Source organism: Saccostrea cucullata, unplaced genomic scaffold (assembly GCF_032062105.1).
Source record: "Saccostrea cucullata isolate Sc308-1 unplaced genomic scaffold, CSIRO_AGI_Scuc_v1 ctg3125, whole genome shotgun sequence".
NCBI lineage: Eukaryota > Metazoa > Mollusca > Bivalvia > Ostreida > Ostreidae > Saccostrea > Saccostrea cuccullata.
In genome coordinates this window covers 1-59,781 of record NW_026934595.1, presented here as the reverse complement: position 1 = coordinate 59,781, position 59,781 = coordinate 1, and the positions used below count along the sequence as shown (strand labels likewise).

At 34.2% G+C, this 59,781-nt stretch overlaps 2 protein-coding genes and 1 pseudogene across 2 annotated transcripts; 1 reads left to right on the top strand and 2 right to left on the bottom strand.

Moving 5' to 3' along the window:
• Positions 1-26,811: 26,811 nt before the first annotated feature.
• On the bottom strand, positions 26,812-43,432 carry LOC134241040 (elongation of very long chain fatty acids protein 7-like). Its single transcript, XM_062723136.1, has 8 exons — positions 43,327-43,432; positions 40,414-40,465; positions 33,186-33,373; positions 32,927-33,001; positions 30,722-30,778; positions 30,486-30,591; positions 30,163-30,299; positions 26,812-28,779 (listed from the first exon to the last, which is right to left on the bottom strand). Exons 2-8 carry the CDS (start codon positions 40,457-40,459, stop codon positions 28,582-28,584), a joined length of 807 nt encoding a protein of 268 aa, XP_062579120.1. The 5' UTR covers positions 40,460-40,465; positions 43,327-43,432; the 3' UTR covers positions 26,812-28,581.
• Positions 43,433-50,416: 6,984 nt separating this feature from the next.
• On the top strand, positions 50,417-52,303 carry LOC134241041 (uncharacterized). The gene has a single exon (XM_062723137.1). It carries the CDS (start codon positions 50,417-50,419, stop codon positions 52,301-52,303), a length of 1,887 nt encoding a protein of 628 aa, XP_062579121.1.
• Positions 52,304-55,433: 3,130 nt separating this feature from the next.
• LOC134241043 (uncharacterized) lies at positions 55,434-57,653 on the bottom strand (annotated as a pseudogene).
• Positions 57,654-59,781: the final 2,128 nt, after the last annotated feature.

Sequence of the window (59,781 nt, the reverse complement as noted above, 5' to 3'; positions counted from 1 at the left end):
ACGCACTACTTTGAAACTTTTTTAAATATTCCATCATGGAACAACTTTTTAAACCCCCTTATGATATGTTTTGATTTATCTCCATGGGCACACCCTGTATTGTTCGAAATAATGACATGTAAGAAACTATAATTATTTCATTTATATCACAGAAGAGTTGAACATACGCTGTTGTCCTGTTTAAATAAATAAAATGAAAATTAAAGAAATAAATAGACCACATAATGATGATTTTAATTGAGTTCCTATCAAATAAGGAAAGCAGGTTTTAGGTGATTTATAAAATACAATACCTCACTGGTGCCAAAAATCTTCTAGGGTGTTTCTGGGTCTGTTTTAAACTCATCCTCAAACGGATGTATGAGGGGATTCTGTCCCATTTTTCATTCCAAATTAAAGCATGTTAATGAGTTAAATCCAGGGCGTCAAAATTATCAATCATTTAATAGAATAATTGGATTGTATGAGAAGTGTTTTGATTTCCTTCTAGACAGTCCCTCCATTAGGTCTTATATTATAATTGTTCTATATAACCCCAGACTCTCCATCTGTACAGATGAACATACTCTGACTTCTGATCATGATTTTGATAGAAACCTATATTTACACACTTAAGAACAAACTGAGGTACAGAGCTGACAAAATCTCTGTCACCTACTGAAATTAACAGCCAAGTTTGGTTGTGTTACTGGCAAGCAGTACATAGTCATGTTTATTTCAAGTAACTTAGATACGTGGAATTATATTTATTATAGTATTAACGAAGATCATGTAAGCACAGCCATATGTTCAATAAAGTAGGTCTAGGTATGTATACTAAGGCTGTAGGGGGACAGTATAGGTTTACAAAGATAAGAAAGGCTGTACCATGGGATATCAGACTTGATAATGGAATCAATATCATCAATGAATTGATTCCCTGGATTTTTGCCCCAACCTTTTTACCATTTTGCTTGCTAGAGATCTTATAAATAAGAATCCCTCAACTACTAAAATGCCAAACATTTACATATCCCCATTTCATATTTTCTTTTTTCAGTCCTCAATATTATAATAGCTCTGATATGAATACTGGATTTTTATTGAAGGAAATACCCAGGTAATGAAACTCAGTAAAGACTCATGATACAAGTGTGACTTTAAAAATACCAAAATAGAATCAAAGCTTACATGTGAACATCTCACGAAAGTTTCCGAAAAATATTGAAGCGGGGGGAGAGGAGGGGGGAGGGTGTCGTAACAACAAACTTCTTTCAGCACTATTTTTTTTTATATATATTACCCCTCGATCATTCTTCTTTGACTAAACTGCAGCAAACAAATAGAGGGAGGGGTAAGGTAAATCCCTTTTAATGGTCATCTTGTTGGTTACATGCCCATTAAAAGAAGAGAGGTAAACAAGCATTTAAGTGATTGGGACTATGTTCCAAAATGAAATGCCTATATTAAATCTATCTTTGTAAAAATACAAATGTTTGGGGGAATAAACCGACGTCTTTATGTTAATAAATGTTTGTCTCAACTCTTGACAACTCCTGATTAACGAATTTTTTGTGACAAAAATTTTCTCGGCTAAATTTATTCTTTTATTTAAAAAATAATGTACTGTTCGCGGGGTTCGAACCATAGCAATAAAAATCCCGAGTATCACTGTTAATATGATGTTTAGTGCGTACGGTATTTGACTGAAATTCACTTTTGAAGAAAATTCAATTTCTTGATATTTTTATGAACTTTGCGAAGACGCTGACTTTTACAGTTGACGATTTAATTCTTACTACTTTACATTTAAACCTGTGTCATGTATGGAGATACAAAATTGATAATAGATAAGATAACCTTTTAATGTCACAGGGACACTAGCATGGGAAGGGCGGTGTTTGCACCGGTAGGCTGTTTGTCGGATTCTTCATGGTCTACTTATCACTGCTGGTAAAGTGCGAATCGAGAAAATCTTGGCTTCGGACACTCGCTACTATTGGCACCGGTGAATTGTCTAGTTAGAAATATATTTTTTGAAAAAACACCATAAAAATCACTTTTTCATAAAGCAAAATTACTAAAAAGTTAAGCGATTGGATTGCTTTCATGCCCGAAAAGTGCTCAATATCGAAACATTACTAGTAAATGGCTGATTACATCGTGTTTTTCACGTAATCGCATTCGAAAGGTACATAAAGTACTACAGGACTAATTGGACAGTTAAGTGGATAAATTTAACTTAAATCCAACGTTTTTCTATGTCATAGACATAAACAATGTGTTTTAAATAATTTATTTCCATGGAATTTGCCAATAACTAGCATATTCATTTTGTAGGTGCTACAATTGGTTTCCGTTACATTTTTACGCAGGCGACCTTTGATTTGTGTAAATGCGACAACTGGTTTACGTGTATGCGACTGTTGGTTTATGTTACTTAACGTGAATAATGTGAAATTATTGAAACTAATTGCATGAAAAGAATAATAGTTGTTATAGTTCATAGTAATTTTTTACCATTTTCTTGAAGCAATACATAGTGTTCCATCAATTCTTTTAAAGGATACATGTATAGTGTTTTTGTTTGAATTATTTTGTTACTATTAAATAGAGTGAAATGGTATAAATGAGCACACGACGGTGACACCAAATAATACATAGCTGCACAAGATATATATAATATATACATATACGAAGGTTAATTGTGATCAAGCGATCAATTTTTTTAAAGCAATATGTGAATGCATAATGGAAATAATTTTCTTGCAGTACATGTTTATTCAAAAACACGATGTGAGTATCTTTGGAGTTGATTCGCATTTATAGTCTAAATTTATCCAGTAACATCTCAGGTCCGTAGTATGCAAGTTGGGGTGTCCTTTTTTCTGAAAATAGTCTTTCGCTTTTGTTTTGATTCATGTTCATGTTTTTTTTTAAGAAATGTTCAACTACACAAAAGCTTAAAAAACATAGTTCTAAGACCCCTAGCAACTACTCTCGTAGCTGACTTGTTCAAATGAATTGGTTTTTCTGTTGTCATCATAAAAATGCGAAATTCGGTGGTCTCAATTTCATATCAAGGATGGCTATTTACAACAGTTGTGGAAATAGTAAGTGGAAATTGTATAGAAATTTTCTTGTATTTGTAACATCCAATTCGAAATATTTTGAGAATATAACAGTTTGAAACCGAGAAACAGTGCACTTCTTTGTGCACAATAAACATGCACTTTTATTCCAGCTGATGGCACTGGAGCTCTCCCGTCTGTCAATATTATTTGGATATTTTTGGAGAGCTACAGTTCCGCAGCTTACTGTAAGGTTGGACTCTGACAAATCCAGCCGTTGGGGGAAAAAGGAAAATTTGAGGAAAGGTCTCCAACACACCAAAAAATAGACTGTTCTTCCTAGCCGCAGAACTGTATCTAGCGTTAAGGTTTTATTGATTGTCAAGTTTTATTTATATTCAAGGATTAAAACATAGAACCATAAACCTACAGTTCTGCGAGCTGGGCGGTTTATTTTTGTTGGGTTATCAATCACCTGCGACCTTCATTCTTCCTCCAATAATATTTTTAAAAAAGTCACAGGTCAGCTTGTTTAATAAATATACAGGTCTATTTATGCCATTCAAATACGAGAATATTTTGTTGATATATGACAATATTTCATACAAGTTAATTATCGGACATATTTAATTCCTGTAGATGCCATATTTTCAAGTCAAAGGTTAAAAAAACTATCCAGGGAGTGAAAAACAAAGTTAAAACACTTATATGTACAGACTGTGGACAAAAGTATCGGAACGATTTACGTTAGTTTATATATTGATGCAAATGTTCGCGTTATTTATAGCTGGCATTTTCGGTGTAGACACGATTTGATGCTACACCTTGGGTATTTTTAGATTGATGACTACTTCCTGTTTACATTAACTACGTCATTATTTATCGTCTGCAACCTAAAAGTAGGTTAAATTTGTCCACAAAAACCATGGCTGAGAATCGTCATTATGCATCGGATGGTCTTAAAAATTCTGTTGTTTTATTAGTTCAAAATGGAAATTCTTTTCAAAAAGTTGCAGATATGCTTAATATGTCTAAAACAACTGTGCACCGAATTTATAGAAATTTTTGTGAACGAGGAACTGTTAAAACTGCCCCGAAAACAGGTAGGAAAAAAAGTTTGAGCGATCGTGACGGGAGAAAAATTTTACGACAAGTGAAAAGTAACAGGAAAACTCCGCTGGCTGATTTGACAGAAACATTCAACAAAAATGAAAACAGAAATGTGTCTAAAAAGACAGTGTGGCGTTTTTTAAAGGATCAAAAATATCATCGCTGTGTCTGTAAGAAAAAAAATAAGGATATCCCCTGTAAACAGACAGCGGAGAGTAGCATGGTGTCGTGCGAAATCAACATGGACAGACGATGACTGGAAAAAGGTATTTTTTTCCAGACGAGAGTCAAGTTGTTATTGGCAGTGACAATAAAGTTTATATCTGGAGAAAAAGTGATGAGGCATTTAGACCAGAATGCATTTCACCAATAAAAAACAAAAAAGTTAACTTTCCGTACTGGTTTGGGGTTGCATAACCTATCATGGCGTCGGGACATTAACACTGTGGACAAAGTATCGGAACGATTTACGTTAGTTTATATATTGATGCAAATGTTCGCGTTATTTATAGCTGGCATTTTCGGTGTAGACACGATTTGATGCTACACCTTGGGTATTTTTAGATTGATGACTACTTCCTGTTTACATTAACTACGTCATTATTTATCGTCTGCAACCTAAAAGTAGGTTAAATTTGTCCACAAAAACCATGGCTGAGAATCGTCATTATGCATCGGATGGTCTTAAAAATTCTGTTGTTTTATTAGTTCAAAATGGAAATTCTTTTCAAAAAGTTGCAGATATGCTTAATATGTCTAAAACAACTGTGCACCGAATTTATAGAAATTTTTGTGAACGAGGAACTGTTAAAACTGCCCCGAAAACAGGTAGGAAAAAAAGTTTGAGCGATCGTGACGGGAGAAAAATTTTACGACAAGTGAAAAGTAACAGGAAAACTCCGCTGGCTGATTTGACAGAAACATTCAACAAAAATGAAAACAGAAATGTGTCTAAAAAGACAGTGTGGCGTTTTTTAAAGGATCAAAAATATCATCGCTGTGTCTGTAAGAAAAAAATAAGGATATCCCCTGTAAACATACAGCGGAGAGTAGCATGGTGTCGTGCGAAATCAACATGGACAGACGATGACTGGAAAAAGGTATTTTTTCAGACGAGAGTCAAGTTGTTATTGGCAGTGACAATAAAGTTTATATCTGGAGAAAAAGTGATGAGGCATTTAGACCAGAATGCATTTCACCAATAAAAAACAAAAAAGTTAACTTTCCGTAATGGTTTGGGGTTGCATAACCTATCATGGCGTCGGGACATTAACACGTGTGGAGGGAAACATAAATTCAGATAAATATATTCGAATTATAGATGACAATCTATGGCCAGTGATAGCAAGACACTTTCCAGACAATAGATACGTTTTTCAAGATGATAATGCGCCAGTTCATCGTTCTAGGGCAACGAAAGCTTTTATGGAAAACAACCATATCAATACAATGGAGTGGCCAGCACAAAGCCCCGATATTAACATCATAGAAAATTTATGGTTAAAGATTAAAAGAAGAATAGAACAATCCATGCATGAAATTACTTCTGTGGAACAATTATATAATAAAATATTTTCGATTTGGACAAGTTTTGACTGCGTAACAATTCAAAATTTATATCGATCTCTCCCCTCAAGAATCGCCGCGTTACGTAGGGCCAAAGGATACATCACAAAATATTAAGGTAAGTTTTAATAAATAAGCTTTATTTTTGTCAGGTAAATGCAAAATTGTCTCATCTTTCAAATGATGTAATTTATTTTTATTAGTTGTTACGTAATATGGCTATTTTGAGCATCCAATCAAACGCGAGTATTTTCCAAATATTACACGACGTCGCAAATCGTTCCGATACTTTTGTCCACAGTCTGTATAAACGTCTAATTCCTTCAAATACATGTAGATGTCTCTCATTTAAAAAAGGTCAATATTTTTTTTCCAGGGGGGGTGGGGGGTGGTTCAAGGTCTTTTTTACGTTTCCTCTACATTTAAAGTTTTAACTCTTAAGTTCTATGTAGTCAATTGAAGATGACTAACATTATTAAAATTGAACTATGGGATAGAGCTTTAATTAACATATAGCATATTTTAGTAAAAAAAAAAAATTGTTTATTTTTAAAGAATGATATCCAATATATACTAACCAGAGTGAATTCTTCTCTTTTTATCCTTTAATTTTAATCACATAATCGAACAATTCATGTTTGGGGGGGGGGGCTGCAGATCTGTAGCGTTATGGTTATATATATTTGTCTTTGACAAAAATGCTACAGATCCGTATTAATGCCAAAAAGGTACAATTTACTGCGCAATATTTTTTGTGCACTTTTGGGGAGAATTTCTCCACTTTCTAGCATCGGTCAATGAACTACCTTTCGCTCCCTAATTCTAGACACATTCTGTGGCCAATATGTATATTTTATCCACCTACCAACCATTTACAGTTGTCTCTGCAGGCATTAAACTCGCTTGACGGGAATTTTAAGCAATCTAACATATAGTTTTAATCAAGCGAGTTTATCACTTGTAGAAACGAATATAAAGGGTAGATAGATGAATAAAATACACAGATTAGTTAAAAAAAAATATGCCTTGAAGTAGGAGTGGGAGTGAAAGGTAGCTAATTGACCGATGATGGAAAGTGGAGAAATTCTCCCAAAAGTGCACAAAAAACATTGCGCAGTAAATTGCACCCTTCTTGCATTACGGGATCTGTAGCGTTATGGTCAAAGACAAATGAATAAAACCATAACGCTACAGAACTGCAGCTGCGGGGGGGGGGGGTATAAAATACACATTGAATATCTGATAGAAGCCCTATTTATGAAAAAACTAGTCAAGGACTGGAGGTATATGTTTTGGGACGTATTCAAGGACGCTGCACTATCTAATGTGTCGATAATGAAGACTTAAGATGATTTACTAGGAAAACAATGATACAGCAGTAAAACGTCGCGCCTTATGAAACAGAACAGAAGCCAAACGTAGAAATTACAGGTGCCGAAGGTCGCACATACAGCAACCATATTCGCGCTGTATATCAGAAAACTTTATATTGCATCAAAAATTTTAATCTTGTGAAACATTAAAGACATTGGATATCATAAATGATTCATACTGTATATATTCATATCACTTTTAACACAAATAACGCAGTGTAAATCGTGTTTAACATGTAAAAAGCAAATATGAATAGATCCAGTGAAATACATTGAACGGATGTAATCTAAAGCAGTTGCTGGATTGTTCCTTGCATGTATTCAACTAACAAGCAATTCTACTGCATGAAACCATACTGAACATTAATAATTACGTCTTAATCAAATGTTCTCTCATTTCTGATCGTTCAGTTGACATAAACTGCCTCATCGATGTAAACCAATAGTAGCTGGTGTCCGAAACCAAGATTTTCTCGATTCGCACTTTACCAGGAGTGGTTATGTGTGCTTTATTTCAGTCTGTTATTTTCGTGTAATTAAATATTAATTTTTTGCATTGCAAAAGACTTTCCCTATATTGTCCATGCGTAAAAGTAAGCCATCGACTGTAAAAGTCAGTGTTCTTCGCAAAAGTCCAGTTGTGTATACTTGTGCAAGACATTTGGTGTTGCATTTGATTTAGCGGAAGTTTCTTTCTTCTAAAAAGGCTTAAAAGAATACACAGCCAATTTGATACAATAAACCAACCAGTGGACTGATAATTCATTATGAAAATTAGCATTTTAAAGATATAAACTTGTCCTAATGGTATTTAAAGCAATATGATCTGCATTTTTGATTAATTTGTATGTAACTAATACATTTATGACCAATTAGACTAAAATAAAGCAGAAGAGAAACGTCTTTATACAATCCAATATACGTTTTAGTATAAGAAATCATTCTTGTACAGGACGACAATAATGTAATTTTGATTCAATTGAAGCTTAAAAATAGTTCTTCCTTAATAAATATGAACAACAGAAGTTTCGTAAAGTTATTTTTTCCGTCATTTTTAAAGATTATTATTCTTTTTTTTCTTCTACTTCCTAAACGCCAACTTTAAAGCCTCATATCTCACTCAATTCTCAGTTGATTTCGCTCACATTTTCAGGGGTAATAGAAGATACTAAACGCTATCAGAATGCTGTCTGAAATTTCTAAAATTCAATTCCGGTTTTGATTGAGTTACTTCCCTTTAAACGAAAATTTATAGGCTTTCCTTCCCAGACAAAGGCTCAGAGACGGCTAAAGCTGGAGCAGAAATTTTACTGATTTTAGATAATAGAAGGATCGAAATTGTGCACATCGGTTTTTATTTCGATTACTCCATTCAAAATGGTGCTATATAGGGGTCAAAAATTAAAACGCGTTAAAGAGCCTAAACTTACTCATATTTTGCTTTTTATTTTCTGAACTAAAAATATTTTGTTAAAATACAGACCCTAAACCGTGCTACTACACCTTAGAAACGAACCGTACCGTTCCGTGCAGAAAGCGTTTCGTACCGTCCACAAAGCGAACCGTTCCGTGAACAAAGCGTACCGTACCGTCCACAAAGCGTACTGTTCCGTGCAAGAAACGAACCGTACCGTTCTTTGGTTAATTATGCAAACCAAGCCCCCAATGATTTTTTAATCGTATAATGACCAAATAAGTCATTTTGGTTTAATTCTCGCTACGGCGCCTGTGAAAGAAGGCAGGAGGTTGTGTCTGCCTGTTCGAAACACCATTATCAAGTATCAAGCGTCTGGATCTTCAACTGCAAAAATAATCAAATTACTCGAAGCAAACTACAACTGCAAAACATCTAGACAGAGTACTAGACGATTCCTTATTTGCTATAAATTAAATCAACTGGTTGTGTTTGTGGTCAAAGGTACGGTGCATACCACCGAGTTTTCCCGCAAAACACATACGGGGCACAGTGGACCTCGAACAATGTCGGCGTCTTTGAAGCTTTCATTTTCATTCTACAAGTTTTAGCAAATTAAATCAATTTCCTTTTGAAATATTAGCTGTTTTTAAATATTCGTAATTTAACAATACAGATATTTAAACTAATATCATAAGATGCCCCAAAATTCAATATAATTGTACTCGTGCCCAGGAAAAAAAAACCGCCTTAAATGTGCACATGTGCATTAATTCATGTTTCATAATCCTATAATTGTATTTGAAATAAAAAAAGTTCAATAGACTATAATACCACTAAGATAGAACACGCTTTCATGAATTAATTCCCTGGTTGTCTCTACTTTTGATTTTTATTCTGCTCATTTAAATTATTAATTTAAATCCTATCGGATACAAGATCGTTTTTGTCGTATGCATTCATATGTAGTACATATCAGATGCGTGATTTTACTAATGAATTATTTTGTAAGAATTTTAAAACATATATAAACTGTCAAATTTAAGAAAGATCCGTATTAGACTCTCACATTAATTCTGTTAAGATTCTTACTTTAGGTGAATAATTGGTGCAGTTGTACTTGCACTGAAAATCTGTAATTATGTAAAATATGGATTAAAATATTACATGCGGGATAAAAAAGATAATTTACTAAATAAAATGAAATTAAAAAAATGTATATTAATCCTCTTTCAAGCCATACGAGTTATGTTTGTTACCCCCCCCCCCATCCCCTCTAGAAGGCGATACTTATGCGAATTTATGTGGCTTTAAATTGTGCTTTTGTAAAAAAAAGATTATAATTCAGGGATACATGCGTATTTATTTTTTTTCTGAAAAGGGATAATTTAGGAAGTAAATTTGTAATCAGTGTTGTTGTGAATCCTGGAAGATGAGTTTGCTGGATGTCTGTTGAGCGATTTAATACATTTGATGTGGTCGGAACTAAATACCGGTAATTTGAAAGGTGTGTTAAACACACGCCCCTCCCCCTCCCCCGTCTCTCCGGTAGTGACCCAATATTTTTTTTTAGACAGGTGTGAACTATGAACTGACCAAAAGAATGTTTCAAATCACAGGAGAGATTTTTCCTGCGTAAACAGACTTTCGGGGTCACCTAGCGTCATGCCAATTTGATTGACAGGTGATCATGATGCACGAGGATTTCATGCGGCAGCATGCATGTACAGAGAACGGATTATTCATTGTACAATAGTTGTAAATGGGTTGATTTAATATCATCATAGACTGATTAATTGTGACTTTGGCGATGTAAATAAAACGAAGAATGAGAGATAAATACAAGTTATTATTTTTTTTACAGATAATGTACATGTATTAAGGGTTTGCATCCCCCTTTCTCTCTCTCTCTCTCTCTCACTCTCTAGCGACATTGTTTTTACAGACTTAACAAGAATAGAATAACTTAATATTAAAATAAAGAAAAACTTCTAAAAATAATTACTTAATACACTGAAAGGATTATTGAAAACATAAATACCTGTCTGTGAAAAGAATGTTTCTTGTTTCGAGAAGCGCTCGGAAGTTATTGTATTAATTTCTTGTGTCTGCTGTTGATTTTTGTATTTATTTTGTTTACTGATATTTCTCTTCTGAAGCAAATGTTTAAGCGATAGATCTACAATCTATGTGCATAGCGTTATATATGTATAGAACTACTGCCAGTTTGGCCGGAAGTGACGTCACAAGACTATTTTGATGACATCAGTAGATTTCACCAGTGATTTTCAACAACTTTGGTTCTTTGATGTATAACAAATTCTCAATACTTTTTGAGGTATCTGGAAAAAACTTTTGGCCCCTCTAGATCCCTTTCTTTAGGGGTCAGCCTTTTTCTGAGATATCATTTGATTGATTGTATACTGTTTAAAGCCCTCTCCAGAATATTTCACTGATATGTAGACGTCACCATTGCCGGTGAAGGGCTGCAAATTTAGGCCTATGCTCGGCACTTATGGCCTTTGAGCAGGGAGGGATCTTTATTGTGCCACACCTGCTGTGACACGGGGGCTTGGTTTATACGGTCTCATCCGAAGGACGTTCCATTTAGTCGCCTTTTACGACAAGCAAGGAGGTACTAAGGACCTATTCTAACCCGGATCCCCACGGGGCGAGATATCATTTGAAAGATCTTGTAATTTAGCACAAATTATGTTCTATATACAGACCCTAAACCGTGCTACTACACCACTTGAACGGTACGGTTCGGTACGCTTTGTGCACGGAACGGTTCGTTTTGAGAACGGTACGGTACTGCATATTTTTGGCCTTTTTGACATGTTTTTCGAAAATATTTGTCACTGGAAGCATAAAACTTCATTTTCCGACCGTCGACGTCACTTCCGGTCAAACAGAAAGTAGCAAAAAATGGCTTACTTTTGCAATTTTCAACATAGATTTGGAAGATTTAAATCATTAGAGACATCATTTCTCTCTTTTTTGAAAATAAAAGTTACTGCCGGTCAAACAGGACGAAAGACCTGCTCGTTGCTTTGCAACGATTTTTGTCTAGTTATTCATATTTTTGCAACAAAAAGTTCCGACATCAAAGTTGCAGCTTATTTAGCTTTAAACATTTTTTTGCAAAGATCCGAAAGTTAGGTCATATGAAAATATGTTTTATTAATGAATAGTGGGTCTTTGACATTAAAAAGATGCTTGAGTTTCTGATTCTGTTTCAGGACTTTCAAAAATCGATTAGAATTCACATGGGTAGGAACTGTACCCCCTTATAAGCAGATTTATGTATTGATATTAAGCAGACTTTATTTGTGCAAAATCTTGAATGTGTAAAGAAGAAAATACTTGTTGGTGCCTTCAACTCCAAATTAAGATATATCATCACCTGTATGGGGTGTTTATATCTCTCAGTTGATGCGATATGCTAGAGCATGTTCAATAGCTACGTATGTAATAAGTGTCTAAAACGAAGGATATGGAGATAACGAACAGTATTCAATCTCAAAATCCATAAAATAATACAAAATAAGAGCAGAGGAAACACGGACCCCCGAGACATCAGAGGTGGAATCAGGTGTTATATGGAGGAGTGAGCACCCCTGCCGACCGGTCACACCCGCCGTGTGCTCCTTGTCATGATCAGGAAATAACGGAAACAATCCGTCGTCAATTCAGTGTATAAATAATGGACTAACAATTGGTATGAAAAACGTCAGTCAGCATTTGACTCAATGATAAATTGTATTTGCTGACAAGGTCATTGTATCGACCATAGAACTTACGAAATGATGATTTTAAACGAGACTGTTGATATTCTTGTTTCATCAACTTGCTTGTCAATAATTTACCTCGTTTAAGAAATTGTTCATACGTGGAGCATGCTTTTGCTTATTGAATCAACTGAGATATATAATTATACTCCGTATGCAGGTGATGAAGGTATATTGCTGCATAAGTAAGGAATTTTGCGATAGAAAAGTCATCACGTTTATCATATAGCTTGGTTGTTAGATTACCATTAGTGTCTTTTTCAAGTAAAATATCCAAGTATGTAAATTATTGCCAGTAGTATAAGCGGTCCAGATGGGCGGGTCAACTCAGTGCACTTTTTATGCAAATGAGGTTAAAAATACTGGATTCTGTTTGCCTAAGCCGCTGGGTGGGTCAAGGCAGTGCATTTTTGGTGGGTCTGGGGGGATAGGGAGGTCAACTCAGTACAGGGCCCCTAGGGGGATAGGTGAAGTCAACTCAGTACAGGGCCCCTAAGGGGGCTAGGGGGTTCAACTCATTACATAGCCCCTATGTCCGATACGGGGTGTTTACACTGTATATAGTTTTTAAACTATACGCTGCCACTACGATTCACAACGCTGCTACTACAATTTGGCAGCGACTCAAGAATGTGATTATGACGTCACGATTTCATTCACAGTCTAAAGCCTAGCCTAGCCAGTTCAAACTGAATTTTCTGAAAACAATAACAATAACACACAATATACAGACAATAACAGATTTTATTCAGAATGAAAATACATACATCAATTTACTTTTTCTTCTTCTGTGCCTTATCTGTGGTCAGGGATAGTTTTCTCTTGTGAGTAGTGCTGGGGCCTGGAATCTCTCTGTTGTGTTTCTTTTTCTCTTTTTTGTCTCCTTCTTTCACTAAAGGTTTGGTCTGGCGTGTCCCTGAAGTCCTGGGTTGCTGAGGCTTTTTATCCAGTTATTCTATTTCTTTTACCAATTGTTGATCCTCCTGCTCATCCTCTGTACACTTATTAGCCCAATGACCAAATTTCCCACACTTGTAGCACAAATCTTTCTTTGGGACAATCAGGGGCCAAATGCCCTAACTCTTTACAGATGTAGCATGGATCCGTCTGTCTAGTTCTTTTAGTCTCTCCGGATCCCCCTGTCCCTCTTTTTTCTGGTAAGAGCTTCCTCCTCTCATTTTGTCTTGCATGTTAGTGACTTTCACTTCTAATTTGGATAATTTTGCACGAATCAAACAAAATTCACTGGCGTTGTAAGTTTTCAGATCAGTCAGCTTGTTGTCAACATCACTCACCTTCTCAGCAATATAATTCAGCTTGTTGTCAATACCAATCAGCATGTTGACAATCCCATCCAGAGTTGTATTTAAGATGCCCATATCTTCTTTTTTCACATATTCTGGAAAATTATACATGCCCAAGTCCAATCCCACTGCATCCTGTGACTCTGGCATGGGGGCTCCTACATACCCTTCAGGTGTCACATAACTAGGGTTGTCTGGAGTATTCATCATTGCTTCTGCCATAATATTTTCACGTCTCAAGTTCGAAGTGCAAACAAAGACTGATCTTAAATTTTCAGCTCTGTTTTATATACCTGTTGGATGTGTAAGGGCCGTGTGCATCAATATGTTAGACCTACGTTTTGTCCCTCTCACTCGCGCGCGCGCATCACCCTCACTCCGTTTTATCTACGTTTTTTCCCTGAGTCACTGAAACCCTGCGTTCTGTATACGTTTCTACTGGGGGTATAAATGAGAAGAAAAGTCTGGTCCTTTCTTCGCAATCGACTATTATGTCAACCCTGATACACACTCACTTTCTGATTTTAGATGGGTATGATTGTTTAGTGCGATGGGCACAGAACAACCAAGAAGTCTTCTCCCGGAGGCAGAACAAGTATTTCAGGAAGCGACCACTATCATGGAAACCACTCAGGATTTGTGGTTACAATGCCTAGCCTTATCACATCATGCGCGACCATGGGGAGACTAGCTACAATACATTTTCTATGTCGACATATGAAAACAATTCTGCCCAAGAAATGGTACGGACTGAACCTGACCCATTATTTCGGAAAGCCGTACACTTTCCTGACCCATCCCCAAGCGGTCAAAGTGATTTTACTGTGGCAGGAAATAGATGCGATGGAGAAAGTATGTATTCAATACGGAATAAAATGGCTGCAAATTTCACACAGGCTAGGAAATCAGTGACTTTTAATACCAGCCTCAATCAAATCTACGAATTACCCCCGAAGACCGGAGAAGTCCCTGGATGAAATAAGTAGCGGATCGAATACGATTCCAGAGGAGAATTCGACAGTTAGAAGCTTTGTTAGTCTTTAAAAAAATAAAGTCATGTTATACGACGTCAGTGTTATGTTATGTGTGACGCCATCTTGAATTCTTCTTAGACGCGCAGTCTGTGTATGGTTTTTGATCAAACTTAAAAAATCTAGAATGGATCATGATCCACAAAATAAATACGAATGATTTTCAAAGCAGTACGAATCTTTTCATGTAAAATTTTCTTTCATAAAACATTTGGTTACTTAAAAAATCAGGGGATGTGTATGTCATACGTTGTTGACACCCATGACACTACAGTTTTCGATTTTGGTAAAAAAACAATCAAGACTTGTTCATGATCTAAAAAGTAGATACGAATTGTTTTTAACTTCATGATATTTTATTTTTCTTAAAATATCAGTGAGATAAAGGCTAGATTCTAAGAATCCTTATGTATCTCAAAGTATGATTTTCAGAAAATCTGTAACCTTTGACCCCCCATTGTGTCTATAGGTAAACCTATTTTAGCTTGTTTTTTACCCTGATCATGATTCTTTTGAAATAAAAACTATATCAGTACTCTTCCTTAGGTCCCTTCTCCCTAACCCACATGACTTTTCCGGGTCTCACCCTCTAAAAAGACTTAAAAGGCTTGTTTTATACACTCGGGTCACTGGATTTCGCCTCGTCGTTTTTTACTCATTTCTCCAATACGCGACAGATGTATGTCATGTATCAATTCTAGTATGAAAAGAAGCAGGGAACTTACCTTGTTTAGACCTGTATCATGTTGGAATCCTACTATGAATACATACTAAATAATCCATGAAAATGTATAAGTCCCAAAGTACAAATCAAATACGTACAATCGCCATGAGATTTCGGCTCTCGCCATTGAGGTGCTCTCTTTAACGTCCGTGCTTTGTTCATAAATACAGACGCTCGCCAGCAGTCGGTGTCATTCGTTAGTATCGGATATCCGAGACGTCACGATGGCTCAGGGAAATATCCTCAACTTCTCGTTAATCAACGAAGATCTGCAGCACTTTTACTTAATCAACGGCTGCGAGATACTTGCATGTTGGATTGTGAGAGACATCACTACAGGAAGAGAGGTGGCCAGATGGCCTATTGCAACATTAGGGCTAGCCAGTGACTTACGGAGGCAGCAGCAGCGATCAAGACGCCAGAGAAGAAGACAGAGACGACGGTCGACCCCGTACAGAAGGGCAGACGAAGCGGAGGAGCAAGATCAGGGATCCCCGGGATATTTGGCTCCACTGAGCAGTCCGGAGGCTTACTGGAATCCCTCGCCACCCCCGGGTACTCACCGAGGAGTCCTTCCCCCCATCGAGACCCCCGACCCCTACTTCGTCACCCAGTCAAGTCGAAGGAGCAGCCGGAGGAGCTGATTCGCCGGTATGGTAGCCCCCAGTTAACAACACCTGGGATACCAGTAGTGAGGACGAACAGCAGCGGGCATCCCCACCCCCACCAGTCATGGAACCAGAGATACCCAGGGGGCCGATACCAGTATGGGGAATTCAAGTTGCTGCTTGTAGAATCGACCAGTGCTCTGTGTGCCTGGAAGAAGATCAGCTATCGAATTACGTGTGTGCCGAGTGCCGGAACAGGCCCGCCTGTTTCCGGTGCTCGGAGGTCCTGGTAGCCCAGACCTCACCCCTGGGATGTTGTCCGCTATGCAGACGCCGGCGTCCCAGTAACTTGGCCCCCCGCGGCGTGCGAGGGTTAAGAAGACCTCGGCCACCTAGACCTCCACCGCCGAGCAGCCCTCCACCACCACCCCCAGTTCCAGCTAGACCGGACTTCATGGTGCCGTTGACCGGCAGCCAGCGGGGACCGCTCTCTGAGAGACGGGAGTTTCGAGGCAGGCCTCACAGGGAGTAAACCCTGTCGAAAAAAATCGACCCAACGGCTCTTTTAAGAGCCACCAAATGTTTAGAAAAGATGCCTACTATACAGAGGTAAATAAGAAACGATTTATGTGTCTCAGAAAAAAAGAGTACCATGGTAATAAGAAAAAAAATTATCTTTTTTTAAAAATACAGTCAAAGAAACGATTGTATCTTAGAAAAGATTATCTTTGAAAAGATTATCTTTGAAAATACAGTCAAAAAGAAAAGATTACCTTCATATACAGTCAAAAAAGAAACGTGCATGTCTCAAGTTAACACCAGGTCACTTATATATTTTTTAAAAAAACTTTGAATTATTTCTAAAAAATTATATTTTTTTTTCTTTTTTAAAAATAACTTTAAATTTTTTCTTTTAATAATAATAATAATAATAATAAAGATGGAAAAGAATAGGAACACAGAAGGCCCTTTTTTAAAATAAATTTACATAAAACACATAGACATATATTTTTTGAATTTTGTTTTCATCAAACAATAACACATACATACATACACTCAATGTTGATGAAGAATGTACACCTGTTTGTCATAAATGTGTACAAATTGTTCAATATAATATCTATAATGAGTCCAATTTCCTTTGGCTAACCCACATGCAATCTTGTAAGGAAAAGCATAAGTCTGGTAAGGTAAACTTTCCCCCATTTCTTGTAAACAAGCTTGAAACAATTTCTCTCCATTTTGTGGGGTATCCTGATAAGTGGAAATTCTTTTAGGTCGGTGACTTGCTTTTCCTTTATCCCATTGAGCTAGTATACAAATGACCACAGGTGTTTGTGAGGTAAACACCTTAATAGTGCCTGGAATTCCTCTATCTTCTTCTAAAGCTAAATTTCTAGACCCTAGAGGTCTGTGAGTGGCATAGAGATTAGCTTGTGGGAATTTCTCTGCAATACTTTGACTCAATCCATGAGCTTTTACAGTTAAACAATTACATTGATGAACAATGGCTTCTACCTCATAGTAAATCACCTTGTATCTCCTGGAGACTAATGATGTAAAATGCTTTTTTAAAACGCCCTTGTTTTAATATAAAATACGACAACAACAATAAAAAACAGTTCAATCTTTTTTATTTATTCAAATCTTGTGTAATCTACATACTTAAAGAACTTTTTCTTTAAAGCTGCTCTAGCTTCAATGGCTTCAGGTTTCTTCCAGGCTCCTATCTCCCATTGTATCCAATCTCTGGGGTCCAATTCTTTGTTTCTCTCCTCAGGTTTTAGAACACCATGTTCTTCATAGTAACCTCCTTGCTTGTAAAACATACTTTCCAATTCTGGGGTACAGTGAGACATAGCAAATCTGGCAGTACAATGAACTTTACACATATCCAGTCCTCCTACTGGTCTTTTCATTTGAATGAATCCCCTGATTTGATGCAGTTCTCCTGTCCAGGGATGCCTTTCCTTTTGTAAAATCAAATACTGGAAACCGAAGTAGAAATCATCTTCGTTGCTCAGAAACATGTCTATATCTTCTTCTTTGGCCTCTGGAATGATAAAAGTCCAATTAATGGCTATCCTGTAACATCTGTCTGGAAATTTAGGATCATTCACTCTCTCATGCATGGGTAAATATTCATTCCGGATCCAGCGTTTTCAACTCCATTCTTCTTTGTTAAGGAGCTTCGTGATCCCCCATAGGTTCAATCATTCTCTAATAAAGCAAATTTGTCAATGTCTATCTCCATATCTTCTTCTTCTTCTAATATTCTAGGAATTCGCTTGCCAAACTGTCTTTTACTCAACCACATACCCAACTGATGAGGATCGTCTTTGACACCTTGTGTGCAAAAAATACATATGTATGACCTACGTTTTTGTTGTTCCCTACAGCTACGTTTTGTTTACGATTTTTGACGCAGCCATTCTCTTTATTGTCACGTCATCTCACTCATTCGTGAGCTCACTAGCTGCACTCTTTATGTATACAGAACTAAAACACATTTGATTTTCATTCTTTATTAATAACAACAAACAACAACAATGCATTACAATACATTTTGATAAAAGCATTGACACTTTTGTCCATGACCCGTAGGTAATTTATGATAAGTGTTTTTAAACCAAACGTCCACGTATCTGTCCCTTTGTAAAGCCGTACTCTGGTCAAAGGGGAATAACCACTCGACGGTTTTCTTTCTTTTTTTGTCTCTTTGATGTAAATAATACACGCAATATTGTCCACACACATCGGTATTCAAGTCTTGATAGCGATACGGATTATAAATCCATTGGTGGGCATGACGCTGGATAAAGTCTTGAATTTCTTTTTGTAAGGGAGGAAATCCATAAGAATCGAAATATTCTACCACGGGATTGCTCACATACAGACACACCCAATGTTCTCCAGGTCAATCTTGAGGATCTGTATTCACCACGACAGCTTTTTCTCCCGGTCTTAATTGATCCGGTAATAAATCTACAGGATACACGCCCCAAAAGAACTCTTGAATTCTCTGGATAAGACTTCTCTCAATTGTCCCGTATCCATTAGTAATCAATGCTAACTTCTCTCTGTTTGTTAATTTCTAAGACGTTATCGAATGCTGCATACACCACACAATTTATGGTGTCAGCCGTACTGTTGGTAAACTGCACTTCTACTCTCAGATTTCCTGTTTCTATGATGTGGAATTTATCCGATTGCGCTTCTTGATCTTTAGTGAAATCCCAGCCCCATAGAGTGTAGCCGCTTTTATACTCCTCTAGGGTAATGTCTGGAGATCAATCTTTTCCTAATTTTCCAAGGGCTTGATACAGACTGAGATAAGATCTCAGATATAAATTGTCGTTGAAATTAGCTTCAAAACAATTGAGTACTCATGGTCTGTCTGTTGATACTGACATCTAATTTCTTAATCCCAAAGTTTTGAAAATGAAAGGGATTTTTAGTTTTATCTCCGTTAAACGCCGCATTCTCCACAAAGCCTAAAATGAGACGTTTAGGCATCTGACCTTGAAACAGATGATCTGTAATCTTAGACTGAGTTCCTGTGGCAATGGTAAAGGTTTTCACTTCCACTCTTCTCAAGGGATATTTGGCTCTGTGAGTATTCAAACTCTGATTGATTTGATGCATCAAAGTAGGGGCAGGTTTGACTTTTCTCACCCACAAGACCATACTCAAGATCTTAATTTTTCCCGTATTGGCTTGATTGGTCATCATGTAGAAAGCAGGTCTAGCTCGATTAAATCTCAAACGGACGTCGACTTCATTGGGCAGAAATCGATCTTATTGAAACAAATCCAGATGTAAACGATCCAGCAAACTGATTTTCTTACTCCCATCGATAGCTTGCTGACGTTTTCTGAATCCTTCGTTTTTAGAATCGTCCGGGTACTCTGTGAGGATGGGTTTGTTAATGACCACTGTATCATGAGCTACACCAAAACTCCTACTAGCAGCCAGGCCGGAGACCCCCAGAGGGTCTAATCCCACTTCGTCCATATGTCCGGCCGTATCTTTTTTCCATAGACTACACGCTCTCATCTGAGTCATTAAAGTTCTGGGTTTGTAAGAGAGTTATTTCTCCAGATAAGCTTTGTAAGGATAAGTATCCGTCCCCGGAGTGATAAAATTTCCATTCAGACTGAGATCGATTTCCGAAAACATGGAATGTAAGATATCATTCACCGGAGCTATTTTAGCCGGATCTCCAGCCAGAGCACTTCGATCATTTTGAGTAAAGTGACAGACCATTTGAAGATAAGTTTGAGATAAATCCAGATATTGGTCTCCTTGTCCTTTAATTTCAAATTCGATGGGAGCGGTGTCGGAATCTAAAGTACTGGAAATAGGATAATATTCTTCCCAATTCGACTCTTCTAAAGCAATATTGGTAGGAGGGACTTGGAACAACTGTAAATTGTTCATCCCACAGGCACAGGAATCGGGCTGTAACACGATGTGTCTACTAGGATTAAGTTTTTATAAATGAACCTTCTGTTCACTGGACTGTCCTATTTATACTCTCTCTCTCAGTCAAACACATCTAAGCTCCTTTTTTTCTTTGCCCTTCCTCCTCCTTGTTTTTTTTCTCTTAGGACCTCCTCGGGCTAACAGGATTCTCCCTCTTCCTATCTGCTTTCTTCTTCTTCTTCTTCTTCTTCTTCTTCTTCTTCTTCGTCCTTTCCCTTTTTCTAAAGGGTAAAGAGGTGCCTCGATTGAGAGCAAATAGGCCTGTATTTCTAGCAGCAGTGAGTCCGTGGGTTAACACAGCATTTCGGATGTTTTTTCTTTTTCTCATTACATCTCTGCCTATCTTCACTCCGGCCATGATGGCTTGTTTTTTTCCATGCTTGAGAACATCTTTGACAAATCCTCGACCTTTTTGTCTCCCGATGCCAAAAATAGGCCGCGTCTTTGAGAGTCAATCCTAGGGGTAAGTTAGGAACCGCTCCCGAGATGAACTTTTAAAAAATTACCTCCTTTTTGAGGTTTCATGTGAGTTAAAACCCTACTCAATTTGAGTAATTGTTTAGCAGGAGTTCCCGGTGAAAAATTATCCAAGGGAAGGGCTCCCACCAATCCAGTGATGATGGAACCGGCTACTCCGTGTCCTTTTTTACGTAATAGGCCTTTATGATAAGTCCAACCGTGTCCTGTCTGTCTCAGTAATCCGGAATGATACTGCATTGTTCATTACTCGTATGAAACTGAGCTTTCTGTCCTCGGGAGACTGCCTATTATACCCTTTTTTAGGGCTGAATACAATACAGACAGCAGACCAGACAAGCCATCACACCCCCCCCCCCCAATAAGTTGGAACACAATAACGGTGTATTCATCTCAGTAGACTTTTCTGAAATGAAGTTTCACGATGGATTTGCCACTTAAAAAAGGCATGGGTTGTCCTAAAGGAGTCATGATGTTTTAGTTCTATGGTCCATAGAATGACCTTGTCAGCAAATGCAATTTATCATTGAGTCAAATACTGGCTGACATTTTTCACACCAATTCTTAGTCCATTATTTATGCACTGAATTGACAACGTATTTCCCGTTATTTACCGATCATGACAAGGAGCACACTGTGGGATGCAAACTCCTCCATGGTACCTGATCCCACCTCTGAAATTTTGGAAGTCTGTGGTTGCTCTGCTCCTCTTTTGTAGTGTTTTATGGACTTTAATATTGGATACTGTTCATTATCTCCATATCCTTCCATTACAAGTTTATAGAGACATGTGTTCTATCTGTTTAATATTGAATACTGTTCATTATCTCCATATCCTTCCATTACAAATAATATCTGATGTTTATAGAGACATGTGTTATATCTACTCACAATTATATTGTTTGAATGAGATTTGACCTTGATTACTGTTCATTATTTTCATATTTAATGAAAGTCTACAAAATCTTTCACAATATTAAATACTCACAAACAATACACTGTCTACAGAATCCATTTCTCTCAATTGTTTCTGTGATTCTTTATATGAATAAACAACCAAAGCAATATCATTATTAAATTAAATGTAATATTTTTCATATAGCAAAATGAAGTACAAAATCTACAGCAATATCAAAATTAAATTCTCTTCATTTAACATGATGGTAAAAACTAAATATCAACATAAATTCATGCTTGGGGTTTAAAAATGGCACAGCATTTAGACAATCTTTTATAATCAATAAAAAATCATCTGATAAGTTGATATCTCTAAAATTCAGATTCTTTTTCACATGTTTCATATCTATTATTGACTTCAATAAACATTATCAATATAAGAATTCTTTTACCCTCTTTGGATAATCCTTCAAAGTATTATGCAGAGTTTAAAATATTTTTTCTTTGTTCAGACTTCAGAGCTGTACATGACTCAGATTTAAATAATGAGATTATATCACATGTCTGTCAATATATTGTAAAATCTTAAGGAACTTTTAAATATTACAGTTGAATCAACTACGCACATATAATCAGGTTTTTCAACCTCAGAATCAACTTAGGTCTGTTACAATTGTTTTCCATACAATAAGGACCGGGACATACAATCAACACAGACTTACAACCCGTCAACTGTTTAAGTATCAAGACTAAACATAAAGAAACATTTACATGTACAAACAAATAGGAATTATCCTGATTCTATGATGAAGAAAATCATTTAAAGCTAATTTTAAGCTACTTTTAATTAAGAATCAAAAGAATACATCAGAAGAAACATTTATAATGAATCCCTGAAAGTTCTAGAGGTATGAAAACAAAGACATGGTAAAGCTTCTATGACACCCTGATTACAGTCTTGAACACACAATCAACAACAAATAATCATAGAGGTCAGAGCCCACTGAGAACCAAACAAAGAAATCAAGTTATCTAACAGTTCTGATTGGCTCTTAAATAATCCCAGTAAAATTATATGACCAGTCAACTAAAAGAAATCTAACAGTTGTGATTGGCTCTTAGATAATCCTAGTAAAATCTAGACATGCCAATCAACAAAAAGATATATAACAGTTCTGATTGGTTAGATATTTACAATAAAACATCTCACTACCTATCAAAAAGAGGATATTTAACAATTCTGATTGGTCATACTTCCCAATATTTGCATATCCACTGCTCTCTCCCACTATGAACGTGTAGTCATCAACTGCGTTTATAGGACTATAGACGCAATTGCTTTTGATATGAGTGCAATTGCTTTATCACTTTCGTGTAGAACAAATTCTACTACAAGTAAAAAACGTGCTGAGAAGTATATATATGAAATGTTTCATAAAAGGAATAAAAATAAGTTTTTAATAATATTCTTTAAAAAAAAAAGAAATTCAGGATATATAAAATTGCTGATTTATACCTTTAAAAATTCAATTTTGGTCATTGTATTTAATTGTATAATAAAACTTTTTAAAATTTTAGATAACTGCCATATTTTTATTTTTTCATATCATATATATTTGTACAAAGAAAGATAACTCTTCACACTTGGGTAATAACACTCAGAAAGAGGAAATTTTCTACTTCAAGAATGATTTCAGCTATTAAAAATAAATATGAAAAGCTAAAAAAAAATCATAGAAAAGCATTCTGGAATAATAATCATTATAAAAGCATCTTCATTTTTCATCAGTGTTAAATTATTGATTTTTGTCAGAGGGTTTCAATAACGTTGATCGATGACGTCACAACTGCATCAAAACAAAAATTTAAAAGAGAATGTGATGATGGCGCTGCTTGTATCCAGATAACTGTTTGAGAGGGGAATACTTTATAAATTGTTTGTGATTTATTAGAGTAAAGGATCATTGATCAGGTGTACTGATTTTAAAGCCGTATGTTTTTCATTACTGAAGACAAGAAGCCGCGTCCTCATGTAAGTCAGGATTTCCTCTGATATTCTTTAAAAAAATCAAAGAATGCAAATATAAGTAATAAACAACGATTATTCAGTGAACATGGCATTATGAATAGCAACTGCTCTGCTGGCATATTTTCCATGATGCGCTAGCGCGCATCATGGAATATGCCAGCAGAGCAATTGCTATTCATAACGCCATGTTCACTGAATAACGTTGTTTATTTCTTAAATAATACTCTAACTACCAATCAACAATAGGACATCAAACAGTTTTGATTGGTTCTTAGATATTCCCAGTTGAACCTCTAACGGCCAATCAACTTACATAAATCTGATATTTCCGATTGGTCCATTCCATAGTTTTTTAATAATGACATAAATAAGGAGAGTACTAAACATAAAATGGTCACGGCTTTTTATTTCAGACCCTATCTAAAAGTTGTATATATAATTTTTTTCGTCTTTTCAAGACGAGAAAGAATATGTAATCAGGTTTTTTGTAGGATAGATAATAAAAATTTCATCCCCTAAACTCTTTCAATTTTGTGCGAAAAAATTCTAAGTCCAAATTTAAAAGTTTTGAGGGCATAAAAATCTTAAAAGATGTCTTATGATAAAAGTTATTACATATTCTTTCTCGTCACATTGATGCGCTATTGAAAATGCTTTTTGGGGCTGATTTCTATAATTTTCCAACTATATAGATATACTTTACATATTATGTTCATCTTAAAAAGCAGTAATTGTTTATACAAAAGATAATATAAAATCTTTATTTAAAGGGAGGTTTAGACCCTATGAGCATTTTTTAGAGTGTGAAAAAAAATTCTAAGTCCAAATTCAGAGTTTTAGGGGCATAAAAATCTTAAAAGATGTCTTATGATAAAAGTTATTACATATTCTTTCTCGTCACATTGAGACAAAGAAAATGATATAAGGCACATTAAGATAGCTCCACAAATAAAAATTTCATCCCTAAAAAGGAATTATTTCAATGTGAAAATTAAGGTCACAAGAAGTTCCTTAAAATTAAAAGGGTTTCAAGGGGTCAATTTTTTTGTTTGTTATCCTATATTGATGTTCTATATATCATTTTTTTCGTCTTTTCAAGACGAGAAAGAATATGTAATCATATTTTCTGTAGAGTATATAATAAAAATTTCAGCCCCTAAACTCCTTTAATTTGGACTTAGAAAATTTTCAGTGCGCTATTGAAAATGCTTTTTGGGGCTGATTTCTATAATTCTCCAACTATATAGATATACTTTACATATTATGTTCATCTTAAAAAGCAGTAATTGTTTATACAAAAGATAATATAAAATCTTTATTTAAAGGGAGGTTTAGACCCTATGAGCATTTTTTAGAGTGTGAAAAAAAATTCTGAGTCCAAATTCAGAGTTTTAGGGGCATAAAAATCTCAAAAGTTGTCTTATGATAAAAGTTATTACATATTCTTTCTCGTCACATTGAGACAAAGAAAATGATATAAGGCACATTAAGATAGCTCCACAAATAAAAATTTCATCCCTAAAAAGGAATTATCTCAATGTGGAAATTAAGGTCACAAGAAGTTCCTTAAAATTAAAAAGTTTCAAGGGGTCAATTTTTTTTGTTTGTTATCCTATGTTGATGTTCTATATATCATTTTTTTTCTTTTCAAGACGAGAAAGAATATGTAATCATATTTTCTGTAGAGTATATAATAAAAATTTCAGCCCCTAAACACCTTTAATTTGGACTTAGAAAATTTTCAGTGCGCTATTGAAAATGCTTTTTGGGGCTGATTTCTATAATTTTCCAACTATATAGATATACTTTACATATTATGTTCATCTTAAAAAGCAGAAATTGTTTATACAAAAGATAATATAAAATCTTTATTTAAAGGGAGGTTTAGACCCTATGAGCATTTTTTAGAGTGTGAAAAAAAAATCTAAGTCCAAATTCAGAGTTTTAAGGGCATAAAAATCTTAAAAGATGTCTTATGATAAAAGTTATTACATATTCTTTCTCGTCACATTGAGACAAAGAAAATGATATAAGGCACATTAAGATAGCTCCACAAATAAAAATTTCATCCCTAAAAAGGAATTATTTCAATGTGGAAATTAAGGTCACAAGAAGTTCCTTAAAATTAAAAAGGTTTCAGGGGTCAATTTTTTTGTTTGTTATCCTATATTGATGTTCTATATATCATTTTTTTTGTCTTTTCAAGACGAGAAAGAATATGTAATCATATTTTCTGTAGAGTATATAATAAAAATTTCAACTATTTTTTGGGGCAGTCACAAACTTATACATTTCAATCAATATACCTCAATAAATAACACAAGATGTAGCTAGATTCAGTATCACTAACATCATTGTCATTTTAACCCTGTGCTTAAAAAGCTTCAGCCCACACAAGATTCATTTATTGTTTCGTTCAAAGTCATCATTTCGTAAGTTCTATTGTCGATACAATGACCTTGTCAGCAAATACAATTTATCATTGAGTCAAATGCTGACTGACATTTTTCATACTGATTGTTAGTCCATTATTTATACACTGAATTGACGACGGATTTTCCCGTTATTTCCCGATCATGACAAGGAGCACACTGTGGGATGCCAACTCCTCCATGGCACCTGATCCCATCGCTGAAGTTTTGGAGGTCTGTGTTTGCTTTGTTCCTGTTTTGCATTGTTTTATGGACTTTAATATTGAATACTGTTCATAATCTCCATATCCTTCCATTACAAATAATCTCTGATGTTTATAGAGACGTGTTATATCTGCTCACAATTTTATTGTTTGAATGAGATTTGACCTTGATTACTGTTCATTATTTTCATATTTAATGAAAGTCTACGAGATCTTTCACAATATTAAATACTCACAAACAATACACTGTCTACAGAATCCATTCCTCTCAATTGTTTCTGTGATTCTTTATATGAATAAACAACCAAAGCAATATCATTATTAAATAAAATGTAATATTTTTTCATATAGCAAAATGAAGTACAAAATCTACAGCAATATCAAAATTTAATTCTCTTCATTTAACATGATGGTAAAAACTAAACATCAGTGTCATCACACAGAAATTCTTCCATATGATGCATGCATGCTTGGGGTTTAAAAATGGCACAGCATTTAGACAACCTTTTATAATGAATAAAAAATCATCTGATAAGTCGACATATCTAACATTCAGATTCTTTTTCACATGTTTCATATCTATTATTGACTTCAATACACATTATCAATATAAGAATTCTTTTTCCGTCTTTGGATAATCCTTCAAAGTATTATGCAGAGTTTAAAATATATTTTTCTTTGTTCAGAGCTGTACATGACTCAGATAAATATAATGAGATTATATCACATGTCTGTCAATATATTGTAAAATCTTAAGAAGCTTTAAAATATTACAGTTGAATCAACTATGCACATATAATCAGACTGGTCAACCTCAGATTTAACTTAGGATTGTTACAATTGTTTTCCATACAATAAGGACCGGGACATATAATCAACACAGATTTACAACCCGTCAACTGTTTAAGTATTATGACTATACATAATGAAACATTAACATGTACAAACAAATATAGGAATTATCCAGATTCCAAGATTAAGAAAATCATTTAAAGCTGATTATAAGCTAGTTCTAATTAAGAATCAGAAGAATACATCAGAAGAAACTTAATAGTGAATCCCTGAAATTTCTAGAGGTAAAAAAACAAAGACAGGGTAAAGCTTCTATGATACCCTGATTACAATCTTGAACACTCAATCAATAACAAATAATCATAGAGGTCAGAGCCCAGTGAGAACCAAAACAAAGAAATCAAGAAATCTAACAGTTGTGATTGGTTCTTAGATAATCCCAGTAAAACTTATATGGCCAATCAACAAAATGATAAATAACAGACCTGATTGGTTACATATTCCAAATAACACATCTCACTACCAATCAAAAAGAGGATATTTAACAATTCTGATTGGTCATATTTGGTAATGATACTCCAACTACCAATCAACAATAGGATATCAAACAGTTCTGATTGGTTCTTACATAATCCCAGTAAAACCTCTCACAGCCAATCGACAACTTACATAAATCTGATATTTCTGATTGGTCCATTTTGTAATTAATAATGATCTAAATAAGGAGAATACTAAACATAAATTGGTCACAGCTGAGGATTTCATGGTTGCTCTGTTGTGTCACATGTGTCAATCACTTGTATCATAATCAATCCTAGTTTTGTAACCACAGATATCTTTCTGATAAATGATCCCTGCTTTTTCACATATATCAAGCACAACATCATATTTTTAAGGCATAATTAGAATAAATTTGAATTCATTTGGTAAAGTTATGCCTACAGAAGGGGATTTCTAAAACCTTAACATCAACATCATATAATAAATGTATCTACACGTTAAAGACATATTATAAAAGCTGATTTGTCGAATCAAAGATTATAAAAAAAAACCTTTGACAAAGAATGAACTTAAAACTGTTTCTATTTCTAATTATCATTTTTAACATTCATGCAGATTATGGGGTACATACTGCTGGAACTATGAACATAGTTAACAATTTATGCATGAGGTGGTGTCTAAAATTGGAGAAATGTAAAATTAACTTACAAGTCATAGCTAACAAAAAAATATTATAAATAAACGAATGGATAAGGTAAGAGCTATAATTGAAATATTTCTAATTAAAGCATGTGTTAATTAGATTTGGCTTTGACTCCATTGGTAACAGCTCCGTTGGTCTTTGGTTTTTTATAGGCGTTTCTGTAGAAGTCTGCGAACATGATGAGGAATATAACAGCGTAGGCTAGAATCCAGTAAACAAACAGTGTGGGGTAGTTACAGTCAATAAACAACAGCTGTATAGAATGGATCGTTACCAGGATAAACTGGGTCTGTTAGATAAAAAAAGATTCCTTATTAATGTGTTAACATGTAAATTTGTGTATGACTTAAGTCAACTTTATAGCATTTATTTATCAGTTAACAAAATTATGAATTGGAATAGCTGCAGGACTGTTGTGGTTTTAAAATTAGTCTTTGACCATAAGGCTACAGATGCTGTAATGCAAAAAAGTGCATTTTTTGGCACAAAATTTCTTGCCCACAGTTTGGGAGCATTTCTTCCCTTTCCAGCGTTGGTAAATCATCTTTCTTTCTCTTCCTTATTCCAGACACATTTTTAAATGAATTTGTATATTCTATCCATCTGTTTAAAATTCTTTATACATAGTCTCCTCTTTAGGCAATAAAGTAGCTTGATTTGAATTCTCCATTCTAAATCAAGCGAGTTTATCACTTGTAAAGACCACCTAATAGGGTCATGAGGTGAGTAAAATATACAAATTTCCTTAAAATGTGATTTACCAATGATGGGAAGTGGAGAAATTCTCCCAAAACAGTGCGAAAAAAGTCTTACATTGTATTTTTACTTTTTTTTGCATTAAAGGATCTGTAGCTTTAGGGTCAAAGACTAATAAACAGTTCTGCAACTACGATTAGATGAAACTAACTTTTGTGGAATCATTAATTATTATGGTCGCTCAATTTTCATGGAATTTGTGGGATTCCCTCATTCACGAATTAACACCCTTCACAAATTAATTTACTTAAATGGTTATAAAGTCACATTTCCTTTCCTAGGTTTAAGAGAAGACACAAAAAACATACCCTCATACTAATATAAAAACAATGGAATTGTTACATTAACTGATATGTAAATGTTACTCTTGGGAAACCAAAAGAAAGAAGATAAATTAGGCCATATAAAATTGAAATCTTGGTTCTCAGGCCCGCGCACATCCGTTTTGAGGTAGTCGCATTGCCGATTTTATCGTATTTTTGATAAAATAAAAAGTTGGTCTTGCGGAGACCAATCCGGGAAAAAAAATTCCGACATCATTTGTTTCGTAGTTTAGTATACAAATATCACTTCCGGTAGCCATTTACAATGAGATTTTGGCTACTTCGTTTGAAAATACATTCCAGGACATTACCTACAATGTTTACACGCTGTTAAGTAATGGATAAAGCAGAAATTTTGACCAGAAATGGAAAGAATATCTGTGATTAAAAAATTATCTTTATGTTGAAGAAAATTCGGAAATTAAAATTTAAAAAAATACCTTCCTCATCTACTTTATTGCCAATAAAATGAAAAATAAAATGCCACCCTCCCGCATCTGTTTTGGAGAAAATTGGCCTGAGAACCAGGGAATTAAATTTAGATAGCCTTATGCACTTATCACTTGACATAAAATTGATTGTGACCCACTTACTATCTGCATAGATGTCATATACTTTTTCCACCAGAGGTATTTCTGGTACTGAGGACCCAAGGCTGCCATACCATAGTAAGTGTACATTACCAGGTGTATAAAGGAATTCAGCATCGAGTGGAAGGTGCCAAACCCACCTAAAAGTCAAAATACACAGGGTCAGGGAAAGGTACAAAAATTCAATTTTAAATTACTTCAAGGACAAAAGCTGAGGTCAATAACAAATGCTTGAGGTCGAGGACAATTTCCTGTGACCTGGGCAAATTCAAAATTAAGATTTTTATGCACAACAATTAGAGAGAATGAAAAATCTACCGAATTACCTCCTACAAATTTGACTCCAAACCACCAGGAGAAGGGCATAATTCCATGGTGAAAAACATGTAAAAATGAGGCCTGGTTAAACTTCTTCCTCATCACAAAGAAAACCTGAAAATATTGACTTCAGTTTTACATTCAGAGGCTGAATTGTTTTTTTTTTCATTCTATTGTTGAAATGGTAATCTTGTATGATAACAAATCTTCTAGAATTACAAGTTGAAGATTGAAGAAAACTTACCGTGTCAAAAAGTTCAATAAATTTAGAAAAATAAAACATCCAGCAGACTTTCAGCATCTGAAAATAAATAAAACCTCCGTTATAACATGAGTTATAGCTGGTATTAGTTATTGTTATTCAAAAGAATACTAATTTATAAGGCCAAGGACAAGACTTAAAAACATTAATGCCATGATGGACCAGGGACAGCATAATGAAAATGATTTATAATACAGACCCTAGCAATAAAACCTTTGTGTGATACAGACCCCAGCATTAAAACCTCTGTATGATGCAGACCCTAGCATTAAAACCTTTGCATGACACAGACCCTTGCATAAAAACCTTTGTATCATACACACCCTAGCATTAAAACCTTTGTATGACACAGATCCTAGCATTAAAACCTTTGTACATGTATCATACAGACCCTAGCATTAAAACCTTTGCATGAAACAGACCCTAGCATTAAAGTCTTTGTATCATACAGACCCTAGAATTAAAACCTCTGTATGATACAGACCCTAACATTAAAACCTTTGTATGATACACCTAGCATTAAAGTCTTTGTATGATACAGACCCTAGCATTAAAACCTTTTTGTGAAACAGACCCTAGCATTAAAACCTTTGTGTGATGCAGACTCTAGCATTAAAGTCTTTGTATAATACAGACCTTAGCATTAAAACCTTTGTATGATACAAACACTATCATTAATACCTCTGTATGATACAGACCTCACATTGAACCCTTTGTGTGATACAGACCCTAGCATTTAAACCTTTGTATAATACAGTCCCTAGCATTAAAACCTTTGTGTGATACAGACCCTCACATTAAAACCTTTGTATGATACAGACCCTACCATAAAAACCTTTGTATGATACAGAATCTAGCTGTATGATACAGACTCTAGCATTAAAACCTTTGTATAATACAGACTCTAGCATTAAAACTTTTGTGTGATACAGACCCTAGCATTAAAACTGTTGTATGATACAGACCCTAGCATTAAAACATTTGTATGATACAGACCCTAACATTAAAACCTTTGTATCATACAGACTCTAGCATTAAAACCTTTGTATGATACAGACCCTAGCATTAAAACCTTTGTATGATACACCTAGCATTAAAGTCTTTGTATGATACAGACCCTAGCATTAAAACCTTTGTATGATACAGACCCTAACATTAAAACCTTTGTATGATACATACCCCAGCATTAAAACCTTTGTATGAAACATACCCCAACATTAAAACCTTTGTGTGATACAGACCCTAGCATTAAAATCTTTGTGCGATACAGACCCTAGCATTAAAGTCTTTGTATCATACAGACCCTAGCATTAAAACCTTTGTATGATACAGACCCTAGTATTAAAACCTCTGTATGATACAGACCCTAACATTAAAACCTTTGTATGATACAGACCCTAGCATTAAAACCTCTGTATGATACAGACCCCATCATTAAAACCTTTGTATGATACACCTATCATTAAAGTCTTTGTATGATACAGACCCTAACATTAAAAACTTTGTATGATACAGACCCTAGCATTAAAACCTTTGTGTGATACAGACCCTAGCATTAAAACCTTTTTGTGAAACAGACCCTAGCATTAAAACCTTTGTGTGATGCAGACTCTAGCATTAAAGTCTTTGTATAATACAGACCTTAGCATTAAAATCTTTGTATGATACAAACACTATCATTAATACCTCTGTATGATACAGACCTCACATTGAAACCTTTGTGTGATACAGACCCTAGCATTTAAACCTTTGTATGATACAGTCCCTAGCATTAAAACCTTTGTGTGATACAGACCCTCACATTAAAACCTTTGTATGATACAGACCCTAGCATTAAAACCTTTGTATGATACAGAATCTAGCTATATGATACAGACTCTAGCATTAAAACCTTTGTATAATACAGACTCTAGCATTAAAACTTTTGTGTGATACAGACCCTAGCATTAAAACTGTTGTATGATACAGACCCTAGCATTAAAACATTTGTATGATAGAGACCCTAACATTAAAACCTTTGTATCATACAGACTCTAGCATTAAAACCTTTGTATGATACAGACCCTAGCATTAAAACCTTTGTATGATACAGACCCTAGCATTAAAACCTTTGTACGATACAGACCCTAACATTAAAACCTTTGTATGATACAGACCCTAGCATTAAAATCTTTGTATGATACAGACCCTTAATCCTTTCTCTGAGTAATCTACAGGTTGACATCTCAGACTGTACCCATTTAGCCACCCAGCCAGCAGAAACTGAGAAAAAGAAAATTCTCATTGAAATTTGTAAGCATCAGAAACAAAAACAGAGCCTAATATATATTTTCTAAGTTTAATAATTCTTTACAATATGATATGGTAAATGATCTTGAAAATGGTAAAATAGATTTATTATGAATTTAATGTACAGGTATATCCAGAACTGATTTTATAAACTCACCTCCACAAAGCAGTAGGTTGATAAGAGAACCATACAGAAGTTGTAGACAATCAGAATCTTCTTCATCTCAAACGGTTCTCTGTTGGCCATAATGGTGGGTCCCATCTTAACAAACACAAAGTAGGCCACACAGATGATGAGGCTGGGCCAGGGAGTGGACATCATAAACCAACCGTCCACTCGTGGATCTGAAGATGAACAAAATTAATGGTAGATTATAACACATAAAAAGGAAAGATATTGTCAATATGTAACATGTTTATTTAAATATAAATACTGTGGAGTCTTATTTAGTCCTAATAAGAGTCAATGTCCATGCACAGTCAAAGAAAAATTTTTGTTGATTGGGAATGGAACTGCTCAAAAAACTTCAACCATGATCCTGTTCAACATAACAAACATTCGCCAGCGCTTCCCAAAATTACTTATACCTTCCATAGAAAAGTTTGCATGCACTCGCTCTGTTGAGCAGACCTCTGGTCACTCATCTGGAAAATGTAGGTCAGATCCAAAGCAAGTCTGGTTGTTTCTATCCCTAGGTAGGACTTATAGTGACTTGGGAATAGACCCTGCTCCTTAAAGACACCAGGACACCGATGCTAACGCTGTTACTAATCATGACTAATGCTACAGGTATAACATAAGCTCATCTCAATTTTGTCAAGCTGATCGAGCTAAGAAGTATTCTATATCAAAACTTATGTCTTAAGGTATGTGACTCATGAAATTTACTATATAAAGGATTTTTTGAGAAGTAAATTTTAGATAAGAACTCATGTGACACAACTCAAAATTGCAAAAAAATAAGAGGGGAGGGGGAGGTCATGAAGCATCTTACTGAGCTATGGTATAATTAAGTTGACTTTTTTACACTTTAAATGTAACTTTTTGGTAAATCACTTTCATCTTGATATTTATTTTTCATAAGATTTAAATATGGCAAAAAAATTCAATTAAGTTTACAACAAAAAATAATTTGAATACTGGTAAATATTATCATTGAACAAATCACGCAAATTAATGTTCATAAATTATAAAATTAACTTGGAAAGGCTTAACTCAATAATAACAACTAGTTGTAGAAGAGATACAAAATTGCTCATTTTTCATTCATATATTTTTGATATACTGATTAAAGGTGGTTTATTGTTTGAATAAAATTATTGTACAATATCTTAAATGGTACAAGTAATATCAGTACTATAAAAGGAAAGTGGATATCTTGGAATTTTTCCATACTATTTATAAAACCTGAAACTTTTTATATCAAAATGGGCTTCATTAGAAACTCACAAATGTAAGTTTTAATGACAGGAATGCATAATTATAATAATGTTTAGATAATCTGAATCAGTGCATTTTGTTGACAGAAAAATTAATTTCAACTTTTTACATCATAGTATTAAACCATCTGGTACCAAAAAAATTAATCATTAAATATAAGACACATTTCTTTCTTTTTTTATTTTTGAAAAATGAATGAATTGATTAATAAAATTATTCTTCTATGAATAAAATTAAAATAAAAATAATACAATTTCTAGAAAACAAAAAAAAAAAAATAATAAAACATAAGTAAATAAACCAATCAATGAAGATAATTATGTTGATTTACAAAAGTAAAACAATCATCATACAAGATTAAAATTCCACTTTATTCAACACCAGAAGGACAGCCATAGAACACATATCAGAGTCATGCAGTGTTTGTGGGACTGAGTCAAAAAGTAGGGACATCACAACTTGTGGCCATGAGGAGAGATGTCATGGACATCAGGGATATAGTGGACAATAAAGTGAAAGAAAGTCATCAGCTCAGTATGATGGTGAGTGGGAGTCAAAGAGAAGGATTCAGACTGAAAGGATCAGATGTAGACATTATGATTTGGCCAAATAATCACCATGTGATCTGGGAATTATCTCAGTCTCAGTATTACAACACACACAGACAGACACTGATCCTCTGTGACTGTTCTGATAGTCCACCAGGATTCACTTTATTACATTTACTGTCACCAAGCATGGACAGAAGAAGTCCAGGAGAGCTTGTGTTAGAATGAATAACAGATATTATATATCTAGTTCTATATACAGACAGTTCACATGTTTTGTATCCCCATCAACTTCCACTCAACATGGACCCTGTGCCAATGGAACAATTGGAACACAAGAATTTGATAATGCTCTCTGTTTTGTCAGTGACTTTTGGCCTCCATCTGCCTCCTCATGGATAGACAGATGTCAGGCATGGCTCCAGCCTCATGTTGTTGACGAAGTACCGTTATTTTCGGATTATAGGTCGATACTTTTTTTCTCAGAACCGCTGAGGTCGCCCAATATACGAATTCGACCTTTCTAAGGCTCAAGTTTACGAAAAATGCCCCAAAATCAATAAAATTTACGTCAATTTCAAAGCAAATCTGTGCCACTTTCATAACTTTTTTCATTATTTTACGCAGAAAAATTAATGCCCAGGTAAACAATAAAATATTTATTCTATAGCTTTCTTACAAAATAAATTCCATTACATATCCGTTGATGACAAAGGAAAAAACTGTGCTTCATCAAGTAAATAATTCTCAACGTGTTATCCATTGCCTTCATGCGGTAGCCATCTTGTGAAGTTAGGAAGTCGCTACCGTTTACTAAAAGTAAAACCGCAACCGTATCAAAATTTAAAATACGGAAATTTTTTCAAGTTCACAACTGTAGTGTTTTACCATTTATTAGTACATTGATAAATTGAAATAGTATTATTTTTTTTTATTGTGACAGTCTTATATTTGTTTATGTGTAAAATGAGTGAAATAAATTGTTGCCAGTCAATTCCTAAATTTAATTACCAAATAAACCGATAGTCATTACTATACATTTTTTTTTTATTTCATTTAATTATAATACCGGTCAAACGAATTAGCGCTATACAAAGATTGGCTTCTAACAGAATTTTAATTGTCTCACAGATAAAAGGATTTACACTGTGTGTACACGCAAAGGTTTTAACACCTGTGTTGGTTTAATACCCTCAGGGCATGATTAGCAAATCCACGTGCCGTTCTAGGGTATTAGTGTTACACATCATTGAACAAACAAAGCCGTGAAACTCATAATGACTGTCAAATTGTGAATGTACCGGTACTCTCAATTAAATATATAATTAAACTTATAGCGTGGTAATATTATTTCAAATCTTTACTGTTGCTTTATATATACATTCAAAGGTCGTTTGCGGGTTTTAGCAAATCCCTGAAGAACAAAACTGAAAATGGCGGACATCGAAGCAATTGTCGTCCACCGGTAAATAATGTCTGAATAAAATATATTAGGAATGTGTCCAAGTTGTTCTGAAATCAGAATTATTATCTTTGTTCTCGGGTATTTCCCGAATTATAGCTGTAAAGTAAGAACGTGTTTACGTGTTATTTATGCCTCTGGTTTAACAACAGTATGAAACTACGGAGGCATTGAACAGGCAAGTTGGAGAAAAATAAGTAGTAACACAATTCAACGAAGTTTTAACTACATTTTTTTAAAAACTTTATTTAAATGCTGTACTCATTAAAATACCTGTTTGTTTTCTTGATACGTTCATGTCACGGATATACCCCGGTAATTATAGAGGTTTACCTGTTCTGATACGTTGTATCTGCGTAAGAATCTTTAGAAAACGGGAAACAAAGCCTCGTCCTATATAGTAAGTTCGTCCTATCTTTGGATTTTTCAAAAATTAAGGCTGAAAATGAGCCTTTCGACCTATATACCCCATCGACCTATGACCCGAAAATTACGGTAGTTAAAAATGGATGTCACTTTGTAGCAGTCGGACATAAGCTAGGAATTCATGAAGATCATGAATGTAGTTTCTTTCTCTAAAGCAGAATATAAACCAGTATGTGCAATGAATCACTGTCAATTCTTAACATATGGCTTACTTAAATTGTTCTTAACAGAAATAATTAACAAAGGAGTAAGTGATGATGATAAATTGCTGTGTTCCTATTACATGAAGACAGCAGTTTTCTGGGTTATTCAACAAAAACCAATACCTCACTGGTGTCCACAAAATCTCCTGGCGGGTTTCTGGGTCTGTTTTAAATTCATTCTCAAATGGGTGTATGAGGGGGTTTGTCCTAACTTTTTCATTCCAGTCAACAACATGTTTCTGAGTAAAATTCATGGTGAAACGCAACATCAACTATTTATTAGACTGTATGGGTTGTATGAGAAGGGTATAACAATCCTGCTATACATTCCCTCCATTAGGTCTTATATTATAGATGTCCTTTATAAACCCAGACTCTCTATCTGTGCAGATATACAAACTCTGATTTCTGAATATGAATTTGATAGAAATCTATTTGGTGAAATATTACTTGATGACATAATACAGATATTGGACTTAAAAAGCTGTACTAGATATCTACATACAATAGAACAGGTAATAGGTTCACCACTCCTGACACAGTACCAAGTCCTTACCCTAAAGAAACATACAGCGAATGTCCTTCAGCAAACAGCTTTTATATTACACATGGAAACTTACACACATACAAACAAACTGAGGTATAAAGCTGACAAAATGTCCTGTTACATGCTGAAATTGACAGCCAAGTTTGGTTTTATTTCTGACAGGTTGTACATAGCTTAATGTATTATTACAAGAAACTTAGATACATGGAAGCTTTATATATTATAAAGATGATCAAGGTCAAGTTAGCACAGCCATATGTGATGTATACTAGGTTACATGTAGATACAGAGAGGTATATTGAGGCTGTAGGGGGACAGTCCTGGTCTACAAAGATGAGACAGGCTGTAGCAGAGGATATCACACTATATAATAGAATCCATTACATCAGTGAATTAATACCAGATCAGCAGTCTGCTCTTCAGAATGAAGAGTCTACATTAAATGTCCCACCCTTGATACTGTTCAAAATGCTAGAGATCTTGTGCTACAAACATGTAGGCACAATGCAAGTACAAACAGCTCTAGATGATCTACAGACCCTAGTTCACAATGATCAGGGACAGCTGATAGATTCAGATTACAGAGACATATCATGGAAGATTCTGTGCATCTGTCAACGGGTAACAGGGAACCTCCAGGCTGCTCTATACTCATACCATCAATCTCTCAAGACAAGAACCATTCAATGAATTACTTAAAGAATCACTGTCTAGTTAGTATAGTATGCCAGGGCATCAATGATAATGGGAAACATGGTATAATTTGCATAACAGCCAGTTATGCAAATTATCCCATGTTTCCCACTATCGTTGATGCCCTGGCATACTTTACTAACTAGACAGTGATTCCTTATATTTCCATATCATCGTGAAATAAAATTGTAAATTCAGAATTTAAAAATGTAGATTAATAGATTTAATTTACATGAGGACTTCCATGCCAATTCAATAGTCCTCGTTCACTGACGTCAAACACAAATGCAACCACATGAGATTTACATGCATATTTGGCCTCCTTAGCGTCAGACACAGACACAGTTGCACACGAGATTTGCAGGTGTATTAGGCCTCCTTAGCTTCTGACCTACATGTATCGACCTGCCTAATTTACATTCGGCAGATTTATCAAGAAATAAACTTCCCCTAACTTTCAAAGAGTTATCACAGAGAAAAAAAATTAGAAATGGAAATATAAACAGCTATACAAATGAGAGTAGAGGAAATTTGTCAATTGAATCCCTCAATTTCTTAAATGTCAGATATTTGTAGGAGTTCACCAGATAAAAATTATCATTTACACATCCTCTTCTGATTTCATTTTTCTTTCTGTCTGTTTTATTACATGCATTATAAAACTACTGAAAGTCGAGAGAATGTTAGATTCAGTATCTTTGGATCTTACTGAATGCTCAGTTAACAATATATTTAAGAGTATGCTTCGAAACATTCTGAATAGGAGTGTTCCATATCAAACATCCTTTTGTAAAAAAAAAAAAAATTCTGTCAACCACTTAATGGCAAACAACATTGTGACATAACAGCAATGAGATATGAAATGAAATATCAAGAGTGATATCCATAGGATAAAAGGGTACATGCAGGGTTTGACATTAAGGCACGTCCGACCGACTGAGTCTACTAAATGAAGGGTCCGGTCGGGTAAAAAGTCTGTGTACTAGACCGACTGGTCGTGTAAGAAAAAGAAATGGACCTATCATTTATTTTTAAACAAATCATTTCTTGACGATCAAAAAATAAAATGAATACGTTTCTAACTGCATTGTAGAAAGAAAACTACAAATGTTACAGACAGCATGACGGAAGCACTATTTGTTGGCATTCGTAACTACTCGGCCACTTTCCTAGAAAGAAACAATAAGCTTTTTATCCTTCATTGAAATGGCTGAGTAGTTCCGATTGTCCTTGTCGAAAGATTCACGTTTACGACATCAGTAAACCACGTAAATAGCAATAAAACTTATAATAATAATACTATTTTTATTATACTTAATTCTTTGAACATTTTTTTTATGGTACATGTGTATCAATATTAATATTGTATACAAGTTGATTAAATTAGGACTTGCATGACAAGCCACATGCTTATGACCTAGTTTCGATATGGGATGCGGGAAAATGTTGTTATTTAAAATATGGATAAAATTCTCATCATCTGGGCAGAAAAAAGATTTATCACTGTTTTTTACTTTTAATATTTTTTGTCAAGTTTGGTCAGGGCTAGTGGTTAATGGGTCAGGGCTAGTAAAACTTTGTCAGAGTAGCCAAACTGGTCTAGTATTCCAAAAGCTTAATGTCAAACCCTGAAATGTATGATAAAAATATCTTGTTGCCTAGTTGTTCTTGAGAAAAAAGAATTTAAAATGATCCCAACCAATATTCACTACATGTTTTTCTTAATCATCTTCCTCTTGAAAAATGGTGGGACACTGACTTCATTTGAACAAACTTCAATCCAATTCACCCAAGAATACTTTTTGCTGTTTGGTTGCATATGGCCCATTTAGGGTATGAAAATGTAAAAAAAAAATTACAACAATGTCGACAACAACAAAGACAACAACAACAACAGACAACAGATATTTTTCAATCAGTTCAGTTAAAAAATAAACACAGAGCCTCAATGTATCATGAGTTTTCAAACAAGTACAAATCACTGTTAAATTTTCTGTCTTTGCACTATTTGATACTTTTGTTATTAAGGTGTCTGCTATTAAATGAATAAAATGTGAAAACCTACCAGCCTTCTCCATGAGGTCATTGTACATCTTCACCAAACCTGCCATGGTTATCTGAAATTCAATAAATTCAAGAAATGTTTCATAAACTGTGATAGGGTATTGAAAAGACCTGTCAGGGTTATAAATGGTTCTGGGAGAATTCAAGTAATGTTTAAAGAACAAGGCATGGTTTCCATACAATACTTGCCTGATGATTTTCTAAAAAAAGAAATGAAACTGGTGTAAAAGATGAAAACTAATGCTTTCCGAGTCATTGAAAATTCATGCAAAAAAATCATGCAAATTATTTTTCTCACACGTTTTTAATTGCTAATTGTGACGTCATAAACATGGGCATTTTCCCATTTTTTCTTCAAAAGTTGCAGAAGACACCAATTTTCAATGGAATTTTCTTTCAAAAAATGTTGTCCACAGACATCGCCCACAAAGATTATTTTTGATATGTGATTTTTTATTATTTTTTTTTTTCACAACAAATCACAAAATAATAGTGGGTAATGGATGTGGACTCTTTTTTCTGAAGGAAAACTACCCTTGAAATTGGCTAATTTGAGGCTTTTTCTGTTAAAAATTACAGATAAGAAATGCATCACATTTATGACGTCATATTTGCAGAATGGTAATCCTTTATGCCATATTCTTTCCTGATTTATCACAGTCATATACTTGACTTATATTTTAGTCAGTTTCAATACTTTTTGATGACATTACATTTTTTAGGCACAATAAAGCTACCCGGTAAAACCATACCTTATTCTTTCCCGGAATGCCTTTAGAATTTTGGAGTGTCAGAATGGCCAGAATTTGTTATTTTAAATCGAATTTTAGTATTTGCACTTATTTGCAGGCACGTTATTGAAAAGTTTGAAAAATTGTTTAAAAATTATGTTTCATGAATTATTTGCAAGATGTGATCGTTTTTACAATAAGTAATCAATGTTCTGAGACGTCCAGTGCAGAAAAATCAGTAGGTGCAGCATTATATTTTCAAAGAACAGCCATGTAATCAAGGGAGATGAGCAGACGGTATTACACAGCCTGCATACCTTTACTTTTTGACATTATATTGATAAGGTATACATATTTTATTATAGTGAGCACAGCGAGAATTGTTAAGCGAGGCTTGCGAGGCAAGCTCAATATTAGACTTTGTAAGAACAGAAAATTTTGGAATGAAATCTGTACACACAATGAAAAATTGATCATTGTGGAGTTTATAAAAACAGATAAGAAATAAATCCTGTTGAAATTTCTTGCTAAACATTTGCTGAATGACCCTAACAAATAGGGCTGTCACGGTTCCAAAATTTTTCAGGTCAGGTCGGTTCCGATTTTTTCAGGTTCGGTTTCGGGTTTTTTGATTCGGGTAGGTAGTGGAATAAAAGCTCATGATTTGTATTATTTTCAACAACAAAAAGAATATTTTCATTTAATCTTAGAAATAGCAACATAATAACTAGTTTAAAGTAACTTCCTGACTAGAAAACAATTGTACCAAATTATTTGAATCATCTTATAATGGCAATGTTCTAACAAATCTCTCGTTTTTGACGCCATTTTTATGGTAAAACCTATTCTATTGTACAAATCGGAACCAAACCAAATTTAAAAAAAAAACGGAACCGTATCTGACTCGAATTGTTCTGCGGTTCTAAGTCATTTCAGGTACCCGTGACAGCCCTACTGACAAATCTTTTAGAGGAGCTAGTCTTCAGTTGATACATTTTAAAGATATTTTTCATGATGCAGACTCTTTTCATTCAATTTTTATTGAAAATTTTTAATACTTTTGAAAATATAAATAAAATACTCTAAACTTTCCTTATTTGACAATCTACTATCTGGAGTTCAACCCTTGGCAATACATTGTAACTATGGCATAATAATTATTCAAATCAATAGATTGTCAGTTTGTTACTACTGTAAACAATGTTAAGCCCCCAAAATATTGCAAGATTTAAAGCTTCCTCAACTCCTGCACGAAAGAACAGTAGTAAGTTTGATAACTACATAGTATTACATGAAGAACAAGGGACCCTGAATAACAATAATAGAATGGTAAAAAAAACTCTTACAGCTTCACAGAGGTTTGAAAAATAATGCATTATTTCATTTCTTTAATAATATTTTACTTTTGATCATTCTGATATATCTACTGGACGGCGGACACAGTGTCCAGCGTTGTTTACAAACAGATTCACAGGACATCACCATCAGGCAGGTGTTTTTCATCATTTCTGGGCATTCAGTTGTAGATATCTTAAAAGCAACTAGAAAATACTCTACAATGTCTTTCTTCAAAAATTGTACTAAGTCTATAGTTTCAAACAGACGCTCGGTTGTCTCCCTAAGCTCCATCAACCTCTTTACGTCACATGACATCACAGCTAGTCGAAATATCTTGTGATACTTGAATGTTTGAATTACCTGATCAACATTTCAAATGTGTTTTTGATGGTATTTAACTTCACCTCAACGGTCTCACCATAAAATATATTATTAAACCAAGACCCAAGTACCTTTGATTACTAAAAAGAGTAACAATGCCCGACTGTTTTAAGCTACTTTAAAAGTGAATTAAGTGTGCTCATCCTGATAATGTGTTTCTAAGATTTACCTGATCAAAAAACTTTTATTTTGAAATCAGACATTTCAATCTTAAACAAGTTAGCTCTTTTTAATATCATTCAAATATTTTATGCATGCCAAAATCACCCCCGATGCGTGAGCAAAGCACATGTTAATGTTTACAAAATGTCTATGACACAACTTCATTGTTACAGTGTTATGTATGGTCACCACCGGTAACGCGTCTACCTTCAAACCAAAGATATAAATACCTGTCTTTTTTTCTGAGAACGTATCGCCTGATTTATCGACTAAGTATCACAACTAATGGGGCCAGTACTTACTCAACTTACTGCTACCTGATGTATCACCAACCACGCTGTTCCAAAGTCTGCACCCACCCGGCCTGGTCGTGATTCTCCAAACCAGTACGTATTTCTTGTACACCGTGCCCGATGTAAATTTTACACGTAAGAAACAGCTAGGTGAAAAATCCGCTGTTTGATGTAATATTACATGTAGAAAGACCTTTAGAATAATTACGGGACACACTTCATTGCTTGCAACCTACAAATAATTATTCAAAGGTTAATTGGCAGAACCAGATTGAAAAATTAAAAAAGAAAATTAAACTTCCATCATGTAATGTTATAAATATTACTGATAACATTGACACAGATTTGAAGGTGAAATTTTCTGTATAATATCACGACTAAATATTTTAATAGCATTTCACACAAAAATATATTAAACATTTCATTTCATCCTAAAGTTATTGAAACTTCACATTTTTTATGAGTTTGATTGATATGTAAATGAAACCGGTGTAAAAATATGAAATTTTAATAACTTTTAGATGAAATGATTTTTAATATATTTTTGTGTGAAATTCTATTAATTTATATAAGTCGTAATATTATACAGAAAAAATTTACTTCAAATCTGTGTCCATGCATCTTTAACAGCTGTTACAAGACTGAATTTCTGCACTTGATAATGTCATTTTGTAACTTCAGATCATCGACTTCTCCAAATAAGGCAATTATTATTATTTACATTAAAATTAGAAAGAACTATGATTTATACAAGACTTCTTGAAATTTCCAATTAATAAAACTGTACGTCCTAAACAAAACTGATAATTTCTGCACACCCTTTAGCAATTGTAAAAGGTAGAATTCAAAGCCCTGCATCTCAGAATCCAGTTTTTGTCAGTACATGTATTGTAAAATTGTTACAGAGAGTGAAATACATTTCATATATACGAGTTCTATATATACATGTACAGATTTGCAAAAAAATCACTACACATCACGTTGAAGGAAAATCGTTGTAAAATATTTTATAAATAATCCTGACAATGCAGTTAATTATAGAGGACTATGCGTGTTTTTACCTGAATATTTCGAATTGCGCAACAATACATAATATTTAATCCGTTATAATAAGTTCACCTCTGTCCATATTATACTGTTTGCATAGACATGATTATGTATAAACTTAAAGTTGTAAGCATATGATATTGCATGATATTGCTGACTTCACTGATTTGTACACTGACATGTAATTGTACATGTACTTTAGTATGTGTTTTTGTAATCTGTTTACACACTGTATTTTTTTCTTGTATGTAACATTACTGTATGCCAATATGATTAGTGTATCAATAAATAAATTGAATGGAATTCGCAGTATAGCAGATCAAGAGTGCTTGCTAAAAAGTTCAAAATGTAGGTGTCAAGAATATCTGCATATTCAGAGTTGTGATTTAATTGTAATTTTATACATGAATTTAATAATGTGTTTTAGTAATTATGAAATGCCCAAATGATTTGTAAAATCAAGGACTTAAAGTGAATTGAGTTGTAAATGCAAAACCCCCTTCACACAACGAAAATGTGCTTAAGTGTGCAAATCTACACACGAGTAAATTCAAATATACGTAAGTAAAATTTAATTTGCTGGGTGTTCAGACGAGAATAATGTACCGTAAGTAAGTCTTCAGATTGTCATTTAAAATAAGGAGATTATCTAACTCTAAGCCTCAGCTAAGTTTTTGAAAATGTAGCTCAAAATTCAGGGACAATTTCAAAGGGTCAAAGTTTTTGGTTTCTTAAGAAAGGTCTTGTCACAAGGATTATATAAAAAATCAGTTATAAAGACCTAGCACTAACCGTTCAAAAGTCATGGTCAAGGTTATGTTTTTTTTTTAAGTAAAAGTCCAAGGTCAAAGGGTCAAAGTTCTTGGTTTCCAATGAAAAGTCATGTCAAATGTAATAATTATGCGAAATATGAAAGCCTTAGCCCTTCTAAAATCACGATCAGGGTATGTTTTCAAAAAGCAAATCAAAGGTCAAGGTCAAAGGAGAAATGTTTTTGGTATCCAATTTAAATTCTTATCACAAAAATTACATATGTGATGGTTGAACGCCCGAGCAGTAACTATTCAAAAATTATGACCGAGGATAAAGTTGTTGTTTTTTTTCATAAATACGTAAATCTCCTAGGTCAAAGTCACAAGGTAATCGTTTTTATTATTGGTATCCAGTGGAAGGTCTTGTCACATAAATAGAATTATGTGAAGTATGAAAGTCCTAGTATCTACTGTTCAAATGTTATTGCTGAAAAAATTGAAATTTTTGTGTAAAAGTGGTCAAACTACCTGTATAAGTTCAAGGTCAAAATGTCAAATTTGGTGGCACCTTAATTAAGGTCTTGTAACAAGGAATACACCTGTGAAACATGAAAGTCATAGCTTCACTTAATCAAATGTTATGGTCAATGTTAAAGTTTTTGCAGACAAACAGACAGACAGATCGATAAACAGACAGGTAGACAGACGGACGGACATGACAAAAAATATTTACCGGTACCCCCGAATCTTCGATTACGGGGGCAAAATAAATCCGACCTACTGATTGATTCGATCGAATTAAATTTATGACTTATAAAGAAGATTTCTTAACATTTTGTTAAAAGTTGGAAAATGCTTTGACTTCTGTGTAAATGACTTTAAAATCAAGAATTGTTGGGTGTAAAGAAGAAGGTGGATATTGCAAGCTGCTGGTTGGCGTCTTCAGTAGAATATAAGACAAATGGAAATCTTTTTGGTGTTGGTAATGCTACAATGTTTGATTGCGTACATAAAGTTTGCGAGTTCATTTTTGGAACATTTGTTTGGAGAATATAAATGTGTTTTTCAGAAAAAAGAATGAAATGGGTGAAGATCGCAAACGTTGATTTATCTGAAAAAATCTTAGAAAAATATAATGTTTGAAGAGGAAATAAACACGAACCCCTGAAATTAACTTCTAGAGATGTGATCAGTTGTCCACGGGGAGTAAGCATCCCCTGTGAAACCTTCACATTCTCTTACAGTTCTATAGCAATGTATTGATAGATTGTATGTTGTTGAACGTCCCTCTCGAGCATTTTTCACTTATATGGAGACGCAACCACTTACGGGTGGAGAGCTGTAAGTTTTGTCATACTCGTCACTGGGAGCCATTGAGAAGGGTTGGATCTTTTTCGTGCCAGAGCCTACTGCGACACGGGACCTTGGTTTATACGGTCTCATCCGAAGGACCGGTCTCCAAGTCTAACAGTTGGATTCTAACCCCCGACGTAAGGATCAACTCCTTTTTAGCGACTCTAGAGCAGACACCCTAACCACTGCGCCACAGCAATGTTTTGATCAGGTAGATATAATATTCCGCAGTCGAATTCAATGTAAATCAATGGCCTACCAATCTGAATGAAATTAGTCAGCCAAATGACCCAATGACTATCACTGCTTACACAATTATTATAACCAATATAGAATTTTAAAAAGTTTTCAAGAGGTATATGGAGATAACGAACAGTATTCAATATCAAAGTCTATAAAACAGTACAAAATAGAAGCAGACCAAATAGGGACCTCCATAACATCCGAGGTAGGATAAGGTGCCATGGAGGAGTGAGCATCCCCTGCTGACCGGTTATGCCCACCGTGTGCTCCTTGTCATGATCGGGAAATAGCGTAAAAATCTGTCGCCAATTCAGTGTATAAATAATGGAATAACAATTAGTACGAAAAACGTCACTCAGCATTTTTCTCAATGATAAATTGTATTTGCTGACAAGGTCATTGTATCGACCATAGAATTTACGAAATGGTGACTACAAATTTTAGCGTGAGTTATTTTCTGTATGCCATCATTTTAGAGGTCAACAGGCAGCGATTCCTTCATTATTCACCAAATTTTAAATTTGTCATTAAACTTGATTGTGAGTCAAAGATAAGAGGTTTTTTTTTCACTTATATAAGTTATGTAATATTTATATAAACAAAAGTTCCAATTATTTTTTCTGTCATACATACCGGTACGTATTTAAAAATAGTAGCTCAAAGAGGGATAATTTCAAAGGAAGCAATCAAGGGGAATACACTGGATACTCAAAAATTCCAAAGAACTTTTAGACAATTTGAAATCACAAGAGTTTACCTAAATCAACAGCTTTTAAAAAAACTTGCGACTTTTCAACTTTATACACAACCGTTCCCAAAGAAAAATCAAAGTCCAGGCATTTTGATATCATTGACAACTGCTTTTTCAATAAAAATGGAACTACTAAATTTACGTACCTGGTCATTGGTCATCTGCAAAATTATTTTGTTGAAACACATTCTGATTTCACACACAAGTACTCTGAAGTTGACATCAAAGAGCTGCTTGAATTTCTGATTGACAATATCTACCGGGTATGTGGTTTTTGGAGACAAGGTATTCCAGCAATCGATTGGAATTCCCATGGGTACAAATTGTGTTCCGTTATTAGTAGACCTATTTTACTATTTAAATGAAGCAGCATTTGTGCAAAATCTTAGCGTGAAAAGAAGAAAACACTTTTTGTGGCCTTCAACTCGACACTTAGATATATTGGAGACGTATTGTCAATTAACAATTGTCATTTCCATTCCTACGTCGATACGATATATCCTGGTGAGCTTGAGATAAAAGACACCAAAGATTCTGAAACATCTGTTTCATACTTTGATATTTTACTTGAAAAAGACGTTAATGGTAATCTAACAACCAAGCTATATGATAAACGTGATGACTTTAACTTTTCTATCGTCAACATCCCTTACTTATATTGTGCAGCAATATACATTCATCACCTGCATACGGAGTAATTTCTAAAACGAGGTAAATAATTGACAAGCAAGTTGATGAAACAAGAATCTCGTCTCGTTTAAAGTCATAATTTCGTAAGTTCTATGGTCGATACAATGACCTTGTCAGCCAATACAATTGATCATTAAGTCAAATGCTGACTGACGTTTTTCATAATTGTAAGTCCATTATTTATACACTGAATTAACGACAGGTTTTCCCGTTATTTCCCGATCATGACACGGAGCACGCGGCGGGTGTGACCGGTCAGCAGGGGATGCTCATTCCTCCATGGCACATTATCCCATCTCTAATGTTTCGGAAGTCCGTGTTTGCTCTGCTCCTATTTTGTATTGTTTTATGGACTTCGAGATTGAATACTGTTCGTTATCTCCATAATTATCCTTCTTACCGTAACGGAAAGTGAAAATAATATGACAGAGAAAAAAAAATTACTTACGAAATGCTTACTTGAAATCTCTGATACATCGAAATATCTGTTAGTAGCTTGCCTCAGTTAAAAAAAAACTGAGAAAGTTTGAAAAAATTCTTCGGTTGCTAAAGTGTAGTGGGGTGATGAATTGAAAGCATATTCCTGTTATAGCTCCGGAGCATTCTAAACGCATACACAATAATTACATGAGTAAATTTGCTGTGTCGAATCGCTTGTAAGCTATAGTTAACGGACTGTTAACTATAGTTAACAACGATAATCTATATTTTACATTTGTAAGCCATTGTTTACGTGCATGATTATCTATATTTCAGAACCATAAATTATACCTAACACTGAAAACAATCTTTTGCGATCACAAGATATAGATTTTTTGATAAATACAGTTTTACAATATGTAAACTATAGTTTTTATAGTTTATAATGTGTAAACTATGGATTATATATAGTTTATATTTTTTCTCTCTGAATAACGCATGTTTTGAATTAAGCATAGATTTATCTGCATCTGCTAACACTGACCCAATCTTGTTTATTTCTTTTCCATTTCAATGAAGTGTACGGTTTTCTTGCCTTTATCATCTTAACTCTTCCCTTCATTTCCAAATAGTGTTTATGCTCCAAACTTATTTACTAATCAATTAGCATGCTCTGAGTAAGATCATTTTTAATCTGAGGTAGGCTACTGACAAAAGCGTTAATGTTCCAAAAGTTAGTATTGCAAAAATTATTGGGTCTTTATTTGTCTGACATGTTTGTATCCTATTTTTTAACCATTGTTTAATGCTAAAATTTGGACTACGGATTACTCTTACTACCAGATCAATAAATAGGGCTCGTGTCAGGTGTATCCTTTTGATAAAGATTGCTTTCTCTTAGTTATTTATACTATACTAAATATTTGTTCAATGATTGTAATTCCAAGCAAATTTGCAATTGTAGATATATTACTAGTATAAGTAGGGCTTATGGTGGGTGTGTCCTTTTTGTCAGGGAACTAAATCATCTTGTTCTAGAAACAAATTAAACATCCAATTCTTCATAATGTAAAATATATATAAATATATAAATGTACAGGGCTTAATAAATACCATTCCAACTTTGTACTTCCACATTATCAGATTCACAAATTAAGTACCTGTACATTATAAAGATTTATCTGTACATTATAAACATTTTAGATGAAACGAAAGTATAGTGTGATTTTGTTAGCACTAATTATAAGCCGTGAAAGTTTCCAAATCTTCCTTGTAAAAATGGACTCTAATACAACTTCAAGCGTGTAAGTTTTAATGACAGCAAATTAATACAATTTAATCCACCTAAATATATTTTATTAACAATTCTTTTAACAAATACAAATCATAGGTATTAGAATTTAATGTTAATATAAAGCATGTGCATGTACACAAAACATGTTTTAGTTATGAACATCCAGTGAACATGAAGCAAAATAAAATCTGTAAGTTTCTTACACTTAATTAATTTTAATTTAGCTTTTTAATAATTTTACAATGTGTAATTACTAGTTAATCAATGTTAATTTTTATAAAACCTGACTGTTAACATAGAATATTCCCTATTACGTATAACATTTTTATTAGATGCTGATTAGATGAAAAAGCAAATAATATTCTGATGACAAAAGAAAATTTTTTTTTAAATTATGCGGCAATTTATACCGAGATTTTTTCTTAAGTAGAAATACATAACAAAAAAAGGTAATTTTGATTTAATCAAACGGAATACCATACTTATAAGATACAGAAATTTGACATAAATCTTTTCAGCAAAACTGCCTTACAACATATATCAGAGTCAATGTTCGAGGGACTTTGTGATGAAATTGGTACCTCACAACTAGTGGCTATGAGGAGAGATTTGGCGGACATCTGTGAAATGGTGGAAAACCATGTAAGAACAATTGATGAGAACAGTGAAATGATGAGTGGAAGTAAGAGAGAAGGATTCAGACTGAAAGGATCAGATATAGATACGATGTTCTGGCCAAATAATCACCGTGTGCTCTGGGACTTATCTCAGTCTCAGTATTACAACACACATAGAAAAACAGTTACACTGATCCTCTGTGACTGTTCTGATAGTCCACCAGGATTCATTTTGTTATATCTTCTGTCACCAAGCATGGACAGACATGTCCAGGAAGCTTGTGTTAGAATGAAGAACAGGAATTATATATCTAGCTCTAAATATACACAGATCAAGTGTTCTGAATCACCATTTAATGACAATCCACATGGACCCTGCGTTAGCGGGATTGATGGAGAAATAGAATATGATAATGCCTACTGTTTTGTCAGTGATTTTTGGCCTCCATCTGCCTCCGCATGGATAGACAGATGTCAGTCATGGCCCCGACCTCATGTTGTGGATGATATAGTAAAGAACGGATGTCACTTGGTAGCAATCGGTCATAAGCTAGGCATATACGAAGATCATGAATGGAGAATTTCTTTCTCTCTGGCAGAAAATAAACTTGTGTGCACAATGAACCACTGTCAATTCTTAACTTATGGCTTGCTTAAATTGTTCTTAACTGAAATAATTAACCGTGGGTTAGATGATGATGATAAATTACTGTGTTCCTATCACATGAAGACAGCCGTTTTCTGGGTAATTCAACAAAGTACAATACTTCACTGGTGTCCACAAAATCTCCTGGGGTGTTTCTGGGTCTGTTTTAAACTTATCCTTAAATGGGTGTATGAGGGAGTCTGTCCTAATTTTTTCATTCCGGCGAACAACATGTTTCTGAGTAAAATTTATGGTGAAGCACAACATCAGCTATTTATTAGACTGTATGGGTTGTATGAGAAAGGTTTTGTTTCCTTGCTAGACATTACCTCCATCAGTTCTTACATTATTGATGCCATCCATAACCCCAGACTCTCCATCTGTACAGATGAACACGCTCTGATTCCCGAGATTAATTTTGATATCGAACTCTTTTATGAAATGCGTACCTATGGATCATCACTCGAATTAAACGATTGTATCAAATATCTACTGACATTAGAACATATGATAAGTTTACCTCTTTTGACACAGTATCAAGTCGTTATGCTACGACGACTTGCAGCTTCTTTCTTACAGCAAACTGCTTTTATATTAAACACGGAGGCTTATTTTCATGAAAACAAACTGAGGTATATATCTGACAAAATCTCCCGTCACATGCTAAACTTAGCAGCCAGATTCGGTTGTATTACTGACTTGATGTACATAGCCATGTATTATTACAAGACACATAGATACATGGAAGCTTTATCTATTATAGAAATGACCAAGGTCAAGTTATCACAGCCATGTTTGATGAACAGGCCAAATGTAGATGCAGAGAAGTATATTGAAGCTGTAGGGGGACAAACCTGGTCTACAAAGATGAGACAGGCCTTGGCATGCTATATCAAACTTGAGAATAGAATCAATTACATCAGTGAATTAGTGCCGGAACAGCAGTCCTCTTTACATAACAATGGGACTTCATTATATGTGCCACCCTTTATAATGATGAACATGCTAGAGGTCTTGTGCTATACATATGTAGACACAGACAAAGCACAAAGAGCTCTAGATGATTTACAGACCCTAGTTCACTATGACGAGGGACAGCTTATACCTTTAGATTACATGGACATAACGTGGACCATTCTGGAAATCTGTCAACAGGTGACAAGAAACCTCTAGGTTGATTTTACTCACTCCAACAATATCTCAGACATGCGCCATATCACAAAATACAAACAGCTACAGAGATTAGAACACCAGTGCGGGATTTCAAGAATGTAATTACTAAAATTAATGTGTTCAGAAAAAATCAGATGTTTGTTAAATTTTAACTTATACACAGTTTATAATCTAGTACAATGTATATGATTTTTCCTGCTCATATCACATTTTCTGAACAACCCTGGAATTATCTGATCATTTCAAAAATTTGTGCTTGAACCCTGAAAGCTGAACATTATTTTCATAAATGTTTGTCGATAGATAAGTATGATAAAATATTATTAATTTGAATGGCGGAAAAATGAATTAATAAAAGGAGTAAAAAAGCCTTTAAATAATATTTCCTACTTTTAGGTTAAGATATATTTTTACGTTTAGTTTTTTTTCCCTAGGATCACTGATAATAAATTAATTTATCGACAGTTTTCTTTTACCTCAATGCATTCTAGATTTATATTAATAATTGTTTGAATAAAAATCTTATATGAAAAATTTAATTTAGTTTTTTTTTATTACTATATGAAAAAAATAGAAAGTTAAGAATCTGTCCCTATTTTAAGATTCCTATATTTCATGACAAAAAGGACAATAATATTTATGATTTGTAATCATTTGAAAATAAGTGATGTCTTTTATTAATTAATGGAATCATACTTGTATATAAATTCTAACAAAACATACGTAAACATTATATATTATATAAATAAATGAATTTTATTCGTAAGAGATGGAACCACAAATTGGAATACATTATAAGACTTTAATTATTTACTTTGAGAAAGTGAAAGTTTAGGGATATAGTCCTATATTCTGTGCATTTAAAGTCAGAGTTAAAACTCTGTATAACGTGCCATTACATAACAAATATCAATATTAATTAAATAGCCTTGTTCCTGTTCAGCTGTTCACTTTACAAAAGTTCAACATCAAGGACTCAACATATTTAATTGGTGAATGTGGAAATAAAACTTCAGGTCAAAAAGTGTTTAAAAATCCACTCTAATATCTAATCTAGCCTGATAATTCAGCTATGATCCTCTAAATAAACTCTTATTGATTAAACTTTTGTATATGCTATCCCCATTTCTATCCTGTTTGGTAACATATTATGATTTGTTTCATTTTCAAGAGTATAGTGCCATTAATCGAATGGAATAAAAATTATTTTTGAAAGCTTTTTCCACTGTAACTCTGGATTTTCCCTCCTTTCAGAATTTATTTTATGTTATATAACGTCCCATTTGATAATTTTCCACTTATATGGAAACACCACCACGCCGGTGGAGTGATGCAAATTTTGCACTAAACTAGACAGGCGCAACCATTGAGCAATGAGGGTTTTTTTATTCATGCAAGCTCCTACTGGGACACGGGACCTTGGTTTATACGGGGGATCGCTCTCCGCGTACCACAGTGGGATTCGATCCCGCTTCGTACAGAACAACTACTTACCTCTCAACTCTAGAGCAGACGCTCTAACTACCGGTATGGGGCAACGCGGGTGATTCTTCCCTTGAAGAAGATTTTATTATAAACACGAAAAATGTAACCTCAAGAAAAACATTATCAACCTACACACAGCTGAGGTCGTTATTTTTCTTTCCAGTGTGATCATATTCAATATTACCTTCAGCTACATGAAATACTGCTTTTGTAGGGTAAAAAGAGGTCTACCAAGTAGATATATTTACACTTTCTAAACGAAACTGTGATTTACGCTTACTTTGATAATCTTATGGGGCGCGCGCCGGGTGCGCCCCCCTCCCTTTAATCCGCCACTGATACCTGTTGAAAGAGCTTGAAATCTAGTTACTTCAAGTTGTGTTCTACACAATTTATGTGTTTTATTGACTGATTCTGTTTTAGATCTGTTAGACAATTATATCCCTGATGATAATGTAAATAATTATGGACCAATCTAAGACCTTAAAGTCTCTGGCATGATCCTCAGGAATGCTTTTGTAACATATAACATACTTTCAAAATTTACCATGAGTGTTGTTTTCAAAATGTGTCAAACACGCATGACTAGCTTTTTTTTCCAGTAAATACACAATGAAATACTTTACTTGATTAAGTTTTATATACATATGTAACTTAAATGTATTTGAGTTTTGAAAAGAATCGAGAACAAACAATTTTTTTTCTTCAAATTAATTGTTTATTATAACATCAATGACATTTAAAAGAAATTTAAATACTGGCTGACGTTTTTCATACTAATTATTAGTCCATTATTTATACATTGAATTGACAACGGATTTTTCTGCTATTTCCCGATCATGACAAGGAGAACACGGCAGGTGTGACCGGTCAGCAGGGGATGCTCACTCCTCAATGGCATTTGATCCAACCTCTGATGTTTCGGAGGTCCATGTTTTCTCTGCTCCTGTTTTGTTTTCTTTTATGGCCTTTGATTTTGAATACAGTTCGTTATCTCCATATCCTTCAAAATAAGGAGCGCAAATTATTTCGAGTGTATAACCTTGTTTGATATGGGGACACACTCCCTGACAACCAGCTGAATTGTCTTTATTAATGCAATCCTCGTTTCCATTCATCAGGATTCATAGAAAATTCCAGATTTTATGAATGAAACTAATTTCAATCAGTAGCTTGATTTTACTACATCGAAACAACGATAAAGTTGCTAGGCCTATGTTTCATCTTTTACCTCCCAATGCTACTCATTATTTCCGTTACTACAATTGTGTTATTGAGCGTCAAATAAACTAATATAAAGCAAGAAAAATTTTAAACCCATAGTTGTTTTATGATTCTAATAATCTTTCGCAGATTATAAAGCATAAACTGGCCCAAAACAGGTTTCACGAGAATAATTTGGCTATGGAATTTCGGCAAAAAGAAATCATGAAAATATCTAATCAGTTTTTAACAATATGAAGTATTTTATATGAAAATTTCGTTTATTCTCTTCCCTTCAGCTGTACTTTGTGGCATGATTCTTGTCTGATTGTTGGTATTAGTATAGAGCAGCCTGGAGGATCCCTGTCACCTGTTGACAGATCCCAAGAATCTGCCACAATATATATTATTCGTATAACTACCTTAAGTTTACAAACAACAATTAATTGAAATAAAGTCTGAACACCAATATAATAATTCTGATAATTGTAGCTGTTTGTATTTTGTGATATGGTTTTTGCCTAAGAGATTGTTGGTATGAGTATAGAGCAGCCTGGAAGTTCCCTGTCACCTGTTGACAGATCCCCAGAATCTGCCATGATATATCTCTGAATGGTATATACTGTCTCTGATCACAGTAAATTAGGGTCTGTAGATCATCTAGAGCTTTATGTACTCTCTTTGTGTCTACATGTCTGTAGCACAAGATCTCTAACATGTATAACAGTATATTGGGTGGGATAAATATTGCAGGCCAGTTATTCTGTAGAGCAGACTGTTGTTCTAGTATCAATTCATTGATGTAAAGGATGTTACTGTTCAGTTTGATATTCCATACAGCTGCTTCTCTAAACTTCATAAACCAGGACTGTCCCCCTAAAGCCTCAACATACATTTCTTCATCCCCAATTATCCTATGCAACACATAAGGCTGTGCTAATTTGACCTTGATCATCTCTATAATAGTTAAAGCTTCAATGCATTTAAGTTTCTTATAATGATACATGGCTATGTACAGCATGTCCGTAATACAACCGAACTTGGCTGTTAATTTCAGCATGTGACCGGAGATTTTGTCAGCTATATACCTCAGTTTCTTTTTATGTGTGTATGTATCAATGTCTAATATGAAAGCTGTTTTCTGAAGGGCAGACACTGTTATTCTCTGTAGCATAAGTACTGTAGATCACAAAATTTTCGCGACACCTTATTTACGCGAGATAGTCATTGACTCTTCATTAGCGAGACATAATTCTCACGAATTCTTGTTTTTACTCTATATTATCATACAGAATACTTTTATACGCGTAAATAAAATTTTTGCGATCTCATTGTCTCGCGTAATTACGCGAAAATAAAGTTCTCGCGAATAAAAAGTGATTTACAGTAATTGATACTCTGTGAAAGGATGTGAACCTAATATCTGTTAAACAATATGTAAACATTTCATATTCCTTTGAAGATTTGATGCGAATATGTTGTCATGTTTATTTATTTCTGAAAACAGGTTTGCGTCTAACTCAGCTTCAGAAATCAGAGTATGATCATCTGTACAGATGTAGAGTCTGGGGTTTTGAAGGACATTTATTATATATGAACTAATGGAAGGACTGTGTAACAAGATTGCTAAGCCCTTCTTATACAATCCATACAGTCTAATGAATAATTGATGCTGTACTTCTCCGTAAATTTTACTACGAAACATGTTGTTTTCTGCAATGAAAAAGTTGGGACAGACCCCCTCATACACCCATTTAAGAATGAGTTCAAAACAGACCCAGAAACCCCCCAGGAGATTTTGTGGACACCAGTGAGTTATAATATTTTGTTGAATCACCCAGAAAACCACTGTCTTCATGTGATAGGAACACAATAAATTATTATCATCACCGAGTTCATTGTTAATGATTTCTTTTAAGAACAACTTAAGTAAACCGTACGTTAGGAATTGACAGTGGTTCATTGCAAACACAAGTTTTTGTTCTGCCAGAGAGAAAGACATTCTCCATTCATGGTCTTCATGTCTTCCTAGCTTGTGTCCGATTGCTACAAAGTGGCAACCATTTTTCACTATGTCATCAACAACATGAGACTGGGGCCATGTGTGACATCTGTCTATCCATGAGGAGGCAGAGGGAGGCCAAAAGTCACTAACAAAACAGTCCGCGAAGTCATATTCTGAGAGTCCATGAATTCCGCTGGCGCAGGGTCCATGCTGAGTTGTGTTTAATGAGAAGAGCACATGATCCTTCTGAATTTAGAACTAGATATATAATCTCTGTTATACATTCTAACACAAGAATTCCGAATGTCTCTATACCTGCTTGGTGACAATAAATATAACAAAGTAAATCCTGGTGGACTATCAGAACAGTCACAGAGGATCAATGTTTTTCTGTGTGTGTTGTAATACTGAGATAATTCCCAGATCACACGGGCATTATTTGGCCAGAACATATAGTCTACATCTGATTCTTTAAGTCTGAATCCTTCTCTCTGACTTCCACTCACTATCCTACTGTTCTCATCACTCGTTCTCACTCTATTGTCCACCAAATCCCTAATGTCTATCACATCTCTCCTCATGGCCACCAGTTGTGACGTCCCCACTTTACGACACAGTCCCACAAACACTGATTCTGATATGTGTTGTATAGCTGTCCTATTGAAAATGATTTAAGGGGAATATTCTTATTTATAAAGTTGTTATACAAATGTCACTTTTCGAAAATTGAATTATGTCTGTTTCACTTGAAAATTTCTAAACAGAGAAAGTTCTCTATTGTGTTTATAAGTTCTTTTTTTTCTTTTATGTATCATATTTTTTCAACTAATTTATCAATTTTTCATACCATGTAGAATTAATAACGGTGTCTTTTTAGTTTAATAGTGTTGATAGTGTTAATAGTATACGTATATATACGTATATAGTTCAAGAAAATGTTATGCTTCAGATAATTTATGCATGTTTAAGTTCCTTTATCGCTGTCCTGCTACTGATGATTGAACCAAATCAAGAAAGGTGGAATGGAATGAAGAATGCCTCTTTAGAAAATGGATTATTGATATCATTATTCATTTTAAAAAAAGAATGCTATTAATTAAGTTACTCTTTTGATTCCAATGTGTTCTTAACGGTGAACTAAACATTATTGTTTCAAATATAGTTTTCTAATTCTTTTATACCATCTATGAATCAAGTTGAGACCTGTCAAAGAAGATAAGACAGAAAAACTTTTAGTGTAACTTAAGATATTCCAGTTTTAGTACTTACAATTCTGAAATTATGCTTGAGTCCATTTTATGTGTAGAGAAATTAAAGGTTTCTTGTATTATAATTATGTTATAATTAGTACAGGAAATTTCCCTCTACTTTCATTTTGATAAACAGTGTTACCTTTTATATCGTTCATGAAATCTATCAAAGGAAAATTTATTTAAACCAAAAAAACACCATATCTGAATAAACGAATAAAAATTATCGAGATATTTCTCCAAAGATTCTAGATAAGAAAGTTCAGATACATTTTAAAAGTTCTGGACTTTCAATTCACATTGGTTGTTGTTAGAAATTGCCATAAATCTGGAAATTGCTAGTGCAGAAAATCTTTTAGCAAATTTGCGCGTAAACTGCATTCGCAAAAATATGTTTCCTAAAACTGAATCAATAACAAAAAATGTAGACTAAAACTCTGCAGACAGCTGATCTCTTTTTTTAATCCGATGCAGTAGACATTTTAAGAAAAGAAACCTGTGTGTTTATAACAGAAGTGCTTGGGGCGGGAACGTTTCTCTTCGAGATTCTTGGACTTTTTGAAAAAAAAACTAAAACATTTTTTAGAAAATATTCAGAAAGTATAACAACTGAAAAATTTAAGCTAAAACTAGCTTTTATAGAAATACATACTATCTGATACTAAAAAAAAGAATATCAATTTTACTGAACACGGGGGATCCCGTCCCCTAGCACCTGTGGTTTATACTTCAAGCTAATTACCCGTGATAATATGCCTTCTCCATACATTCGATATCTTCCGGTAGTTTGAAATACAGCATGTCATTTTTTTAGATTAATTCTTTTAGAAATAAATCCCTAGCACGGCGTTAGAATTATTTAAAACTGTATTTTAATAATTTTGTTTGTAGATGCATAACTGCTATGAACATAAATACACTTTTTAATTTTAGTGCCATTAACAATTCGCAAAATTTTAAAACGTAAAAATTCATCTACAGCCCTTCGACCCAGATATTTACGGAAGTAGGTCATTTCCAATCCTCTAGCTGTTACTTGTCTTCCAAATGCTGACGTATCAACACAAAAATTTCCATTTTCCTACAAATAAGAAACTTGACCTTTGAAATGGTTATGTTATGATTTTGAATTATTTTTTAAAAGACAGCCCAGTTTTTTGTTTTGTTTTTGTTTTTGGCCGGGGAGTGTGTGACCAAGTAATTACATATATTTTGTTTATTTAGGCAAATATTTTGCATTTTGTGAACTAATTTTTTTTTCGATTATTTGAATCAAGTGAGTGGAATTCTAAAATCTTAAAATCAATAATGTTGGAAGTCTTTTCAGTCCATAGTGTAACAATGTAAATGTGATGTGACTTTTTAACCATACACAGAGACGTAAGCGTATTCATAGGAATCGGTCTTACAATTAAGCTTCAATAAACGATGTCTCTTTTGATTTATTATCGCCTTATGTAAATCAACAGTTAGGTTTACATCATATTCGCACAAAACTTTACTCTGTCCCTTTTAAACTTTTAAATGTTCGTCTT

Coding starts and splice junctions, on each gene's coding strand:
- LOC134241040 (XM_062723136.1), bottom strand. CDS start 40,459: ATGGCAGGTTTGGTGAAGATGTACAATGACCTCATGGAGAAGGCTG. Junction 30,779..32,926: donor ACTCAGAGAAAGGATTAAGG/GTCTGTATCATA, acceptor ATTTATTTTCAG/ATGCTGAAAGTCTGCTGGAT. Junction 30,300..30,485: donor TGGAGTCAAATTTGTAGGAG/GTAATTCGGTAG, acceptor TTTGACTTTTAG/GTGGGTTTGGCACCTTCCAC.
- LOC134241041 (XM_062723137.1), top strand. CDS start 50,417: ATGTTCGAGGGACTTTGTGATGAAATTGGTACCTCACAACTAGTGGCT.